The 69,246-nt window shown below is 43.0% G+C and overlaps 7 protein-coding genes and 1 non-coding gene across 10 annotated transcripts in view; 5 read left to right on the top strand and 3 right to left on the bottom strand.

The window, feature by feature from the left end:
* Positions 1–17,160: 17,160 nt before the first annotated feature.
* rpl10a (ribosomal protein L10a) lies at positions 17,161–19,714 on the top strand. The gene is made up of 6 exons (XM_062540496.1): positions 17,161–17,244; positions 17,707–17,778; positions 18,011–18,091; positions 18,530–18,678; positions 19,019–19,191; positions 19,475–19,714. Exons 1-6 carry the CDS (start codon positions 17,240–17,242, stop codon positions 19,643–19,645), a joined length of 651 nt encoding a protein of 216 aa, XP_062396480.1. The 5' UTR covers positions 17,161–17,239; the 3' UTR covers positions 19,646–19,714.
* A 1,341-nt stretch (positions 19,715–21,055) lies between these two features.
* Positions 21,056–24,631, top strand: LOC134086978 (inositol 1,4,5-triphosphate receptor associated 2-like). Its single transcript, XM_062540177.1, has 7 exons — positions 21,056–21,157; positions 21,401–21,428; positions 21,802–21,942; positions 22,377–22,508; positions 22,723–22,870; positions 24,046–24,089; positions 24,452–24,631. The coding sequence occupies exons 2-7, from the start codon at positions 21,408–21,410 to the stop codon at positions 24,629–24,631; spliced, it is 666 nt and encodes a 221-aa protein (XP_062396161.1). The 5' UTR covers positions 21,056–21,157; positions 21,401–21,407.
* A 3,052-nt stretch (positions 24,632–27,683) lies between these two features.
* inavaa (innate immunity activator a) lies at positions 27,684–39,930 on the bottom strand. Its single transcript, XM_062540497.1, has 10 exons — positions 39,816–39,930; positions 35,702–35,810; positions 34,817–34,950; positions 33,538–33,660; positions 32,932–33,160; positions 32,220–32,273; positions 31,677–31,923; positions 30,982–31,152; positions 28,822–30,442; positions 27,684–28,534 (listed from the first exon to the last, which is right to left on the bottom strand). The coding sequence occupies exons 2-10, from the start codon at positions 35,754–35,756 to the stop codon at positions 28,442–28,444; spliced, it is 2,727 nt and encodes a 908-aa protein (XP_062396481.1). The 5' UTR covers positions 35,757–35,810; positions 39,816–39,930; the 3' UTR covers positions 27,684–28,441.
* Positions 39,931–41,348: 1,418 nt separating this feature from the next.
* zgc:195245 (uncharacterized protein LOC565483 homolog) lies at positions 41,349–46,263 on the bottom strand. The gene is made up of 5 exons (XM_062542108.1): positions 46,216–46,263; positions 43,822–43,849; positions 43,548–43,689; positions 42,486–42,630; positions 41,349–41,933 (listed from the first exon to the last, which is right to left on the bottom strand). The coding sequence occupies exons 1-5, from the start codon at positions 46,261–46,263 to the stop codon at positions 41,826–41,828; spliced, it is 471 nt and encodes a 156-aa protein (XP_062398092.1). The 3' UTR covers positions 41,349–41,825.
* Positions 46,264–47,607: 1,344 nt separating this feature from the next.
* LOC134088320 (small Cajal body-specific RNA 2) lies at positions 47,608–47,987 on the top strand. Its single transcript, XR_009939957.1, has one exon. It is a non-coding gene; the product is annotated as a small Cajal body-specific RNA 2 (non-coding RNA).
* Positions 47,988–48,191: 204 nt separating this feature from the next.
* cfap276 (cilia and flagella associated protein 276) lies at positions 48,192–50,834 on the bottom strand. Its single transcript, XM_062542109.1, has 5 exons — positions 50,609–50,834; positions 50,316–50,432; positions 50,079–50,194; positions 49,634–49,752; positions 48,192–48,343 (listed from the first exon to the last, which is right to left on the bottom strand). The coding sequence occupies exons 1-5, from the start codon at positions 50,684–50,686 to the stop codon at positions 48,273–48,275; spliced, it is 501 nt and encodes a 166-aa protein (XP_062398093.1). The 5' UTR covers positions 50,687–50,834; the 3' UTR covers positions 48,192–48,272.
* Positions 50,835–51,694: 860 nt separating this feature from the next.
* elapor1 (endosome-lysosome associated apoptosis and autophagy regulator 1) lies at positions 51,695–67,001 on the top strand. 2 transcript variants are annotated; one of them, XM_062542111.1, is made up of 23 exons: positions 51,695–51,955; positions 54,803–54,923; positions 55,291–55,471; positions 55,967–56,114; positions 56,407–56,487; positions 56,696–56,801; positions 57,029–57,178; positions 57,776–57,864; positions 58,476–58,653; positions 59,386–59,514; positions 59,860–59,950; positions 60,305–60,410; positions 60,558–60,701; positions 60,936–61,202; positions 61,884–62,060; positions 62,288–62,438; positions 63,194–63,287; positions 63,440–63,541; positions 63,940–64,066; positions 64,238–64,416; positions 64,790–64,958; positions 65,057–65,137; positions 66,165–67,001. In XM_062542111.1, the coding sequence occupies exons 1-23, from the start codon at positions 51,839–51,841 to the stop codon at positions 66,231–66,233; spliced, it is 3,057 nt and encodes a 1,018-aa protein (XP_062398095.1). In that variant the 5' UTR covers positions 51,695–51,838; the 3' UTR covers positions 66,234–67,001. The 2 variants fall into 2 exon arrangements, with proteins under 2 accessions (XP_062398095.1, XP_062398096.1); XM_062542112.1 differs by lacking the exon at positions 65,057–65,137.
* A 114-nt stretch (positions 67,002–67,115) lies between these two features.
* mapk14a (mitogen-activated protein kinase 14a) overlaps positions 67,116–69,246 on the top strand; it is a 17,235-nt gene continuing 15,104 nt past the window's right edge. For both annotated transcript variants that reach the window (XM_062540498.1, XM_062540502.1), the window contains exon 1: positions 67,116–67,519. In XM_062540498.1, coding sequence (XP_062396482.1) covers positions 67,401–67,519 — 119 coding nt within the window. In that variant the 5' untranslated portion in view covers positions 67,116–67,400. The remainder of the gene's footprint in view (positions 67,520–69,246) is intronic.

Consider the following 69,246-nt stretch of genomic DNA (forward strand, 5'->3'; position numbering starts at 1 on the left):
TTGACTTTCTTATCTCATAATTATGACTTTCTATCTCATAATTTCGACTTTGTATCTCATAATTATGACTTTCTAACTCATAATTTCGACTTTTTATCTCATAATTTTGACTTTCTTATCTCATAATGACTTTCTATCTCATAATTATGACTTTCTATCTCATAATTACGACTTTGCATCTCATAATTATGACTTAGTATCTGCCAGTTTTTTTCCACCAAGTGGCGGAAACGGGCTTCCATACTCCCGTTTATCCTTCTACCGTTTATAATTATCAGTCATACAAGTCATTCATCAGACCCTTCCCCGTTTCTCCCGTAGCTGTTATATGTAGGCCTACAAATGATCAAACACCATGGCGAAGCGTAGGCTACGCTAATACACCTAACATCACAACTCCCGACAGTTTAAAACATTCACCAATTAATCACATTATGTCTGTTAAAATAATCACACAACGTCTTGACATAAATGTTCCGTTTATTTAGTTTCAAAGAATTATCAAGTCATTAGGCTATCAAGTCATTGTCCTACCCGGTGTCCATTGTTGCGTCTTCAGTCTGTTTGTAGGAGTGAATGCTGCGTCTTTTTAAAAAACATTTTGGGACTTCCTGGGTCACCTGGAAGTTCGTTATTGTAAATGAATTGTAACTCCTAGTTCCTACTAGTTCCTTGTATTTTCTAGTTCTTTGGAATGTTGTTTTGGGCTGTTCTAAGCTTATTTATATTTATTGTCTGCAACCACCCCTGCTGAGATTTCGTATAGCCTATTGCTTGGTCCAATTTGAGGGGTGCGTTCAGGAGTATTTAAACTGGTTTGTTCAGTCTGATAGGGGTGCGCTTGGTGTTGAGACGTAAGTTTTGCGATACTCCGCTATTTTATTGTCTAGTTCAATTAGTCTGTGTAGTTGATTGTTATTTTTGAGCCTTGATTGAATTCATATTGTTTTGACTGTCCAGTCAGTTAATTTGGTTTAGCAAAAGTATTTATTGTGATATTTTTACTTTTGTTACAATTTCTTTATTTTTGTCCTTTGGGCCTTAATTGGGAAAAATAAATATCCATCCTCATTCATCCTTTTTCTGAATTGCTAATTCCATCAACCTCACACCGCTCCGACCACACCTACCCTGGCCTTTACTATTTAAGTTTGTATTTACAGTTTTACATGTTATCCATGTTTTACAATAAGTTGATTTAACTGTATTGTTGTGTAATTATTGTCACTGGCACTTAAATGGGCTCAGTTTTGGAGCCATATTTTGGATTTGGAATGAATACCTCTGTTTTTTTTACAGCCACATCATTCTCGTTATGCATGATTTGTTTTGGTTGTTTAAAAACGCATTTTTTTTTATCCGATTCATCGATTAATCGATCGATAAAGTGCTAGATTAATCGATTACAAAAAGAATCGATAGCTGCAGCCCTACAAGGTTGTATGCTTTGCATAATAAATTCATAATTAATACATTTGTACAAATGTTGTCATGATGCAGTGAGGCCAGCTCTTCATGTGAACTGAAAAGAGAATCAAAACAAAAACTCCAAAATAGATAATACTAATCCTGTGTGATGTTTGTGAAAGTAGGACATATCAATGTAGGTGTGTGTGTGTGTGTGTGCAGGAGACCCTCAGATAAAAAAAGAACGGAAAAAGAAGCACCAAGACAGCCTAGTTAACGTATAAATGAAGAACTCTGCGCATCCAAAATCCAAAATCTTCTGCTATTTCAGGTGCTTCTCAGTAGGACTGACAGGTGAATCAATTAAGAAGGAGACTGGAGCACACTGAATATACTTGCAGTCTTTAATGGTGCAAACAAAAGAACTGACGTTTCGACACAGTAGTGTCTTCTTCAGCCTAGTTAACATCAGACAACTTCTCAAATCTTGACTGAGACTGAGAGTGGGTCTGGAAAGATTAAACTGACTAATCAAAGTCTTACCAAATCGTTTTGTGCAGCAATGAAATCTTTCTGGTAAATGAACATTTTAAATGCAGTTGTTTACTTAATTTAAAAGAAAATACACGCCAATATCTGCTTAACTCTGTCGCCATCGGCCAGACGGACTGGGACTTTAAAAAAAAAAGTGGACATGCGCACACACACACACACCCTTGCTGTCTCGCATATTTTACCAATCAAGGTATCACATTCAAAAATAGGTGACGGGTTTGGTTAAATTAGAGACGTACTGTAGGCTAATACAGAGTAGAATTTCAATCCTAAACCACACTTCTGTTTTGTTCCGAGTTTCGGAATGTGTTTTCTGATTTGCGTGTGTTTCTGCATATTCTAAGTGATGTTCACGTGTTGTCAAATAAAGATGAAGATGTTTTCCTAAGTTGTGTGTTTTTTTTTGTGTATTTGCACGTGTTTTGTTGATTTGCATGTGTTTTCATAAGTTGCACGTCGTGTGCACCTCTCAGCCACCGTAATAAATTAATAAGAACTACATCAATGGAGTTAACCTAGCTCCAGAGCAAGCTTTGAATAAGGTAAAGATCTAGTCAGGTCACACATATTGAACTCACCTTAACATGACATTTGGGTAAAACAAATTAAATCTTATAAACCTTATATTATAGCCTGAAACAAAGCAACACAGCCAGGCCTATGCTTTAGTCCTACCTCAAGGCAAGGCAGGGCTCACTGCAAATAAACATCCCAGGTAAAAAAAAGTAGTATACTTAAGTGTATTAGTAATAGGGGTGTGAATCTCTCCCTTTCAAGACGATTCGATTCGTATCGATTCATAAAGCTACGATACGATTCACAGACGATGCGGTTTAATACAGAACGATTCAGTGCGATTTGATACGATGCGATACGATGCAATAATAGGCCCCAAAATGCAATATAGCCTAGTTCTTAAAGGTAAACTATGCAACGTTTTTCAGTTAATCAATTCGCTTCATACTGTTATATGATTAAATGAGTGATTACCGGTCGAACAATGTTTTTTTCAGCCGCCCTAGTGGTCTGTAGCGGTAGAACCACGCTTGCAATTTTAGGAGCCCTCGGGCACGCACCCATGATCTACTCCAGGAAGTGTCATGTGAAGTCTCATGAAAAGGCACGGCACGGCAGACTGACCGATTGAGGAGTTTTGTAAATTATACACGCTAAAGCTGTAGGGGAAGCTCTGCAGAGAAATATGCAAGCTTAAAACAAGTGAAAACGAAAAGCGAAAGCGAAACCGGCGATGAAATCGCTAATCCTGCATAGTTTCCCTTTAAAGGGATATTCCGCCATTTTTGGAAATAAGTTAATTTTCCACCTCCCCTCGAGGAAAACAATTGATATTTACCTTTTTCCCATTCATCCAGCCATTCTGTGAGTCTGGCGATACAACTTTTAGCTTCAGCCTAGCATAGATCATTGAAACGGATTAGACCAGTAGCATCTCGCCTGCTAGCATCATGTTTAAAAGTGACTAAGATTTTCGGTAATTTTCCCATTTAAAACGTGTCTCTTCTCAAGTTAGAAAGTGCAATAAGACCAACTGAAAATGAAACCTGGCGTTTTTCTAGGCTGATTTGACATGGAACTACACTCTCATCTGGCATAATAATCAAGGCAATTTACAAACTTACCATGGGCGCAGTGATATCACGCAGCATCTGAAAATAGTCCCCATAGACAACAAGCGGTAGTATTATTATATATTATATTATTATAATTAGACTTAGTCTAGTAGCCAGCCCATGGAAATGTTGAGTACATAAAGGTTTTATTGCAGAAATGTAAAGTATGGAGTATACAGAAACTGCCGGATACTAATTTGCAAATGTTGATCAATTTGCATAATAAGCTAATTCGTCCAGATCAAAAATAGATTTTGAACTGTGTGACCAGTTTCCATAATATTGGAGTGGTTTTAGAGGTTTTAGACTGTGCTGAATTCAATTCTAGCACTTTCGGAATTTAAAATGGTGATTCTATAACAGATTTGGATGAATTTTTAATTTTTGGTCATTTCGGACAAAATGTTTTCATGGTAAACACAATAATCTCACATTTCAGAATCGAGAGCTCTTGCTCTTTGATGAGAATGTTGATAACCTAAATTTCTTTACATTTCTTGAGGCCCAGTCATTTATGCAAGTTTATGCAAATAAACTTTTGCAGCTAGCTTTTGTAGGCTAGTTGTATAAGTATGTGCAAGGGAGCAGTCTAGTTTTAAAGTACTTCAAACATTTAAAAATGTATGGTAAACTTAAATCATAGAGGTTTAAAGCAGAACACCAGTGTTATTGAACTCATAGCCCTATCGAACAAGCTAATCACAAACAACAGAAACGAGAACGAGAATCTTTGGTACAACATATCTTAAGTTGTGCACTTGGCAGTAGAGCTAATCTAACATTACACTAGCCAGTATTATGGATTATATATTATCATATTATATTATTTAAAATAAATTCTGCCATGTTGAGATTTAATTTGACAATTTGAGAGTCAAAGTGTTGACCTTTGACTTTCCTGTCAAAATTCACCAGGCGTCAAAATTCACCATGGTTAACCAGACTAGTAGCCTACATCCCCACTTCTGAAGTGAGAGCATTTACTATGTTTTTTTTTTTTTTTTGCTTTGTTTTGGTTTGGTTTTGGTTTGGTTTGGCTTCCTGTCTCCATTTGTACAGGACAGCGGAGAGAGACAGGAAGCAAGTGGGAGAGAGAGATGGGGTGGGATTGTCGGACTCGAACCTGGGTCCCCGTGGGCACCTCCCCCCCCAGTGTTAACTATGTTGAGTGACGTCAAATATTCTCCTGGGAGCTCTCCCAAAGTCCCCATTTCGAACTGAAAGTTCCCAGTTCGGGTGTGACACAGACCCCCTAAACTCTAGAATTCTCCCAATTCCCAGTTGCTCATGAACATACCATATTTGTTGCAATTTCTTCTATATATGTGAATTGATTCAGCCTAGAGAAAGTAAAAAGGCAGAACAGAGTGGTGAGGCCATAGACATAGAACCCTAGACTGAGCAACCGACGTTCTGCCAATAGACGCTAACGAGACGCGGGGCCGCCATCTTGGAGTGGTGATGCGTTCCACTCCGTGTAATCGTGAGCGCAGCCACCTGTAAAAATATTGATAAGAACCGATCACATGTTATATTAGTATGTAACGGATAGCGGATGACATGCTATTTGATCTAAAAATAAACACACACTCAAGGTTGTACTGGGAAGTTCATTATCTTGCTTATTCTACCATTGCTACACTATTTTATATTCATGACTGAAGCAAGATTTACAGAGCGAGGCTATTTCTTAACAGGTTGTGTAAAGTTACAAAGACACTGTTGCTAGCTCTGCATGGCTAGTTGCTATGAGTAAATCATTATTATTGTTATAGAACAATAATGCAATTTATACAATACTGTACAAAATCAAACTACTTCAGAATCGTGCAAATAACCAATAATTGCACATTCTAAAAAGGCTTCACAAATGAAAACTGAAGCGGTAGAATCATTTCCAAAAATTCAATCAGAAAACATTACACCTTCCTACCTTTGCAATGTTTGTGGATGTGGGAGGGGAAAATGTCGAGTCTCTCTGAGATATTTGTATGCTTTTGGACCATGAAGGTGGAACATACTTTTTTTCAAGGTCAAAGGTAGCAATTTGCAATGCATTTTGCCATTGGGATTTACTACTGGTGAAATGGGTAAATTTTAAACTATAGATATCAAATTGAAACTTTCACAGTTGTTTACTCACATTAAGGCAAATATTTTTTTGTATTGCAAGTTTTCTGAAATGTGATGTTTAGATATGCAAATGAGACCAGTTGTACCTAAATATGCAATAATTTGCATATATTTCTAGAAAACTAAATCTGAACAATAGGTTAGTATCTCAGTGCATGCCAACTCACTTGATATGTTGTCTAAAGGTCAATATCTTCCTTAAGTGACTTGGCATGCATTGAGATACTTCCATCATACTATATCATTGACAATCATTTGTTCTATAATGTACTTCCATTGAAACGCATTGATTTTGACTTGACTTGATTTCCTCATTTTCGAGGTGATATGAAGTAATATCTAATATTCCCTTTGCATAGGCTTTTGGTATCCAATATAGAAGCAAAATGCAGCAATTATTTTGAAGCTGACTGTACCTATTGTTCAGATTTAGTTTTCTAGAAATATATGCAAATTATTGCATATTTAGGTAAAACTGGTCTCATTTGCATATCTAAACATCACATTTCAGAAAACTTGCAATGCAAAAAATATTTGCCTTAATGTGAGTAAACAATTGTGAAAGTTTCAATTTGATATCTATAGTTTAAAATTTTACCCATTTCACTTGTAGTAAATCCCAATGGCAAAATGCATTGGAAATTGCTACCTTTGACCTTGAATAAAAGTATGTTCCACTAAATATAAATGGGTAGATTTTTAATATGTGATGCAGGAGGGTTTAAGGATCAATAACAAGTATGAACCATTACTATTGCAATTAGTTTAAGTTTTGGCCCTTTTTTGAGCTAGATTGACTGGCCTAATATTAAGCAAGGAGTTTAATAAAGAGAGTGATAGAGAGTAACAATAACATGTATATGATTTTCAAAGTGCCTCTCACTGAGCTCTTCAATAATGAGTTTTTTCCCCCTCAATTCCCCCAAAATACTCTTCAAGGTCATCTTTGCCCTCTTTTCTCTGGAGATGGCATTCTTCTTCTCTCGCTCAAGACTTTCCACTCTTGCCAAGGCTTCATTGAGTCTGGTCTTCAAAGCTGTTAGAGAAGCAGGCAATGCATAGTCATGCTCCTAGTAGAAAGAGGGATGAACATGGTTCGAGTCAATGTTTTACTTCACAAACATCACTTTGACACCACTAGTTTATGGCATCATCAGCTATCAAAGCCAGTCATTTCTGAGTGTGTTTAATGAGTGGCAGCGAAACAAATCTTTCTATCTATCTATTGATGCATCCGTCTGTCTGTGTGTCACTCTGTCCCCCAGTTTGTCTGTCCCATGCATACTGTAAGTCTCGGACTGACCGCAAATTTGGCATGCATCTCGCTACTGGTGTGCGTGAGGTGGGTTTTGGACAAAAATATAATTTTGCAACAACCGCAAAAGGCACGGGTATGCAATGCATCTCAGGCTTGTGCAAAATTCAGAATTTCAGAATTTAATTCAATTCAGTGAATGAATTTGAATTTGAATTGGCTCCACCCCACAGGATGTTGAATTGAATTTGAATTGGAATTACAGGAAGTGGAATTAAATTCATTGCAATTCAGAGAAATTCATTCTAACCAAATATACTGTAAGTGTGAATGTGATGGTTTTAACCCCTTCAGACCCGCATTTTTTCTGTTGGGCAAAAAAAATTATATTCAGCTAATTCTTACTCCTATCCAATGTAGAAATAAATGTGAAAAAAAAAATATATATATTTCTTTCTAAGATTTTTTTTATGTCCATTACAGTGGACATCTCGTCTAAACGGGTGTAAAATGACATGAGAACTTAGGGGAAAAACACTATGTTTTTAACATAGTAGTCTTGAAACAAACAATCCCACATGACTTACACATTTAGAACTGAATGTTTTCATGTGCCTTAATGTTTTTATATGTCTGAGAGCAAGTCAAAATATGCACAAAAATGTATGATTGTGTTTAAACTCTTTTTTGCCCAGCATTGCACATCATCTACTTAGGAAGGCATTGCTCCTACATACTTTGGCCTATCAAATGACCTCTTTGGAAAGCTGAGACCCTGTAGTTTCTTAGGAAACAATCAGGATAGAGAGCCGAAGTCACGCCCTTCTACTTCCGGTCTATGGGACCTATTTTACGATTTTTTATGCATGGGAGTCAATGGAGAGATAACAATTATTTTTTGGTCCCGTTCGAGTTGGACCGTGCATTTCACATATGATGTGTGGGAATTTAAAAGATAATTTTTCACATTAATAAAGTTCTGTTTTTCATTAGACTTTAAAAGTTATCTAAGTTTTGTGCGAATCCGTTCAGTGGACTACATTTCTCGTCTCAAACGATGCACGTCACCAACTGAGCCACCAACTAGCAAACGAGAGGCTGGCTAGTTAGCTAGCTATTATGCTAGTTAACGGTTACATCTTGCTGCCAGCTAAGTCACTTAACAGTAGTGTTTGTACAGTCTATGAATGAAATACAACTTATCTGATGTGTTTAATCCTCTGACTCATGATATTTTCATCGGCAAGGGGGAAGCTCAAATAAGACCTGTTGCTGGCGCCCGTGGCTGTGAATTGGTCTAACGTCACTAACGCGACTGATGTGTTTGTAGTCGTTGGAAACACGATCTTTCACAATGTTGTAATTCACTAGTTACGACATACTTTTCAAATGTCTTTACATGAAAAATTGTCATTAAAATTGACAAACATCATATGGGTAATTCAAGGCACAAGACAATCGGGACCAGAAAATAATTTATATTTCTCCATTGACTGCCATTGAAAAAAAATCCAAAGATAGGTCCCATGGAGGCAATCGGAAGGGGCGGGACTTCGGCTCTCTATAGCTGTGTGATCAAGTATGTGTGTTTATGTGTGTGTGTGCCTGTGTGTCTGTGCTTGTCTGTGTGTGTGTGTGTGTGTGTGTGCGCGTGCGTGTGCGTGCGTGTGCATGTGTGTGTGTGTGTGTGTGTGTCTACATGTGTGTGCATTTATCTTTGTATGTGTGTGTGTATGCGTGTGTGTGTGTGTAGTGTACAGTCGCTACATGGTCCCCCGTGAACCAAATTGCACCAAACTTGGCATACATTCAGAGGGAGTCATAATGATCCTACACTTTCAATTTCATGCAGTTTGGAACCTGTCCACCAAAGATACCTGCGATTACAATGCCCCATTGTTGGTGTACAGTCACTAAATGTACACATAAAATCATTTATTATATGGCCCCCCCATGAACGGAGTTCCATGAACCTTGGCATGCATTCAGATTCAACATCTCAATTTTGCTTTATCATTTTAAACTAGGTTGGTGAGAGTTGGCTCACCAAAATTAACGAGCACAGATGACTTTTACCATTTTGCATATTGCTGTTAATACAAAACTCAAAAGTAGGCTACAAACCAGCACTGGCCCTCAAATAGTTTAGCACAGAGTCTACCCCAAACAAAATGTCTGAAATGTTTGTACAACCATTTTTGAAGACTTGGATAAAGTAAAGCATTCTGGGAAATTAAGTGCTGTCCTATCATTTTTTTCACAGTGTCAAAGTTATTACAATTTTAATGATCAGTTTTATGCAGCACATACCGTATTTGTAATGCCATTGTGTGGTACAAATTACTACAAATTTGTACTATTTTCTGTACAAAAAAGTGTTGTGTACATAAAGTATGTCCATAAAATAATATCTGTATGAAATACATGTTGCGATCATATATACATTCTGTGAAGAATCATTATTATACAATTTAAGTAAGGGATAACGGCCGACGAGGTGATCGGTTCGATGGAAATAATGGCTAGGTGGAGGTCTAGTTACCTCCGCCGTGCCATTATTTCCATCGAACCGGTCGACCTCGAAGGCCGTTATCCCGCTTATCTCCCGTTTGTATTCATAACCTGTATATTTAGAACATAGTTTTATTCCACCGTTGCGTCCGTTAACATCGCTAAAACTGTCTTGACTGTGGGACTACTTTCCGCCACATATCAACTTTCTACTTGCAGGACAAAACTGCCGTTACTAGTTCTAAATGGATGGTTGCTATGGCCAAAAGCCAGTCGTTCAGCTTGGATGCAACGTGACAGTTCATTTAAACTTCGCAACGAGTTTGGCGAATTAATATTCAAGTGTGATACGGGAACTACTTCAAAGGTAGCAGGTTATACGAAGTTAATGGCCACCCCATCAGCCAATCAGAGAAGAGAATTCCATTGTTGAGGGAGATAAATGTCATGAATTTCTCTGAATTTCATGGAATTCCAATTCTACTTCCTGCAATTCGAATTTGAATTGCAATTCCACTTCTTGTTTGCAACCTCAATTCAAATTCAAACTCAAATTCAAGAATTGAATTGGAATTTTGGGGTCATTCTCAATTCAATTCAGAATTTTGTACAACCCTGCTAGGGATGTCACGAGAACCGATACTTGCGATACCTCTCGATTCTAAAATGAAAAAACAGCGATGCCTATTTTTTTGAAGCACCGTAAGCACCGACGCCAGCATAAGCATCGGTGCTGCGATTCTTCCGGAACTGATTGGGGCAATTATTGCGTTTCATTACTTTTTTATTTATTTATCTATTTTTTTAACGCTATTGAAAAACACGCAACATTCGTTAAGCTGAATTTCCTTTCCCTGCTCTCCCTCTCTGTCACTCACGCGTCTGTCTCTCATGCACACACACACACATAGCCTCTGCCCTCCGTGCACACAGCATCTGTCTCCATGAAAACCAACCGGTCATTTCTGGTCGTACTGATGCACCTGATGCTGCCCGGGTGGAAGCAAAGATCCTTAAGGCGTAGCAAGATACGTCGTCGTAGTTCATGTCTATGGGCGCAAAACGGGGATCACTTCCTCTTCATAAAGAGGCGCGTCATTGCGTGTCATCAGGTCCCTTTCCACAGGTGTACAAAATCAAGCACTCGATTATCAATGCTTGATGATGTTCCAAAATAATCTTGCTGCTCTTTCAAGCACTCTACATGTATTAGTTCTAATATGGAAGTAACACACACAAAGCATACCTTTCAAGGAATTGAATAAAAACATCAATGGAATAATGGAAATATGTCGCTGCTCTCATTAAGTTACCCCAGCGCCATCTGATCGTCGTTAGCACATATCAGGATTTGGTTCAGCAGGCTGGCTAATGTGTTGTCAAGGTAGAGCGTAAGTAGCAACCGGCCAATAAGCAGAATAAACAAGAGGGGCACACCTGATATAAAGTCGATTTTCTCCAGACGGGAATGCTCAAAAATGCTAAAAATGTACCTGAAGTGGTCAGAAGGGGTTGAGGGTCATGAAACCGTGCCCAAAATTCACATTCCTAACTCTAGAGAATGGAGATTTTAGCTTATAGTTGAAATTCTGATCTATGTCCATAGACTTCAATGGAACAGTTGCTGCCTCTGCTCTGCATAAAGGGGGATTTTGACCCCCCCTCTTGCGATTCGGGTTCCAGGAAGTGGCTTCTCATGAAGTATCTTGCTCCGCCCCTTAATGATCTTTGGTGGAAGCATATAGAGCTCCCCAGTCCCGCCCCTCCTCCGAGAGAGGTGCTTGTCCGGAAGTAAAATTCTCATTCATTTCTCCCATTGACTTCTGGAAAAATTCGGATATAAAGAGTTTTAGACCATGCCTTAGGCTAACCAGCTACGATGTGACTCATAAGCATATAACTTATAATTTCGAGTGAAAAAATGAACAGAAAATGTAAAAAAAGCGAAAGGTACAAGACTGTGTACATATCTTAAATTCCGAGATAGAGAACTCAAATCCCAGGATGCTTTGCAAACGTACACACATTTCCAACATTTGCAGCCTAAAGATAGTTTAACATGGTTCCATATTAATCTGAGAAAAGAAGATGATTACTTCCTACCGTTTCCATTGAGTAAATTCAACCTTCAAGATGAGAAAACCGTTATTTTTCGGAAGACCACACATCGGTCCTGATCAGCCCTGCAGCCATTTTAAGTTTTGAAGTTCCAGCGAGACGAAGCTGGACGATAGGCGCGGGAAAAGCTGAGTACAGTTTGTTTGGCATTGCCATGGCAACGGCGATCTCTACCAATCAAAGGCTCTGCTTTCACCAGTTTTACACGTTAGGGTGTCGGGTAGTGTAGTACTCTCTCGTTAAATCGTGAATAAAGCATTGTTTTCTCAAAACAAGGTTGATGCCCCCATTAACTTTTGACATCTATATGAGCAGGTATAATCGCTTAGTCACATCGTAGCTGGTTTTAAGTCTACCATGGACGGTTACGATGTTATGGCTTATTCTCCAATTGTCAATGGAGAAATTGTATTGGATTTTTACTTCCGGACAAGGCTGTGGGCGGGACTGGGGAGCTCTATAGTTCTTCCACAACTTTTGTAGACTATGCAGTACGAGCAACTGTACCAAACAGTAGAAGTAAACTCATTCTCCTTGGCCCGCTCTCGTGCGCGCTCAATGGACACCCGCCCACGACATGTACATAATCCAAATAAAACATTCACAATCGCACAGAAGACGACTAGCTAAATTGCTATTTAAAATCCGGTTAGCATCATTAGCAGGCTATGGTGCAGTATTTGATTAAAACTCTTGCGTTCAAGTTGACTGACCATCTCAATACCAATGTTTTTCAACTCCAAGACTTAAAAGGGCATGTCCCAAGGAGAAAAAGTAGCTTACCTTGAAAACACATGTGGGGAAACTGAACAGTCCAACCAGGGGCCTATTTCACAAAACCAGAGTAAGTAGATCCAAGATAAGTGACGACACACGCGGTTGACCAAGCCTGGTCAAAGTAAACATGCTAAATACGTTTCACTAATGCTGAGCGCAGATGAGTTGAGGGGGCTAGGTCAAGACAGGTGTAAGTTATTCGGTATGTGTGCGCGTTCTCGTTTCTCCCCCAAATAACTCACGGTGGGAATACAAAAGACGCGAAAAATAGCGTCTTGCACACAAAGTGAACAACCGCTTTTGATATAGACTAACAACGAGGTAAAGTTGTACTTTTTTGGATGGGAATCATGAGTATTTCTGTTACATAGCGGGAGTAGGTGTGGCAGATCAACTGAATGCAAATTTACGTATGCACCCACGTGTGAGAGCTTCCTTAATTGTCTCAGCACGCGACGTCATTAAGAAAGCTCTTTGCCACCGCAAAGATGCACAAAGTATGTCCTATATTATCTTAATTTGTCTTAAAAGCCGAATTAGTTGAAAACACCTTCGAAAAATGTCCCCTCCACTTCCAACCAACTACTACAGTAGGCTATTCATCAAACGTCCGTCAAAAAAGAAGCAAACAACAAGTATGTTATTAATTATAAGGCCACCATAATTTAAATGACACCCATATGGTATAGGCAGCCATTCTGCTGTGTTTTGCGAGTAAATACAAGTAGCAAATAATATATTTATAAATGGAATACAGCTCTTTGAAAAAATCGCATGGAGGTCTGATTTGACTGACAGCTAGCAGAACCAATCAGATAATAATTACCATTAGAATTAACTTAGCTTGGCTGTTAGCCTCATGGAGGTATTATAAGAACTGGAGAAAGTGAACAAGTCCCGCCCCATTCATTTCAATGGGAATGCTAGGCTAGTGAAAAGTGCCAAAATTGAATGATTTTTTCAGGCTTCAACATGGCGTTTCAAGGGACTTGTTTCCGGTGCCGTTTTACTTAGCCAATTAAGTGCCAGGTTACTGATTGACGTACGGTACAGAAGGAGAGCTCGTGCCCACACTAAGCTCGTGCATGAGCTGAGAGTGGAACAGCCACCAATCAGCATGAGGAAAACCAAAACGCAGGGAAAACGGCACCGGACGTGATGTATTTCTGGAAAATGGCGACGAGGAAGTGCTTTGCTAATCGGCGAAGCTAATCAGTCAAATCCTGACGATCCTGACCCCCTGGTTAGCCTGGTCGGGAGCAGGCTAGCTTCCAAGTATAAATTCCCATGGTAACTTATATGTGATCTCTTCTGTGAAACCAAGTCAAGGCTATGTTCATCCAGGATAACCCAGTAAGCCTGTCTAAATCCCCTATCTTGGTTTTGTGAAATAGCCTACCCCCCAGAAGAGTATGATAAGCTTAGCCTGCTACTTTGTTTACAATATTTTGAGGCTTCACCGACAGCTGAATTTAAGAGGTGGAGTTGTAATATGAATAGTAGGCTATAATCTGCATGAAGTTTGCTGTTGATCAGAAATTTCAGTATATAGAATGTATAAATAGTTACAGAATGTGTGTGTGTTTCAAATAAAGACTTTACATCTTGTAAAAAATCACATTATATGAAAGCACGCTAAAAAGGCAATGCAAGTTGTTGGTTTTTATACAATCCATTAGAAAAGTGATTTAATTAATTATCTGTAAGCCTATGTGATATGCTCGCAATTGGATACTGTATTCTGTTATGCTCTGTATGTTATTGAAATTATATTTCAGTATTCTGCAAATATTTCAATAGAGAAATTCATTAAGTACATGGGATTTTAGAAAATCCTTTTTTTTTTAACATAGTATCGAATTTGGCATCGAGAATCGTGTAATTTTACTGGTATTGGCACCGACTACTGATTTTTTGGTATCGTGACACCCCTAGTCATAAGTAGGCTATAGGGCACAGGCACACGCCTTGCATTGTAGGAATATCGCCGACATATTGGTAGCGCACCAAACGTAATATCCATTCATTCAGATGCAGAAGACAAGGAGATATAGTAGCGATTAATTATTTTCCTCTTGCGATCGTGGGTTGCACTGTTACACCCCCACTACACAGCAACATACGACCAAGAAGGCAAAAACTAAGTAACAGGAATTCACCCACTAATAGGCGGGAGTAAATCCATAGTAAACTAAGAAGCTGCCAATATGGCTGCGCCCGCAAAGTTTTCACGTCGTGATCCCGAGCCCATGTTAAATTCCCATAGAGGATTTTTTATTCTTATTTTTAAAGGCCAGTTATTTCATGGATCCAGGACAGCACCCTGATAAAGTCCCCCTTGGCCTTTGGAATTAAAATAACACCACATCAACACCATACTAAGGCATGCTTTTGTGTCAGTTATTAGCTGTTAGCTAATAGGGCTCGGGAACAAGCCTTGCATTATAGGAATAGCCGCCATATTGGTAGCGCACCGAGCGTAATATCCATTCATTCAGATGCAGAAGACAAGAAGCAGAAATGTATAGTATTAGCGATTCTTTTCCTCTTGCGATCATGGGTGGTGCTGTTACACCCCACTACACAGCAACATACGACCAAGAAGGCAAAAACTAAGTAACAGGAACACTATAGGCGGGAGTAAATCCATAGTAATCCATAGTAAACTTAGGAGTGAAGCTGCCAATATGGCTGCGCCCGCGAAGTTTTCACATCATGATCCCGAGCCCTATTAGCTGGTTTGAATTGCATTGAGCTCAATGAGAATGAAACCAACTAATAATCCTTCAAGGTTGAATATTTCCTATTTTTTCATTTAAGGCATTAAGATCAATTTCCAAATATGATTTTATATAACTGCATGTGTTCCAATACTTTTGGAGGGCACTGTACATTCTGGTTCATGATTTTTAATGTGCGTCCCCACTATTTCAACATGGTCTACTCATTGACCGCGTGTGTGTGTGTGTGTGTGTGTGTGTGTGTGTGTTGGGGGTTTACTACCATTATTCACAGAAAATTTGAAGTCTTTTTTATCTTCCATCACTTATTTCAACTTTATGTTGTTCAAACATGTCATGTTTTAATCAGTTTCATTTCAGCAATTCTAGCTACCTAGACCGATCGATGGCTGTTAACGATTTCAGTATCTTTCTCAACTCATGGTAATATGATAATAAGCTGTTTACAAAATACAAACATATAGCATAGTAATGTTAAATCTTACTTGTGAAAAGTTATTCCTTGTTTCCTCATCTCTACCGTTCGCTCGTTAGAGCAGGAGTACGCAGCACACCAGCCCGGCATCCTGTCTCTTCCATATAATTAAAGGTTGGGTACGGAATTCGCAAAACGGCCGGCAGATTTTGAATACATACAACCTCAAGTCCCGCCCTCCATGCACCAACGAAAATTATGCGCGAGAGCGAGCCAGGCTAAATGAAATGCCAGCCTGGCGTCTACAGCACTATGAGCTCTAGTCTCAATACAATCGCCCACATCAACTTCCCCAATTACATTCTTTATTCACCTCCAAAGGGTTGTAGGTAATAGTTCCACAAATCAGACAAGGTAGATGATTTTATAGCCTAGGGCCTACATTATGGTAAAAGCACCTTAGTCTACCAGCCCTTTCGTTCGGAAATTCTAAAACAACGATGCATTTTAATACACCAAAATAACATTTGATATACCTTACATCTTTCAGTAGCCATAGGTGTGTATATTTGAACAGAATCTGGTTTGGTTCTTACCAGGGCGTTTATCTTCTGAAATATCCGAGTTTAGTGCTGGCCCGCTGGTTCGCCTATTCCACTGTAGCTCCAAGCGGTTAAGTTTCGATTTCATGTTTACAACACTCTTCGAGTCACGGCAAAATGTAATTTTTGCTACAGCTTATTTATTGCGTGGGTGATTGAGTTTCCGTAGGTATCCGCTGCCTTAGTATGTATAGAAATGAAGTGACACAAACAACTTGAGGGGAACATTATGGGACGTGTAGCAGGCCTAGATAGTTTCGTTTCAGCACTGACTCGCGGTCAACAGCTTTCGTGCTATGTGCACGAACGGGTCGCGCGTGCGGAGGGGATGGGGAGGAGGAAGAGGAAGACCGTTAGATTGACAAATGAGCTGTGAAATGATGGTATGGGGTTTGGAATTCTATTGGCTGGAGTTTTTCGAGCCCTGCCCGTTCCGCAGATGATTGACATGTTTAATTTCCATTTCAGTGCTTCCAACTCAGTGGCTGTAAGTGGGTTAGGAATAGGATTTCAAGTGATTTTGCAAAAATGACCAAAAAAGCTCATTCCTTGCCCTACCTTTAATAGAGAATTTAAGTGTGTCTGGTGCAGGTCTGGTGTAGCCTGACTCTCGCCAGACCCTTGTAGTTCCGCCATGCTCCACCAGAGGCGTTTCGCTGAGCTCAAGCAGACAGCGAACTACAGGATCTGGCGAAAGTCAGGTTAGGTCTGGTGTGGTCCACTGTCTATCGGCGTTCACCACTCCAAGATGGTGGCCGTATTTCTTTTCTCACGTACCATCTATGCGTACCATAGACAGTAAGGTCTCAACAGCCAATGCGCAGTCTAGGCAAATATCCTTCATTACCATGAATTACTATTACTATTCATTACTATATTACTATTCAATCCTCGCTGGTCTATGGTTCGGTGTCTATGGATGAGACGCTCTTTGTTAATATGTTAAACATTTTCAATAAAACAATGAACTTGTGACTCTACAAAGATGGCCGACATTTTAAGACAGTACATCACTTCCATCTTCTATATTACGCGTAACTTCCGTCTCCTCTTCCTCTTTCAAGTCTGTGCGTGGCGTGAGACTACAAGCCAAAATGAGGTGAGATTGGAATTGGTGTATTTTCTCTGAAATGGGCATCATTAAACTGGAATTTTATACATTAACCATGATTGCAGTATTTCTATATGTTGTAGGTGGTTGGAGGAAAATGCTGTTAATGGTATTCACCGGTCTGACTAGTTAATGCCGGTGCACATAGGCCTACCTAATGTTAGCTGACTAGCTCATCAGCCCTTACCCAATGAACAAAAATCCACATTAATCTTGTACGTAATCATAGTTCTATGAGCATGCTGATTCGCTAGCATCGTTTGGAAAGATATTGATGTTGTGTACGTGTGATTATTTTAGCGAGATGAGCGAAATGTTTCTGCTTGTTTCTCTACCTTCTGTGACTAGTCATGGACGGTTATTCATCCTACTTTTAATCTTCTGGTGTAAATGCGGGATTCAAATAGGCAACAATTTGTCATTGAAGTGTTTTTCATTTATCCTTTTCAGCAAGGTCTCAAGAGACACGTTATATGAAGCGGTCCGTGAGGTCCAGTCGGGCTCTCAGACCAAGCCCAAAAAGTAAGTTGAGTCTGAAATGTATGCCAAAAAGTGAGCCCTGAAAGTTACTTCAAAATTGGTCAAGCTTGGCCCATTATGTGATGTATCCACTCCCATACTATGAGCTTATGTGGCAGTAATCACAACCAGTTTCTTAGATGTACATAATAATCTAGAGCTGTATGAAAAAGTTGTCCAACAGCTGTCAAGTGGCTTGCAACATGTTCACCATATAATATGCTTTTCTGTTTAGGTTTTTGGAAACTGTGGAGCTTCAGATTAGCTTGAAGAACTACGACCCTCAGAAGGACAAGCGTTTCTCTGGCACAGTCAGGTTCGGTACTTTATTGCTTCACCCAAGCTTCCCCCTGTCTAACATGCGTCCTGCCTGTCCCCTCTGGGCTAGCTAGATACGTTACATAGGTTCATGTGCAGTTGCACGATCAGGCAGGCCATGCACAGATGGGGGAGAATGGTCCTGGGTAGTCTGACTGAGCCTCCCCTTCACTGGGTTGGCGAAGCAGACGGACCCTTACCCTGGGTCTTAAAACATGAGGGAAGGTAACGGGTGACCAGGCGTCAAAACCTGTGAACCCAATGCCGACCATTTAGCCATGTAATGTAGTCTGTGCTGTCGACAGGACGACAACAGAGGTGGTATGGGTAAGGTCCTGCTTTTACTGCCTGGTGGGTTTTGGAAATGGAGTCTTACTGCAGTGGTCCTTTTATCATTGGTGGTACTCAACTCAACTTCTCTCCATCACCCTGATAGGCTGAAGACCACACCACGCCCCAAGTTCTCTGTGTGTGTCCTTGGTGACCAGCAGCATTGTGATGAGGCCAAGGCAGCAGATATGCCTCACATGGACATTGAGGCCCTGAAGAAGCTCAACAAGAATAAGAAAATGGTGAAGAAGCTTGGTGAGTCATGTCATTCCAACCCCAAATGTAATTTTATTGTGAATAACTAGAAGGGTTCTACAGCTACAGGACTTGCATGGCTTAGTACTGATTACTGTGTAAAATTGGGATCAATGACAAAGTATTGATGTGGCCATCTTTATGGCATTCTATTGCAATGACTAAGAAATTAATATGCACCACTATCCTTGTCGTAAGTCACCATCTTACAGGCTTGAGACATCCAAACAGATGATGAATGAATGAATAGATCAGCACATTATATAGGATTAAGTATGAAATAGCAGCGTTAAGGTGGTAATAGAGCCGCATCATTTATATTTCTCTCTCTGGTCTTCAGCCAAGAAGTATGATGCCTTCCTGGCCTCAGAGTCGCTGATTAAACAGATCCCACGTATCCTCGGACCCGGGCTGAACAAGGCTGGCAAGTTCCCCTCTCTGCTCACCCACAACGAGAACCTCAACACCAAGGTTGATGAGGTCAAGTCCACCATCAAGTTCCAGATGAAGAAGGTATGCGCTACCAGTACCCAAAGTGTTTGCTTAAAATATAGATGGTGATTGTTTCACCGGAGGGCATTGATATTATGTAGTAAATGGTGCTGATTGTTTGAAATTAAGTTGATCACATATCTGGAAATGGAAACATTGCCAGTGTTAATGAAATCTGTCTTATCCATATTATATTGGGGGTGGGGGGTTCTGCATCATGTCCAATGATCTAGTTTAAATGAGAAATTATTAACTGTGTACACTTATTGGTTGTTTAACTGATCTGCTTTGCTGTCCTCTGTAGGTGCTGTGTCTGGCGGTGGCTGTGGGCCATGTTAAGATGACGGAGGACGAGCTTGTCTACAACATTCACCTGGCGGTCAACTTCCTGGTGTCTCTGCTGAAGAAGAACTGGCAGAACGTTCGGGCGCTCTACATCAAGAGCACCATGGGCAAGCCCCAGCGCCTCTACTAGATAGAGCTCTGTGGCTCCTGCAGCTTTTCTACAAATGAAAAAAATAAAAAAAATGTGGGGAAATCCAAATCTTGTGCCTTGCTTCATCCATGCTTGTCTTCCCACTGAATGCATACATTCCACATACACCGGATGGTTACAGTAACTCATATCCTACTTGTTAGAAATGGCTTAGAGATGCCAGTCTTAAGAGGGTGTCCATTTCTTGTGCCATATCCTACAATAAAAAGGTGCAGCTACAAAGATGAACCAAAATACACCTTTGTGTCCGGAGTTTTCCTGTCCATGATCCTGAACTGTAATCATTAGACTTTTGAGCATACTGCCTTAACTCAACATAAAGGTAGTTTAGTATTTTGAGGTGAATGCACCGTTTGCTAGGGGTATTTATGTTTTCCTGTATACTTATGGATCCACTGGGGCGTGTCGGCTCTGAAGGTGAAAGCCTTTTGCCGTACGGGTTGGTGTCCCTAACTGAGTCTTATGTATTTAGCCTCTAATGAGATTATCTGTCACCAGAGTGACAGCTAGAGCCAGAGAAATCAAGCTACATTGTAACTCACCGGTACGATCAGATTCGCGTTTGCACTGGACATTTCCACAGTAACGATGAGATATTGAAACTTGGAACTTTTGACTGGCTGTTACCTGATGTGCTGCGTCGACTACAGGTTGGTTCTGATCTGGATGAATGAATCGCATGTAGCTTTCCTGTGCTTCGAGTTGAGTGAGGTCACCGAACCTAATGAGGCGCTAAGACGGGAAAAGCATGAACATCACATGGCGAACGAATACTGGACGGTGAAGGTGTTACATCGGATATCTAGGGAGTGCTGAATTTTCTGCTGTCGTGTTTATGTAAGTTATGTTCTGTCCAGTATGTAGGTTGTTGTGGTGTCATCCGGCCTGTGGTCTCATGATTTGCCAATTATGAAGTAGCCTACAATGAGTGTGCAGGTGAGTGACCTTGATATAAGCCTAACTTGATAAAAATGGACAGACAATTAGTGTCATAGAGGTTCAGAATCCATCCAAAACACAGAAACTTTTTAATAATAATAATTATGGTTAAAAACTCACTTTGTGGCAGGTAGGCCTATCATGATAGTTATGAATATTTAACCTACTGATGGTCCTGATAGCTGTCCCTTATGTTTTTCCAGCAGTGTGGCAGCTCCTTAAAGGCTGTGCCTTTGAATAACACTGGTAACAGCACTGAAGAGGACAGTGATGAAGGTTAACAAATCAAAGAAAACAATCATTAGAAGCAATCAAATATTGTATTGCATGAAATATTGAATGTGGAAATGGAATCGCGCCATTGTGTGTTGTCTGGTTAATGTAGTAAGATAGGCCTCGTAAGATACATTTTCTAACCACCTTCAGGCTATTTTTATGCACAATTATTTATTTTGGTCTGTTGGACTACTTTCTCCATGCAGATGCTCAACGAGAGGGCCTGGCTGCTTCCCTCAACAGGCTCTCTATCCTGGAGCGTCTTGGCCCAGCCAGGTGATCAGTGTCAGCTGCGGTGTGAAAAAAGCAATCCCTGATGCTGACAATATTATGATATAATTTGATTTATTTTGTTGTTTTATATACAGCCTACTTATTGCACCATATACTGTATCTGTCTGTCTACCACTGTATGCAGTGATGATGAGATCAGTTGATCAGTTGTGGGGATGGTCATAATTTATGCTTTTGAGGATTTTTATGTTTTCTTGAACTTTTATTTTTCTGCCTCCACAAAAGTGATGAGATGACTGAAGGGGAAGTGGAGGTAAGGCCTTAAGGAGACTCACTCTCAACATTTTCTCTTAGTGTGTCTGTGTGTGTGTGTGTGTGTGTGTGTGTGTGTGTGTGTGTGTGTGTGTGTGTGTACTTTTGTAATACCATTTTACACCTAGATATGTCTATACCTCCTGAAATTTGCCAGTTTACGTGTTTTTAATGTGGAATGAATGTAAGAATATGACATGTAATGTAATGAGTGTAGCCTATGTAATTAAGTTGTCTTATTTTATATATCACTGGAACTGGGGCTGGCTAGCACTTAGTAGAAATCTGCCTTTCTGTTTAGGTCTCCTTTATTTATTCATTCATTCATTCATTTGTTCATTCATTTTCTCTGTCTGTCTGTTCTTTGCACGCAGAGTGCATTCTCCCAGCTGACTCTAGCCTTCCGCTGTGACCAGTACACACTGAGCCAGCGTCTGCAGGCAGAGGAGCATGCTCGCAACAAGGCAGAGGAGAACCTGCAGCTGGAGCTGCAGAGGGGCAAAGAGGCGGTGGAGGTAACTGACCAGAGCCAAAGAGAGAGCAGGGGCAACTAGCCCCGGAGCTAAACAGCAGCAGGGGTGACTGGCCAGGGGCAGAGAGACAGCGGGGGAAATTAACTAGACACACAAGAGGCAGTTGAGGTAACTAACCAGGGGTAAAGAGACAGCAGGGTATTTAACTAAGGGCAAAAAGGCATTGAAGGCAAGTAACCAGGGACAAAGACATCAAAGCTAACTAGCTAGGCCCAGGGCGGTCAATGTGCTTCTGATCATTTGTAAAATCATCTGATTTAACTGTCCTCAAACCTTCCGGCAGTTTCTGTGATCAACAAATGATTGTGTTAATGCATTCTAAATGCATTGCATAAACATGCTGGTGTAGGTATCTGTCTAGGTATCTGTGTAGTTGTAAATCGGTAAGCTTTTGTTTGTGTCACTGTGTTCCACAGGTGCTGAAGGAGATGTGTTTGGACAGCAAGCGCTATACAATCCTCCAGAAGCTGGAGTTTACGCTGGATATCCTGGGAGGAACTGTCGATCAGGTGGCCAGAACGGCTGAGGTGCTGGGAGCTGCTCACCAGGTATATAGTGTGCATTACCTCTCTCTACCATCACTATGTGATTTATTTATGTAGGTTGTCTTTGGACTTTCCCCCTTTTAGTTTTTTTTTTGATGATATACAGGTAGAATGTCTTGTGAATCTTAACAATGCTGTGTGTTCATACAGATTGTGTGTACGTATTAGAGTGTGGGCACTGGTGCTGAGGTGTGTGCTGTGTTTCTGTGTGAGCCAGGAGGCCAAAGTGAGCCGTGCGGTGGAGCTGATGGTGGCCCACGTCGACAACCTGCGCCAGCGGCACGACCGGCACTGCGCCGAGCTGGAGGAGACCAAGAAGCTGATCACCAGTGTGCCCACTGACCAGCCGCTGCCTGAGCTCAGAGGTGAGTCTCAACAGGACGACAGCAGGACTCACCAGAGGACTCTTAGCAGCGCTCGCTGCAGCACATACGACATGGGTATACCCTGCTCTACCTCTCACCAGGGGACACTTACGACATGGCTATACCCTGCTCTACCTCTCACCAGAGGACACTTACGACATGGGTATACCCTGCTCTATCTCCTACCACAGCACTTACAACATGGGTATACCCTGCTCTATCTCTTGGGGTGGGACACCCATCTCTGTCTCCTGGAGTAGATCAGTGATAAACTGAGCAGACTGCAGATGAGCTATTGTTGGCTATACACTCAGATATTTCACACAAAAACATGTTCCTATTTCGTCCCCTTAGAATAATTTAAGCAATATAGCACGAGTCAGAGTGGGATTGATCATGGATATTCCCACGGGTGTTGTTCGCCCGTAGCCACGAGGCCGGAGGCATCATAGAGTTGTATTGATAAGTGGAACGATACAATGTCCAACAATGCATGCAACTTCAATAAACACCTCACCTTATAACTTGTCTGAGAATAAGAATATGTCAATAACTCAATTTTGACAAAAATGTCAGATAGATATCATTCTAAGGGGACGATGTGTCTAAAATTAAATTTTAGTCTAGGGCCGTGTCCAAAAGTCAAGGGTGCACGCTGGATAGTACCGTTCTTTCCAGTAGTGTCTCAGTTAGCTTGCTCCTCAGTATGCATCCCTACATTTGGACAGCACAAACCAGTTGGCTTCACATGACTCGGGGAGGGGTGTGTGTTGCTTGACTATTTGCATGACGTGTGGAGCTTGACCTGCGCTGTGCAATGGATTATGGGATATCTGAGGCCAAAAAAGATGCATCGATGCACGCTTGGAAATCATGCCAAACGAAGTACCCATCTAGTGAGAGCACTTGACTTTCGGACAGTCTATTCTGACGTAACTTCCGGAAAATGCTACGCTGCCCAGCATGTGTACTTATGATTCAGACACAGCCTAAGTTCAACCTATATTAGGTAATATTATATTAGCCTAATATTTTGGTCTCAAGGAGACCAAAGAGGTCTCTGAAGTTAGTAACTCTGTTTGGCATTAGCAGTCAGCATCTTTTGACTTTCATACAAAAAAAAAAAGAAATTCTCTCATCTGTCTCTCTGTCTCTCTGTCTCTCTCTCTTTGCAGAGGAAATTGAAATGCGTCTAAGGACCAACAAAGACATGGGAAAGGTAACGCTCTATACTCTATACTGTGGCGGTTTTTGGTTTCTCAGTCCCATTTTTGTTGTGGAATTTCCCCTGACACTATATAAGTTATGAATTACATATGTTTACTTACGGGTTTTTTGTGTGTTTTTGTTTGATTTAGTATAATCTGCGGCGCAGAATCAGCTCTTCTGTTCTTATAAGGCAGAGTTCAATCCAGGTATGATTTTAGATAACACTTAAACATTAAGATTACTTTATTTGACCCATAATTAAAAACAAAGCTCAACTTTTTTTTTACCCTCCTGCATGTGTTTTCATTTGGCGCTGTAACTTTTGAATCAATCTGGTTTTATTTGTTGTTGTTTTTTCCATGGTGCAAAAAGGAGACCAAGAAACTGAAAGACAAAGAGAGCCTGAATGAAGTGCTGTCCGAAGAGAGGCTCACTAAACCACCAGTGACCCAGCCCCAGTGCTCTGAACCCAAGGCAGCCAGTAAACCCAACATGGAGGAAGAGGAGTTTGTATCAGTGGCAGAGAGGTACTGGAATGGAGGCCTTCGGTGACAACACCCTTTATACCCCTTGTACTTGCTCACGGCTGCCTGTAACTTTATGTCCATTGAAACTGGGCTCTGTGTCACCAATTTTCAACGGGTCATCTATCCGTTGTGGTGTGTCCACCTCACTTGGACATAGCTCTGAAGTGGTTATAAAATGTAACACAAGAACCGTCTGGATATTTTTTGTAGAATTTGTATTCATTGAATTGAAATCACACATTGATTGCACAATGCACATGCTGACATTTTGACAGTTTACTAGCTTGTCAATTATGACAACAACTAATTTAATGTCTCTGTATTGACCTCCATTTTCTTGTAGTTGTACGGAGCATGTTTCTCCAGTAGAGGGCAGCATGGAGGCTGATATCACACAGACTTTGTCAAACGTCCCTCTCAGTGCGTGTCCAGGGCCCTCCACTGTCTCCAATCATGACGAGGTAAACCCACCGATCCCCAACAGGTAGGCACTAACAGGCGCCACCCTCATGAGAACAGGCCAACAGTAAATCTGATTTCAGTGTTGATCTATGTTTCTTTTCTGTTGCAGTATTTTCCTAGTTATTAAATTGCATGGATATGAATGATGCAGCGTTACGTGATGTAGTTGTTTTTCCGTAGTTTAAGAAAAGAAAACGTGTTGTTTTATAAAGAAATGACAATAGTTTGATTATTTGTTTAATAGTTCTGTTCATTCTTCTGTGCTGCACTGTCTCTCTCATTTCTCATTTAGTGTTTTATAATGAGTGAAACAGCGCCCTCCTTTAAGTTATGGCGTGAATGCATGGTGAAACACAGTATCACATTTCTGTCATCTCCAGAGAAGCCATCCTGAGTTGGCAGCCCTATCATTAAATGAGAAATCTGTTGATTTTTCATATAGATCACTGTTTCTCAAGGTCACCAGCTAAACAGCTAAAGTAGCCAGGCAGGTGTAGGGCTACACTCTGGGGGTGAAGATAGGGGCTCATGAACATGCCCCCAGATTGTAGAGCTGTAGCTGTCTGGCTGAAGCAACTAGAGCTAGGTACTCTGTGACCTCGAGAAATAGAGATCTATTTTGAAAACTTGGCGGATTTCTCGTTTAAAGGAACACTCCACCGTTTTATGAAATTGGGTAATTCACCGTCTCCCCAAGAGTTTAAAAAGTGAGCAAAAACATTTATGTCTCCATGCATGCATTGCCTTAGTCGATTTTCAAAGCAGGTATTGAAAATGGGGCTATATTGGCCCGAAGCCCTGCTACTTGGGCACAGCGATTGTTTGTGTTGAGGTGGTGAGTGAGACAATGTAGTCATGTGTTGTGTGATATCTCTGCACTCAGGTAGCAGTCCTCCGTCTGTGCTTCGGCCCAATATAGTCCCAAGTCAATACCTAGGAAATCGCGTTGTCTGAATCTGCATTGCCATTTGTACTCGTTGTGAATATGGAGGCCACAAGAAGTACTTAGGGATCTTTATGTTGTTGACTCAGTTTTACTCTGCTATCCGGCAACCAGAGATTGCATTCTATGCCCAAAAGTGCCCAAATGCATTGCAATACGCCTACCGAGTGGAGGGACATGCCTGAAAGGACTCGGACTTCTCTAACTCTAGGGGAGACTGTGAAAAGCCCAATTTCTTAAAACGGTGGCGTGTTCCTGTAAGCTGTGTGAGAGGATAAAAGAATGATCAACCAATCAGATGCTACTGTATGCAAAATTAGCCAGCAATGTACAAAGGGCAGCCAACTTACATTACAACCCTGTTATTTGTATATTCTTTAAAAAAAATTAACACACCACGCCACTGATAGTATGTAAATTACAGGGAAATGTGCTTATTGCCTCGACACTGCCCAACTAGCCTGGACATTTGAGTGTGTGATATTGCTGTTTGTAATGCCACTAATGAAACTGAACACACTTGTGCTGTTGGCCTTCTTGGTTTGTCTCTCGTGTGTCTAGACCCCCCCAGAGGGCCCTAAGAAGGAGGCAAAGGAGCAAAGCCGAGCTGGATGGGTTCTCGTCCAAAGGAAAAAGAGAAAGGCACGACCGCAGTGACTGTGACACCAGTGACCCCAGCCTGTACGTTTTGGCCAGCCAAATTGCATGAAAGCTGTCCTTTACGAGTGATGGAATAGAGAGATTTGGTCAGCCTAGAGACAGTTCTATGAATACCTTGGATAGTTAACTACCTGTATCCAAGTCCTTTTAGGCAAGTCCCCCCCACTTGGCAGCCATTTTGCAGTACTTACTTTCTGCAGTAATCAGGCAGCTATTTTCTAGCGAATGAGGAAGCATACAGGAATGATAGATAGATACTTAATTGATCCCCAAGGGGAAATTCAAGATTTGGGGATGGACTATGAATAGAGATACTGCCTTATTAGTGCTACAAACTAACCTCATGCATATGGAGGATTCTTTGAGTGCTGTGTCTTTTCATTAGAAAGTTTCTGCCTGTATCAAATGGGTAATGATTTCTCTCATCTGGTTACCCCAACAGTTTCCCTCGCATCTTTGTCAGACAGCGCCTCTTAGTGCACTGGGTGCGTCACTGCCGCTGGATACTCACCTGTGTCTACCTCACCATTCTGGTATCCATTATACTCCTAGCCATTTTCTTCTGGTTCGTGCGAACGCCTGTTCTTTGGATGTGAAAACACTTTTCACAGTTTACAAAATAGTTCAGGACAGAACTGTGCTGGATAGCAATGACATTTTTATTTGTATTGTTCATTTGAACACATTAACACTTGATTTCCTCAGATAAGCAAGAAAAAAAAAAATCTTTATATTATTTTTGTTAACTTTGCTGTCAAATTTGGTGGTACGGACAGAAAAGAGTTGTCAAGTGTAAATAAACTCAGGCTTTGGATAAACACGCTGTCTAGTATGTCTGTGTCGTGCCAGATTGTTTTATCTTTTCCTTTGTGTTATGGTTCCATTGTGTTGGTGACATAGCAGTGGATTAATAGGTACTAGATACTGATGAGTCTCAGTATGTAATTGTGGGTCAAACACAAATATTTGAGCATGTTGAGCATTCTTTTTTAGGAAGGACACAAAACCTCAATAATGACCATATAATTTTATTATAAACATACAAACAGTAATTTCATACTACGTGGTTAGTAAAATACAGTAATACGTTATGAAGGGGGGTAGATGACAGTGTGCTTTGAAATAAGTACATCTATTGTGCTTTCCAATCGGATATCCACGCAGTACTTCCAAAACCTTATGCTTACTGTATGATGCACAGAAATGCAATCAATAGCAGCGTCTAACAAACACAAAAGCATTAAATAATTGGTATTAAATAAATTGTACTAAATATCTGCAGCAATTAAATACTTGATTAAATAATTAAGAGGCAGCCAAAGGATAGGAAATATCTAAGAACTAAAGATAATGCCAGGCTTTCTACAGAAAAGTGTTCCAGACACATGGGGATTTTAGAATTAGTATTCTTAAACTCTGTAAAATCTTAATAGAATGGTAGCAGAAAAAGCCTGGTCAACAAATCTTTTGTAGAAGGGTATAAATATATCCAAAAAATAAATAAATCGGCAGCAAGCCTTACAATGAAGTCTCAGACTTTAAGAATTTAAAGATATGTCAATTCATAAATATTGGTTGTTTGTGCAGAAATGCCATTTAAATCAATGACTCAACACCAGTCAGTGTAATCACACTTCATACACCAGAGGGCCTATTTGAGTCCACCTGACTCATTCAAACCAAACGTTAAATAAATAACAGTCTCTGGTTGTGTGTTTGTACGAGGGTAGCGGGTCGTGGGCACCATGCGCCAGTTTGGACCCACTGGGCTTAAACCTGACTCACAATCTCAGCATCCTCCTCCTCGAACCACTGCAGGGGAGTGCCGTCTGGCGCCCTCTGCAGGATGAGTATCTGTGGCGCCTGAGGGACACCAAAAGAGCAAAACCAAATTACAATCTGTCTTGTTGTGACCATGACAGTGCTGTAAATAAAAGACTAAGTGTGAACAAGTGAAAGAGGTATCTAACCATAATTAACAACTAATCTAATAACAAACCTATAACAAGTCATCTCCTTAAATGTTTGAAAAAATTGAAACACAACATTTTCTGTCTGAAAATGACTGTTTACTAGATGACCGTGTTAAGATACTAGACTGTAAGATACATCTAAGTGGTATGAATGCACTCTGGACTCGGGGTTTTTACCTGTTTCTGTGTGTAGGCCTGCTGATAAGCTGGCGGCTCCCGATTGGGGGATGGCTTCACGCGAAGTGAGCCCTGTCTCTGAAGCGGACGCGGCTGTGGCCCTCTGAGGCTGTTGTTGCGCTGATGCCACGTCTTGAGCTCTTCACACACAATCTCCCGTGGCAACAGTCGCCGGGTGAGATGGGTGGGGTACTCCTTCAACGAAGGGGTGCGCACCAGTCGGGCATACGGGGGCGGGGGTGGCTTGACCACCCTTTTGGGTGAGGGGATGTCCTTGGGGGAACTGTTGTTTTGGGAGACAGGTCTGGCAGGTGAAGAGGGATCCACATGTAGTTTGTCCATCTCCGCTTCGAGAGCTGACCCTTCTTTCGGCACAGCCCTGAGGATGCTGGGAGTTGTATGCTGCTGGCTGTTGTTTTTCTTATACACATGGGCATCCCTGTTTGAAGTCAGATGTTGCTGGTTGATCTTTTTGATTTGAAGTTGAACTTCGTTGTTAGTCCCTGGGTGGTGTTGGTTGTTCCTGTTAATGTTGTTGGTCTCACTGTTAGCTGCTAGGTGGTGCTCATCGTTAGCTGCCAGGTGATGCCCGTTGTTAGTCGCTGGGTGCTGGCTAGTTTTAGTTACTGGGAGATGGCCATTTCTAGTCGCGGGGAGCTGGCCATTGTTAATCGCTGGGTGCTGGCTGTTGTTAGTTGCCAGATGCTGGCCGTTGTTAGCTGCTGGATGCTGACCGTTATTAGCTGCTGGGTGCTGACCGTTATTAGCTGCTGGGTGCTGATCGTTATTAGCTGCTGGGTGCTGATCGTTATTGGCTGCTGGGTGCTGACCGTTATTAGCTGCCAGGTGCTGACCGTTGTTAGTTACCGGGTGCTGGCTGTTGTGAGCCGCTGGGTGCTGGCCGTTGTTAGTTACCGGGTGCTGGCCGTTGTTAGCCGCTGGGTGCTGGCCATTGTTAGCTACCGGTTGCTGGCCGTTGTTAGCCGCTGGGTGCTGGCCATTGTTAGCTGCTGGATGCTGGCCGTTGTTAGCTGCTGGGTGCTGGCCGTTGTTAATTGCCAGGCGCTGACCGTTGTAAGTTACCGGGTGGTGGCCGTTGTTAGCCACTGGGTGCTGGCCGTTGTTGGTCGCTGGGAGATGGCCGTTGTTGGTCGCTGGGAGATGGCAATTGTTGGTTGCTGGGAGATGGTAATTGTTAGTCACTAGGTGCTGGCCATTTTTAGTCGCTGGGAGCTGGCAGTTATTAGGCACTGGGTGCTGGCCGTTGTTAGTTGCCGGGTACTGGCCATTGTTAATTGCTGGATGATGCCCGTTGCTCTGGTAGCTGTGCGCCTCGGCAGGGTTGGCATTGCCCTTGTGCTGTGAGCTCAGGTGGTACCCATACGGCGGCGGGATGGCTTTCCCGGGCTTCGCCGAGTTGTCACGGCAGGGTGAGCCAGCGTATGATGGCACGGAGTGCTCGGAGCTGCTGTCCTCGGAGCTGGACTGGCACACAAGGCGGCGAGGCGAGTATTCCGGCGAGGTCACGGCCAGCTCACCCACACGTCGCCGTGGTACCCTCACTCGCCCGCGGCCCTGGTCTGAGCTGAACTTTCCTAAGTCAGGCTTGCTCTTGGGAAGCCTGTTGGTGGTGAGAGGAGTGGAACAAAAAATAAATCTAGCTGCCTCAGCTTTTTAAAAAGCTTTTAAAGCTAAGTTAAGCTATACATACAACACATGTGGCATGCCGATACAGCTGGAGGACTTTTTAATCTTTACTGGAGCATTTATGTTTATTTTCTTAAGGTCTGTAGAGTGAAACATTAATTCTGTACGATCTGAAACATTTTCCAAGTGTATTTTTTTTAAAGGCAGTATAAATATTTAAACCCGTAATAACCTAATATGATCACTACATGGCCTCACTATACTACAGTTCCCTCAGACATAAGATGTAAACTTCTAAAAACTTCTAGTGCAAGTTACAGCACCACCTAATAACTCATAGATGTGGACATGACCGTAATAGTGCTTTTACAGTAAATCTATTGGCTGTTGTCATGGATATTGTACAGTAATAGCAGTAACAGTAATTTGAGTTCAACAATGGCCAGTTGAGTTGTCATGGATTCTGCCATAACAATACCGTAATACTGTCATTTTGCCGTAACTGCAGTTTACCTGAAGGACTGCGAGAGCTGGCGGCGTACGGGCAGCTCTGGGGTGGATGGGGCGCTGCTGGACAGGGTGGGCAGCAGCGCCAGGCTCCTCATGGACGCCAGCTGCATGGGTGGTGGCAGCTCGGCCAGACGCAGGTCCACGCCAGCCTGGACAAGGGTACCAGTTGGACTGCTGCTGGCGCAGAGGAGAGAGAGAGATGACGCACACTCACATGACACACACCTGCATGACAGACCTCTTTAAGCCCTTTTGTGAATAGTTATCAAACTAGACATATAGGGCTGTATCAGAAGAAAGGTTGAATGAGGAGATATCTCTTAAACCAAGAATAAACAAGGTAATTGGTTCATTAAATGGTGGTTATTTGATTCTGGATGTTTTACTTAATTTTCTTAAGTGCACTTAGAGCGTGTTCATTCTCATCTGATGATCTGTTTATCATGTGGTATAGGTATAGTAACCCATGTGAGCACCAGTTTGCATTCCAAAGGCGTCTGCTAAATAACCATAACCATAACCATAACCATAACACTCAGGGCCAACACGTCCTAATCACATGTGTCTTCTACTCTACACACTCTTCCTACTTTTCTTCAGTAACCAAAGTGGGCATTATTAAATCCATAGAACCACTGAAAAGAAAGCTAACGTCACATCCGATCTCTGAGTGTGGGACCGTGCGAGCGACCGCGTACCTGGAGCGGCTGCTGCAGGCCGAGGGGCTCATCTTGTTCTTCTGGTAGGGCTGGTCCAGGCTGGACTCCCTCCAGGGCGAGTTCTGGATGGGGCAGCGCTGGTAGTCCAGGCTGGTGGTGGAGCTGCTCACGCTGACCGAGGCGCTCTGGGAGCCGACCGAGGGGTACGGCGAGGGCGACGGGCTCAGGGAGGGCGGCGGCGGCGACTCGGTGGAGCTCGGGGCCAGCGACGGGCTGAAGTCGCTCTCTGAGGGTTCCGCAATACAGACAGGACATGGTCAGAGCACTAGGCATAAACAAGGCTAATGTGACAGCCCAGGAGGGTGTCTATATCTGTTATTCACTTTATTTATTTATACATTTTCTACATTAGCCAAGACCATACTTTGAATTCTTTCGATGTATCTTTGAAATGTTATTGTTGTTTTTCCACCTTCAACGAATGTTCAGTGACTTGTGTCTCATGGCTGCTTTTGTAGTTTGTGATATGACTAATCTCATTACAAATACATGTGTGTTGCTCTTCTTAGCTACTTCTCTTACCATCATCCATGGCAGCAGCATCAGAGAGTGAACTGTCATCGGAAATGCTCAAGTCTGGAAACAAACACACAAAACAAACACAAGGCATTTAGCATCGGGTTCAGAAATAGCCCATTCACACACACACACACACACACACACACACACACACACACACACACACACACACACACACGAACGATTGGGTTTCATGAGTGTGCTGCCCATCTCCCTGATTTGCTCTCAGGTCTGTGAGCATTTACATATAGGTGAAGAGCACTCTTATTCAAAGCAGCTCAGATGACACAGATGGCAGATGGGCACGCAGGGCATGGTCGGTGGCACGGGTGGCGTGAGTGCCCTGGAGCCTGCTCCTGTGTGGGCGCCATTTGTCAGCTGAGCCACGTGACACTGCAATATGACCTCAATTGATGCGACTCCAATAGTTTAATGCTTTCCTGAGCTATGTTTGCGCACCTGTCTTATATGACAGCGTATGTGTGAGTGTGTGTGTTTTGTGTGTCTCACCTCTGCTAGGAGTGGCATAACGTTTGTGTGTGTGTGTGTGTGGGGGGGGGGGGGGGGGGGGGGGGGGGGTGGTGGAGGTCTGTGTGTGTGTGTGTGTGTGTGTGTTTCAGACTTATCTCTGTTTGGAGAGGCACACCTGGGGTAATTTGCAACCATGGCATCTGTGGTGTGTGTGTGTGTGTGTGTGTGTGTGTCTCTCTCTCACCTCTCTGTTTGGCGTGGCACATCTGTGGCGATGCGCAGCCGTGGCGTATGCGGTGCTGGAAGACGGTCTCCTGCAGCGCCCTCATCTTCCTCTCCTCGCGCTTGCACTGCTGCTGGCGGCTCTTCCTCACCGGCTTGCTCAGGTGCTCCTCCAGCGAGAGACGGCGCGCCGCCTCACAGATCTGTCTCTGCAGGGACAGCTCCGCCTCCAGAGAGCTCAGCACCGACTCCTACGCCACACCAAACATCACATGTCATTCGACGTACTTTCCTTGACATTACATGGCAAAGGGATATTGTTGTGCTCAGATGACCAGTCCAGGTCCAGCTCCAGCCCAGGTGCGTTAGAACCAAAAATCTGTGAGACCAGACTAGTCACCTTTTTCAGTGTGCAAACCACCTGTAGCCTCTTTCTCACTGGTTTTTATTACAGTACATTATTTTATTTTTTATTTTCCGTTCAGTAATCTTTTTATTTTTATTTTCTTGGTTGACAGATTTCCAACTTGTTTTGCGTGCAACTTCACATGAAGCAATGCTACTATTAACCCCATCTACGGTGGCCTGTCTGTGTCAAAACAGGTAAAGGTAACTGCGCTCTTCTCACCTCTCCATCCTGTTGAATGAGCCCCTCGTCCAGTTTGAACGCAGCTCCGATCCGCCGGCGGATGTGTGGGGGCTTCTCGTCGGGGGTCAGAGGGTAGTCAGGAGACATCTTGCCCGTCAGCTCCTAAATAAACACAAAGCCACATGGAACATGATGAGACCTCTCCTCAAAACTACGGTACAACATTTATCCAGCCCTGTTAGTCCAATTCTGCAGAGCATGCCAGCTTTCTTTGTTCTGACTGATGAAAATACACCTGATATTAGATGTTAGATCAAAAGAAGATATACTTCAATAATTCTGCATCGTGTCTGTTTAATTATGATCATTACAACAACAAACAAAAAAAAATACTTTTAACGCATGTACTTTTAAAAAAAAACATTTATGATTTTGCTGAACACTCACACAACTATGTTACGCACGGTGCATCAGTAAAACACAAACAAACAGTATCTGGGAGAGTCCTATTTGTAAGAGATGTCCTGATATTAAATGCCAAAATGACCAATTCAAGGCCTAAAGTTAACAGCCATTGACTTGTGAGAGTGCTGCTCATAGCTCTGTGCAACGTAAATAAGGCCATTCGTGACATGCCCCCACGGCCTAGCTGTTTTGTCTCAGCCTAATTTATGGTCTCCCCTTCACTCTGCGTTAGCGCTGGGGAGTCTGAATAAAACATCTAAAGAAACATCTGTTCCCCCGGGCCCCGCTCGGCTGCGGCCATGCTGCCCAACGCGCTGGCCCTGTGTGGTAAACAAAAGCCTTTCATTAAGGCAGCCATTTACTGTCCTGAGTACAGAGCTGGAGCTGAGGAGGGCACCACACAGCTCAACCAGCTACAGCAGACAAGCATGGGGCAATCATCCAATTAGATGATGTACTTTCGCAAAACCGTTTGTTTATTTTTACATAAACGTTCACGTCATGCCTTTTAAAGAAAGGCGGCATTGGATGAACTAGAGAAGGTAGGAAGAGGAGGATACCACTTTGACTAATGACATCTTCATAATGTCGCTGATGACTATCTCAACATCTTATTTGTACAAACACAAACGATAGAAAAGCTGCCAGGTTTTGTTCCTATGTGTATGAGGGCTGTTTCGGGAATTTCTAAGTGTGTATGTGTGTGTGCGTGTATGAATGTGTGTGTGTGTGTGTGTGTGTGTGTGTGTGTGTGTGTGTGTGTGTGTGTGTGTGTGTGTGTGTGTGTGTGTGTGTGTGTGTGTGTGTGTGTGTGTGTGTGTGTGTGTGTGTGTGTGTGTGTGTGTGTACTCACCGCCTCCCGTATGCACAGCTTCCTAAGCTCGAGCAGACACAGCTCCAGCCGCTCCTCCAGGGCCTGGTGCTTGAGGCGCATGGCCCGCGTGTGTGTGGTCAGGTCCTTTATGGGCGACGTGGGGCTGTCTGAGCCTGGGACACAAACCAGAAGCATCTCACTCGTTTGTGCATAGACCTTTCCAATAAACTAGGCAACAGTTCCTGTAAAACTCTGACCGTCACCATTCCAGTAAAACTGAATGTTGAAATGATCTGTAGAGCACTGTTGTTTGGTACACTGTGACAACAATGGAACAGACCATTGTACTATAACCTTCTCTACTTCTGGGGAATTATTTCACAACACCCTTCTGAGTTCCAGTTACGAGTCAATTCTGAGCAATGCTGGCCATAATGGAGCAAGCAACCACAAAACAATATACAGTATATTGTAATACTATAATATACCAGTGTTTCCCACAGAATTTAATTCTATTTGTGGTGATATTGGTGGGAGTGTTCGCAGTTTTCAACAAAACGTGGTTGTGATGCTAGCCGTATTTAATCACGATTTAGCCAGTGGTGTTCTCTGCCAACAACAAGCAGGATTTTTCATGTTTTCTTCAAACGTACATGCAGGTTTGTTGAGGGACAGAGACACTAAGAGAGGCTGCACAAAGGTCGCAGTTTAAGTAGTACAACATAGAAAATCACTGTGTGGTGCTCAGTGTTGATATTGTGGTGGGCCGCCACAAATAAGTCAATGTATGGGAAACACTGTATACACACCTCTTTTGATCAAAATCTTATCAAATACAGTACTTCTGATAACCGCAAGCTAGTTTCTAGGACATCTTCTAGCCCTTAGGCTGTGATGCTGGTTGTATAAAAATGCAGTGCTTACCAGAGTGTAGCATGATGCCACTGTCGGAGTCACTGATGTCCTCTTTGCAGTCCATGTCTTTGAGACAAAGCCCTTTGTCTTGACTTCAGAAGAAAGCTTTAAATGGTACCTGTTGAAAATAAAAACATCCAACTAAGATGACAGAACTTTTCCTTTGAAAAAAAAAAAAACCCTTGCAAATGAAAACGGTGAGGAACCGTGATAAACAGAGGAGTCTCTAAAGCAATGCTACAGTGTCCATCCTGCTGGAGGACTTTCTGCCTGTTGTCCAGAGCTTTGCAGAAGTGATTTGTTTGGCCCTTCCTCCACACTCCTCTGTTTTGAATATGCCTTCCCCTCTAACAGACACACACACACACACACACACTCACCCCCCCACACCTGCTGGCACACTTTGCTCACACACAAAAGCAGTGGCTGACCTCACGGTTGACTGTGCACATGTGCAGGGGGAGGCTGAAGTGTGTGTGTGTGTGTGTGTGTGTGTGCGTATATGTGTGTGAAAGGAGGGGTTAGCCTATTCAAACCCCAACACCATGGATACGGTGAAACCCCCGCCACTCGCCCCTTGTGCAGTGTGTCGCAATGGCTTGTGCATGTGACGGACTTTCTTTCTTTGAGAAACTGCCCCAATACCCTAGCCCACCCCCCTCCAAAAAGAAACCAGATGGCCACGCGTATTACCCCTCTCTTATAGGCTGCACCTGCTGCTTCAATACATGACCCCCCCCATACACAGACACGCACGCTCACAGGCACGCACATCCAGACATGCATACACACACACACACACACACACACACACACACACACACACACACACACACACACACACACACACACACACGTCCATCGCTTCCAGGCAGGCACTCTTAAAGGCATGCACACTCTCACACACACACACCACACTTTCAGCAAAACATCCACCCGAGCTTTGAAGAGCATCTTATTTCTGACCACCTCAGGCTCTCTCAGTCGTAACTCACACCAGAGGCACTCATCTCTAATTACACAAACGATGTGAATGTCACTATCCATACAGTTATGTGTGTGTGTGTGTGTGTGTAGGGCTGAATTTAATTAAGACTTTCCCGTCAGGATGTCCTGTTTGCATATCAGAGGGAAGTATCAGCAGCACGAGCTGAGGGCACTGGACTGGGGAGGAAGTGGATGGATAAACTTGATTCACATGAGCGATAGGCACACTACACTACACTGCACTACAGAGTGAGTGAGAGAGAGAGGGCAAGAGAGCGCATGATAGAGAGATTCTATTTATGTAGTTCAGGGGTCGAGTTTGTTTTCACTGACTCTCACATGTCTTGTCATCTATCATGATTGTCCCGAAACGTTCGGCTCTGTTACAAAGACCCTTTTTAAAGCCGGTAATAAGATTTGGGGATGATATTAGTTTCCCCTCACAGCAAGTCAACCCAGGTCATCTGCTGCGCAGGCAGTAGTGTACCAAGGCCCTGGCAGAAGACACAGACACGGCTGTTGTTTCGCTTGAGCTCTGCTCTTGTGTTGCAGCCCCAAATGGTGTCACCATTCTGTGACACCCACTGCAGTAGACGTGTGCACTGTGCAGATCTGGGATGTGAGGGGATGCAAAACAGTTGAGCAGCCCAGAGGAAGCTGTTAAGGCTTGTAATCAGTGCTCTGTTGCTCCAGATCACTATCATCATCAGTGCGGCGAGGAGGATCCCTCTCACATGGGATGGTGTAGGATGGGAGCGTCTGACTGGCAGGATGTTATTCTGGTGTTCCTAATGACAGCTCGCATTCAACAGAGTCAACTTATGAGCACAGTCGCAGCGCTGAAGCCTGAGTGTGCATGAGTGTGTCTGTGTGTGTGTGTGTGTGTGTGTGTGTGTGGGAGGGAGGTGGGTGGTGTGATGTGGGGAGGGGGTTTGAGGGGACAAAAGAGCCCAGCGTGGACTCACTGCTGCTTATCAAAACGACCCTGACAAAAGGGCCGTAGCGCCACGCTAATGCGGCTAATCCACACGAAATGCCGCTGCATCCGCTCATCTATCCCACCCAGGACCTGCGCACACAATACTCATGGCCTTTCATTCCCATATGAGGAGAGAAAATCCTTCTCCTCTGACAACCATATCGTTATTATGTGGTGGCATCCTCTTCCTCCTCCCTCCTCTGGTTAATCTAATGGCCCTATCTTTCAAAAGCATGTAGATGTAGTGAATGTTTTTTTATATATAAAAGTAAACAGTTTACAAAAGTAGCCCAAACAATCACATTAGATGATTGCCCTCGCTTAACTGTTCCTTGTAGATGCTCGTTGTACTTTGTGGTGGTGCCCCTATAAAAAGACCTCAGCTCTGAATTCATGGCTGTAAATCTGATGGGCCCATGATGAAAGTCTACTTATCCCCAACCCATTCCCCTATGAGGACAGAAAGTCCTTCTCATCTGAGAAAGACCTGCCTGGCAACTCATCTCTCAGCCACTTCCTCCTCGCCCATTACGGCTCATCACAGAGTGTTTTAATAGTGTCAGCGGTCAGCAGCCAAGTTAATTATGAGGCGACTGGCTGCACGGTCAGAGCGGCAGCAGGAAGTCAGATCAGAGACGGACGGCACGAGGAGCAGCACAGTGGCTGTGCTATCCTCTCCATCTCGTCTGTAGCCAGGACGACCGGATGGATGGACGGCTACACCCGTCCTCGCCACGCACTGGAGCGTGGAGACGTCACATCAGCGGAAATGGCTGTTTACAGGCAGTGATTATGATGTGGAGTCACTGCTGTTCTATGTCTGCTGCTCTTGACTCCAACCCCTCCACCACCCTTTCCCAGGAGAGAGAGAGACAAAGAGAGAGGGAGAGGAGAGAGAGAGAGTGGAAGAGAGTGAAAGAGAGAGAGAGAGAGAGAAAGAGATGGAGGGAGAAAGAGAGAGAGAAAGGGAGAGACGTGATCTTCTGGAATGCCTCCACAGCCGCAGAGGCTGCCTCTGTGGTCGCAGCCCTGGAACTGCCGACGTGGGCCCGCCAAGGAAACTCTGAGGGATATTTGAAACCATCCCAAGGCATATGCGAAGCCTATAATTAAGTGAATGCTGAATCAAGTAGATGTTGCTGTTACGGGACAGACAGAACGACTTTACAGTATGGCTTCAGTGTGGGCTCACAGTCTCAAACAGCAGCGGCCAAAAGCCATTCAGCAAAAAAGAGGTCATCATCATCATCATCCATGCACTGAGAACACCTCTTTAAAAGAACCACTTTCTGGGATTAATACCCCTAACAGAGAAGAGGCCGTTTGTGGATAAGCAAAGGAAACACTGCTTTTCAATTAGAGCCACAAACTTGTATGGTAACAAAGTTACACATAGGACCCTTTGTATAGTCTACTAGAGCAGGCTGGAGCATTTATTCATTTAGCAGACACAATTAGCTTAATGGCCTACAGTGTACTTGGTACAAAGAAGGGTTATCACTCCTTGTGTTGGCTAAAATGGATTGGGTCAAAGTGCCATAGACCCTACCACACAGCAAGCATAGCCTAATACACTTAAATATAATTGGACTAACAAAGACCTAAAGTTACCAAGAATTAAGTTACAATTCTGAACAGTGAACTAGCCCGTGAAAATCAAGTGCCTTGTTATAAGGTTAGTGTATCTGTAGTAGTAGCCTATACTGGTCTAGTATGTTACAGAATAGACCTATCTATAATATAGCCTAAATAAACACTAGAAAAGGTTTATGGATTTGCATTCAGAACATGCTTAGAGAGGCAGCAGCCTATTATGCTTATTTCAGACGTGTGCAGAACATCAGCCTTTATCACAAAAATATGTCCTTCATTGTTCAACGTTCCCAACGTATTGATGTCATGTTGGTTGCTTTATTTTATTTTTTACTAGCCGACTAGACCACCACACTAATGTGCTTAGGCTATATTCGTTATCCGAGCAGTGCGAATGACTGAACTGTCATATAGCCCATAACTTCGACAAACACAACAGTAACCAGACATCGGCATCGCGGTTCACACATCACATTGAAGTTAGGGCTAAAACGAGATAAACATTGTTTGACTTTAATACTTTACCATGCTTGACAAACAAGGTTCACAATTATGTTTAAATACCTTTAAGTTGTTGTGGTAGATCCGTGACCCATACAATTACGAGAATGCTAATCCATAGTATCAGTCGCTCCAACTTTTCCTGAGAACACAGATGAGAAGTCTCGCTGAACATCAGATGTTGCACGGACACGGGGCGACGGTGCATCCGAGGGGCGTACTCGTGCGGGACATCTGTCCTATGGGCTGTACCACTCTCTTCTGGGGGAGTGACTGTTTTCTTTCTCTACGTTGAAGAATGTGTAGTGTTATAGATATGTAATGAGTGAATATTTGTCAGATTAAGGCAACATTGGGAGTCTACCTCACGGCTTGCTCAGACTTGAAAAGACCTTTACTGAAGAACCTTAAATGTTTTGAGTAGGGAGGTTCCCCCTAAAACAGCCATCCTTCCTACGAAGTATTTGTAACAGACGCTACAAGACCTCTTTCACGGCAGCACACGACACTAGGGGGGAGCGTGTGGGCATTGAGAGGGGGCCAAGGAACAATAGAGTAGTGAAAAAAGTTAAACAAGAGGCGAGTGCCCGAGACAGCTGGTGAATAGTCCCTTCGGCCTGATGAATAGTGTCCACACAGGCTCCTTCACCAGTATTGTGTTGCTCATTTGCTTCAGGCCCAAAGTATTAATTTCAGTTTTGCCTCCGCAGAGCTCCCTTATGAGTAGGTCTCTGTCTGTGACTTGGATGGAATATGAATGTTTATCATAATGAGGATGTAAGACGGGGGGCAGTATGTCTCTAACACAGGGCTATGCTTAATGCCCTCCTACTCAAATATGCCCCAAAACACACACACACAAGTATGCAAACACACACACACACACACACACACACACACACACACACACACACACACACACACACACACACACACACACAGAGAGAGAGCAGCCACACCCCTGTTTGTCTGCTCAAGTCGGGGTTACTCACTTTTCAAAGAAGATGGGAGGCAGCTAGCGGGGGCTGTCAGAGCAGATGGTGAGCTTTCTTTCCACGGCGCGCTTCGGAATGAAAAGACTCAGCTAATTAAAGGCCTTCATTTCCATGAGAATGGGGAGAAGAGAGCTTTGGGGGTGTGTGGGGGGGTCCTTTGGTCCCTGGGGTTTAGGAGGGAGCCACCTGTGAATCTATCGGATGTTTCCAGATCCTCTGCGTCCACAGCCATCCGACACACACATGGAGATGGACATGTCATAAACTAACTCCTCCTAGTCAGTGTCCACAATACACATTGGCCTATCACATATGACTAGGTGACAACAGACATTCAGCGGGATGAATAAATGATTATCCTGTTTTTGTTCTGTCAGTTTATAAGGAATCGTTAAATGAAAAGTCATCCAGGCACAATGGCTGAATTTTTCATGATACTTCTCACTAAAAATGTTGAATATATTTGCTTGATAAAAAAAATACATCATTATGCAATGTCGAAGATCCCAACCTGTTGAATTTTCCGAAAGAAAGTGAGGTAAAAACGAAGGTTGGAAACATGATCAAAGGAGTTTATTTGTTAGTATGTCATTTTCCCCCTTTATAAGCATCAGTCTGACCATAGCAAGGGTCATCTGTGTGCTTGTGTGTAACTGTTCTGCCTCCTACAGCATTACATGGGTTTCTTACAAACCATAAAATAATTATAGTATCAATTATGAATACAAATGGTGTTTGAATTAGAACTGGTCAAACTTAAGACAATGACACAGGGATGGCCTGTTTTCAATTTTTTTTCTCTTGTAAGTAAAAAAAAAAAGATGAGATAGAAAATAATGCATTCACAGAATAATCACTCCAAACCACCCGGTTCAATATTCACTTCAGTTAGAGGTTTTTGCCTCTATGTATGAAGAAAATCAGCTTGGGTATTCAGCTCTATAATGTCAGTCCACTCATCATCAATGTGTTTTCAAACATTGTTGACACCACACTAACAACTTTTTTTCACTGGTCACAAAGGAAAGGACATTCCGGTCCGGACTCGCGTCCAGACTCCAGGCTGTGGAATGGTGTCTCAGGCACTTTCGTCGGACAGGCTAATGTGTCGTAGCTTCTCCTTCACGCGCACAAACTCGGGGATGTTCACCTGGCCTTCTCGCCTCCTCAGCTCCTCCTGTTCATACTGCAGCACGTGTACAACACAACACACACACATGGACACATTACTTTTACTGCAAGGAAATTTTGTTTCAGGATGGCTCAACCCCCCCCCCCTCCCACCACACACACACACACGCGCACATGCACGCACACGCACGCACGCACACGCACGCACACACGCGCGCACACACACACACACACACACACACACACACACATACACATACACCCACACACACTTTTTATGGGCACAGGTGTTGCCACACCCTTAGCTGTCTGGAATACTAAACTAACAGAGAAAGCTATAGCTTAGCAGAGACAAACTAATCAGAGCTATTTAGCTTCTGAGGGAAACAGTGGTTTAGTTGAGCCCAATCAACTGGGAAGCCATTTGAAAGAATTGTTTATTATAGCCTAAATGCTTTGGCTTCAAAAAATCACCTACTTCACCTCATTATGTTCGTAGCACATGTTTTACAATCATTGTGTGGAAAGGAGTAGAATTACCGATAAAGCAGAGAGAATATGTATGTGTAGTTTTTTTTTTCAGGGGGGGGGGGTACTCTTGCCTCACCTCCTGGAGCCTCAGCTGGCGTTTGCGGAGCTCCTGCTCCAGGTCAGAAGGCGGGCGGAGGGCCAACTCCTGCTCCCGGTCTTGGTCCAGCCGTCGCTGCTCCAGAACGCGCTTCAGCTCTGGCTTCTCCTCCAGGTGCAGGCCTCTAATTGGACACAAACAGGTCACATGACTACAATTTGACCAACTAATTTATATTGATATCTTCATCCCACCATATAGCATCTGAGTTATCTTGACGCCATTATACCTGTGATGGCATGCTTTTGGTGCAGTGACTCACTAGCACCCCCTGAGGTAAAAAGTATTATTGGAGGATGGGCCAGGGCCTTGGACATCTGGGTAGGACAGGGTATAGACATTATGACCGTAAATAAGCTAAACATGTGGTTGCTATTTCTTATAGATACATATACATATTACATATAGCACATTTTTAATGACACCGCAAGCTGCCATGGTGCATTCAGACTGTCTGTGCCAAAGGTAGATGTCAGACAGACAGACAGAGAGTCTACTTTCCCAAAATGGTACCAGGCCACATCCTGCAATGTTATAGTGCTCATTACCACCAATTGGGTGAACTACTCAATCATTATCCTTTCTATGAAGGTAAACATTTTCTCCAAACTACACAGAAGAGCAAGACCATCTTGACAAAGGACACTGTGAGAGACCTTCCATGAAATACTGTATGCTATGCTATATGTTCAACAAAATATTGTACATTAGACAAGAGCAATATTATCCTTATCCATTTGTGTAATCAGGTCAGGGAATTACTTTGCCTTTGTTATTTCACTGTGTATCTTCAAAATAGACTGTCTGCACACTTCAGTCCTTTATGCAAGTTTTAATTGACAGCCTAGCTTTTGGTCAAAACGATGATCCTCAGGGCATAGCTATGAGTGTTTGTCTGGCACCTTCTAATATGTGAGTGCTCCAAAATTATTTCAATATGTAAAATCAATGCTGATTTACATTTTGTATGAATTCTGGCTAGTCTATGTGACTCAACCATTCACCCATCCATCTGCTCCAGTTAGCCCCCTTCCCCCTCACCTCTTGTGGCTGAGGAGAAGCTCCCGGTGCAGGCCCTGGTGACTAGGCGTCTCTGGAGAAGTGGCGTTCAGCTTCCGGAATGTGGTGACCTCCTCACCATTCTCTGTCGCCGGGCGCAACACTGATTGACACACAAAGTTCTCTGTAAAGGTGCAAGAATGCAAGACAATGTCCCAAGTATCAGCAACACATGAAAATGCAATATGGTGTGATTTTTACTGATCAGTCAATCCCTGAAAAGGGCATTAGTAAGAAAAAAGTTTGTTTTATATACCTTTTTTGTGGTGACGAAAGCCAGGTCGCTGAAGATAGGAGGTTCAGTTATGGGACAAACAAAACAAAACATTTCCATCATTTTAAAGTCATAGTATTGTTTGTATTGTAAAGTCATGTCTTCTTTTGCATTTCACACTGCACTGCTATGTATACATGTTCACCTTGTGTTTGTCCTGCATGAACCAATCAACATTTTAAAATACCATCAGTACCAGTGTGGCACTTGTCCTTAATAGTACCAGTGCCACCAATCTAAGAGACGCCACTGGAGTCTTCCATGACCTCAGATGGATTTAGATTGCAGTTACCTAAGCGCTAAAAGAGGACGTGCCCGCTGGGCTCACAGGTAGGTGAAATTTATTCACCTGAGACTGGTGCATGGGACTGGTGCAGCGTTTAGGTTTGATCCACTCAGAATTTTGCTCAAAGTCTAAGCTTATACTCATCCCCCTTGGCTTAATTTCATCTCATCTTTAAATATCATCTTGAAAGATTATGGAGTGACTTCCATATGCAATATAACATCAAATAACATCAAATTAGGCCAAAGTGAATGTCACAAATGACTAAAGGTCAGTTTGAGGGCCATTAAAAGTGATCATACTCAAACTAACGAACATCTTTAACCATGGAAATATATGTATATAATCATGGTATATATTCTGATTTGGCTGACCCATTTGTTCAATTGGGTCAGCTGATTAACCAACTATTAGGCTATACAATGATTTGGCAACATTTCTTTAGGCATGAGGTTAATACAGGTGGCTATAAATCCCAATGCATTTCGTTTTTTCATTCTTCCTCATGATTAAAGTATGATCTGATTGGGCACTGCGGTTCATACGCAGGTGCGATTTTTTTCAAAATTACATAAAACATTGCCTTGAAGTTTGTACACAACGTGGCTAATACACAGGAAGTCACTGTTATAACAAAGTCAAACCAACCACAATCAAAAGCACGGCATAAACTAATGTCAACTCTAAACATTACAGTTGACACATAGAGTTCTGTTTTTCCGTATTTATTGCTGTGTGCTGCAATAAGGTGTTAGTGCTGACTCTCAACGATTAAAGATTAAAGTGTGGCTTGAGAGATAGCATGCATGACAACCTAACTTGACTCGTACATGGTGTGAAGTGGCATGATAGCTAATTAGTCGGCCATTGCTCAGGATCTCACCAGTGACCTCAGTTTACATCTGCAACAGTCATGCCACGCTGCCATGTCCGCCATGTCTGGCATGCCTGATCTGACGTGCCCATCTGAATGTAGGGATGGGCTGCTATCTATGGCACTTGGATCTCTCTGCTATCTCGGGCACTGGTAAGCCTCCAGAGGCTACCCTGCTTCTCTCTGTGCCCGTCCGCCTGACCGCCCGTCCGCCCAGCGGGGTGCTTATCTGGGAAATGAGGGATAAATAGTGGCTGATCCTCAGAGTGCCACACTTACAGTGGGAGCCAAGGGCCTGTTTGTGTGTGTGTGTGTGTGTGTGTGTGTGTGTGTGTGTGTGTGTGTGTGTGTGTGTGTGTGTGTGTGTGTGTGTGTGTGTGTGTGTCTGCGTGCGTGTGTGTGAGTGTGTGTGTGTGTGTGTGTGTGTGTGTTTGTGTGTGAGTGTGCGTGTGTGAGTGTGTGTGTGTTTGTTTGTTTTCCTACCAGATCTGCCACAGCATAATTGTCATCTATCTTATTTCATTTCTTGGATGAAACGTGTGCAAAGCATTATACAGTCTACGTACGGCCACATTTGGAATATCACTTTTGCTTTTGGAAGGGATACGATTGCTATCACCTGAGGCTCAGAGACTTTAGAAAGTGTGTGATGATAATACTATGAAGCACATACACAGATGGTTTGTGATGATCTATTTGACCTCCAGTCAGACAGAGTCAACATAACAAGGCATTAAGTGATTAGTCTGATGTTTGCCATCTTACTGGACTCTATAGGTGTTTCTGTACTTAACAGAAAACATACACTGATAAAACATATTTTTGTTCAAGTTTAAAGTCTTCTAGAATTTCATTAATTCAAAAAGGAGCAATAATATCCCTTTGCTGTAAAAAAAAAAAAAAAAAATGTTGCTGTACAACAAATAGGACCATTACGGGATATGAGCAAATATAGCATGGGTAATATTCACTATTACATCATTATCATCACCACCCTATAGATTACCGTGACTTTTCATCAGGTTTACAACCGCGGCACAGATTATGTTGTAGTCTGCCCATGTTTTCAGTGCTGTGGTCTTTAGCCGCTTCCAGTCACTGGAGGTCATACTATCACAATCCTCACTTTCTCGTGTTCTCTCGACAGTTTGCCGCTCATCTCATACTGACTTCACTGAGTTTTTGTGCTGATGTAAAGTATAAAAATGAGACTCACCTCAACCGTGATAGCTGCCTGTCTCTTTGCTGCGCCCAGGTCCAGCATCGTGCACTTGACGGTGAGCGTCCAGACGTCAGTGTGGCTAGTATTCGGCACTATCAACACTGGTAGTAGACAGCCTCCGCTCAATCTCATTACACTATTCAAGATTAACCAGTAGCACAGTCCTGAGTCCACTGAACACAAGATTAGCTAATTGCCGTCGACACCCGTGCTCCTTTTAACCAAAGATAACTCGGGGGGCCTCCCACCCTTCTCCCTGCCAGATTTTCTGTCTCACCCATTTGAGCTGCTAATGCTTCACAGTTCACACACAAGGACACAAATCTCATGACATGAAATTGAACAGAAAACATAGTCCACTGTCGTCAGCCCAGGCTATTTATCACTTTGAGGGCCTGAGGAAGCTTTAGTGAAGTGAGTGAACCTGAATTCGCAGTTATTCAGCACTCTACTATTGTGACTTAATTTTAATCTGTGTCAAATGAAGTGGGATTAAAAATGACTAATGTTTTACTTTTATGGGATAATACCCCCCCCCCCCCCACACACACACACACACACACACACTGGTACACAGTGAAAAGTGAGGTAGCTCACCTCTCTTTTACATCCCTCAGAAAAGAGTGGGACAAAACCATGTGGCTATATTGCCATTTTGTAGTTTGATGTCCAAAATACTGAATGATATTTGTAATGTTTTTCCATGCTGATTGCTGAGGTGCAAGACAAAATTCTGTGTAAACAGGCTTTAAAATGTATCTTATCTTCTTATCGAATTATATCTTATCTTATTTCTGCAGTAAGTGCAGTAGGCCTAGTTGAATGCATTTTTTCCCTGTACATATGAACTGCTAAGGACTTCTTCAAACTACTTTGACACAAATCTGCTGTGATTTTTGCTAGGGTTGCCATGGATGAAGCTTTTGGAACCTTCTTCTTTCACCCTTTATCTTTTATGCTTTCACCCTACAGCTGTGTGTGTGTGTGTGTGTGTGTGTGTGTGTGTGTGTGTGTGTGTGTGTGTGTGTGTGTGTGTGTGTGTGTGTGTGTGTGTGTGTGTGTGTGTGTGTGTGTGTGTGTGTGTGTGTGTGAGCATGTGCGGGTGTAGAGGACAGTATAATAAAGTATAGGCTACCTCTGTCTTCAGTAATCTAGCCTGCCCAAATTCACAGTATGCTACTAGGAACACTATCCCACATGGCATGGCTACGGTAATTGTTGGGGGAGACATCTTTCTCGAATACTTGAATGTTTTTCCTCATAAACATCTGAGTACAATGGCACCGGCCCTTGGCACATCCCCGTAGTGTCCTCCCCACCAATAGGGGCGCGCTCACATTTCAATGGATCTCTCAGCAATCTGACGTCACCAAATCATATAAATACCCCGCAACCCGGCAGTGCTTCTTTGAATGAACGTTTGTGTGGAGTGTTTGGTGCGTGTTGTGTGAGTGAATGTGTTTGAATGTATGTGGAGAGATGTGTGTTTGATTGTCTGTGTTGTTCGTATAATTCTTAAAAATCTACACCGTGATCTTATTTGATCCAATCGGAATTCTGCCCTGGTCCGATTTGGAAATGATAAAATCCGATATGCGAGCCAGCTTGGCGGTGTGCATGAGGCATCTCACAAACTTTGGGGCATACACAATTGAGATTGTGGTTTGAAGTGATGAATTGATCAGATATACTAGTTCGGAAGAGGCTTTGGGTTCCAACCCCCTGTTTTCTCCCGGACAATGAGTATAGAGGCGATTCTGATCCTACCACAACATGCTGCCACTGAGAGAAACCTCGGAGATTTTCCGGCTCTTGCTTCGCTTAGCTATCTATGCTAACGTTACCTTGAATTAACTAGGCTACGTCATTGTAACTGGGAAGAGTTTCTTGGTTGTTTCTACTATATAGTTATTATATTATGCAGGACTGTTGGTACGCGCGGCTAAAGTAGGACTTGATTTAACGGTGCGTTTTATATATTTGCATGATTTATTTATTTTCCATGGGCATTGTAACAGTTAGTCGCGTATCATTAGCCATGCTTGGAGCCATTAAGTTGAGTAGAATCCTCCGTCGTGTTTCCTCGAGTAGCCACGATTGGTAGAGGCGTTGTGATGGGATTCTGTAGGGGCAAACAATGGTCGCATGAAATCACCCCTCCCTCTCAGTAGTTAGTATTCAAGACTCTCAACCTATTTGATACAGTCTATCCTCTCAACTAGCCCCAAATTCTGCTACGTCCTAGCCTATTTACCACTCATGTACGTTCCAAATGTGCTGAAGTGAGAACTTCAGAGGTTACAGACCCTGTTAAACTCCTTTACCCTTTTATTTTTACATTTCATTGATCAACTCTTTTAGTGTTCCATCTACCAGGATGGGTGGAAATTAGCATTTTTGTCACAGCCTGCACAATACATATGTTTGTGGGTGTGTGTGTGGGTGTGTGTGTGTGTGTGTGCGTGTGCACTGTCCTGATTCAAATAATTACAATTACACATTGCAATTCAGGTTAACTGATTAGGCAGGCATGCATCGTGTAAAGAATGTTAGGCTACCGATGATAAGCCTTTGACAATGTAGGCTTTCTAAATTGTGTACTTTGAGTTAGAAAAAAGGCACATTTGCCCACAGCCTTAAACACATGTCACACAATTCAGTAAGTATAATGACAAACCTGCTTAAGTGTTAAACTTCTTAATGGCAGCGCCCTATACAGTGGTGGACTCTACTTGAGTAAATGTAGGCTAATCAAGTTCTGTACTTAAGTCGCTTTTTCATGTATCTGTGCTTTACTTGAGTATTTCAATTTTGTTAAACTTTTTACTTTTACTACAAAGCGTAATGCTAATCGGTGAAGTGTCCCTTTAAGTACATTTGAAGGCAAGTACTTTTGTACTTCCACTTAAGTGGAAATGTAAAAGGAGGACTTCTACTTTTACTGGAGTAACATTTATCTGTGTGTATCTCTACTTTCACTCAAGTACAGGATTTGAGTACTTCGTCCACCACTGGCCCTACATGGCTTAATTCAGCTAGAAAAACAAAGGCAAAAGGCCTTTCTTTCAGGAGGTTTAACAAGAGACACTGAGTAGGCACAACACTCAAAGAATCCTCCATAGAAATGCGTGGGACTAGTTGGTAACATCAATATGGAAGTTGTCTATTACATATATCCTGCCCCTTTCCGCAATATAAATAATGCTTACATATGCCTCCCCCTTCACCTGAATAGGAAAATAGTTGTCTGCTAACTGCCCAAAGTGCGGTACCTGACAGCCGCGTCGGGGATCTTGCCTATAGGCACTTTGGTATAACGCTTACTATGAGTTATCTTACCCAAGCGGGTCACTAATCCATGTACTTGAAACCCCTTCATGGTAGCCTACTTCAGGAGACAACCATAACCCACCTATGGTTCCCTGGATGCTGTAGATAGAAGCTTTCTGTGGGTTGACCCAGAGCCGAATCTCCCTCTTCTCAAGCCCACACTGGGGTGCCTCAGCTTTCTGCCTGTTTTTCAGTATCCTCCTTAAATGGTGACAAGCTTACATCATTATGTGGTTTTGAGTGTAGTTTGGTAGTGTTTAATATTCTTAGATACTTTGTTATTTAGAAAAATGGCAAAGGAGAGATTTGTTAGAATATGGAGAGAATTTGAGGAAATCTTGTAATGACATATCTGTTCCTCTCTCCTTTGCTTCAGTGCAAAAGATTGTGTTAATAAGAATCATGACTTGAGGTGAAAAGAAGAGGCAATTTGAAAAAAAAATGAGCATGCATTTGTGAGTGGGCCTGCATAGGGTTAATCTGGTAAATGGATGTTCCAAGCACAGACAAAGTCTACATACACTCACCCATGATCATCAGAAGAGGTTTCTCGCTGAAAAAGAGTTTCATTCTTGTTGCATAGGAATTCTTGATGGTGGTCATAAGTGGACTTGAGATGAAAGTCGAGACTGTCTCTTGGAGCCTTTTATGGGAAGTTTGACTGGGATTATTAATGTATTTTTGCTTCAGTAGCCTATGTTCCGTAACCCAATAAACTCAGTCACGGATTATTATTATGTTACTCAAAGGTTAATATGCCTCACCTCTTGATCATAGTAACACACGTTTCGCCTTACACTGGCCAGAGTGGCTGTGTCATTGAGACGACTCCAGGGGCTCTCATTCTGCGCGATGTGGATCGGCGTTTCAAATGGGTGTTTCTAAGATACAGTTAGAAAAATAATATTACTGTGGCTATAGGCTACGATAGACGTTCTGGGGTAGCGTGGTTAATCAACGGTGAACTGATATGCTACAATCTTGGACTCCCAAATTGCTCAATGACGCTTTCGGGAAGAGCAGTCCCTCAGCTAAGAGCTATTGCGAAACGGCCTACCTGGCATTCCTTAGTCCCGGTGAAAGTATGATCATTTTCATGTCTAGGGAAAGGGTATGGGTTACATTTCCGTGCCATTTTCGGCGTACCAAATTATGTAGGCTCAACAAATGAGCCAGTAGGCTAAGTGAAGAAATGGTTTCTAAAATCGATAGTCCGACGATTAGAATTTGGTGGTCACCATGTTTTCGTGTCAACTCCGTTGCTTGGAGACGTTGTGTGACTGCACAAACCAAGTTTAGGGTCACAATATGTTGCGCACTTCCGACCAATTTGTTGCGTTCTTGTTTTAGCTAGGCTACCTGTAGATTTGGCTGGCCAAGTTGAAAGACTGACTCGAAGTTGTAAAAACAAATAAATACATAAATAAAACATGCAGCTGGTTAATGCATGTATTTAAAACAAATACACGTTTGCATCAGCAGAACCTTGTCCATTTAAGCTTGGGTCTTTCAAGAGGGGTAAAGGCATATCTGTTCAACACGCACTTCGTTTATTTAGCGCTCTTATGAGTTATTATGATGTAGCCTAGGCCTATCATAGTATTGTTTATTTTCATTAGGCCTTTGTTTGAATTGTCCTTGTTGTTTATCATTGCTATTCTCCTTAAAGTAGCCTTACCATGCCATGACTGTTCACTGACGTGAATTATTGTTTAGTCTCTTTTATTTTAAAAAATGTATTGAACTGTCATTGTTGTTTATTATTGCTTTTCTTAATGTAGTCTGACCAACCTTTTACATTTAATTAGGCCTATTGTATTTTTTATATTAGCCTATTATTTTTATGCTTCGAACAAAAGCGCGTCTGCCAAATCCCAAAACAACCATAACTAGACCTGTTTAATATTTTAATTATTTTGAGTCTTTTGTCGCAGTTTGGTAGACATTTATTTCAACGCAATACAAAATATGAGCCATTTTGTGTCTGTAGGCAAGGCTATTAGTTTGCGCCTGCTCGTGATGCGCTATTTGTTTACCGTCTAAAGTCATTTCTAAGAACATTACGCACATCCAATGAGAGAGCTTCAGCCAGTTACGCGCTCAACGCAAACCGGCGAGGCAACAGATAGTCTACACAAGACCGTATCAGCCTGATTTTCCAGTCAGTGAGACAGGTTCACAACTACATACTGGTTGCTATTGAAGGAAACATATGGACCATATCTAGCGTGTTGTTTATAGCCTATGTTTAATGAAATACTGTGAACTATAGATTTTATAGTAAGCAATGTACCTGCTGCGACCTCTCCTTGGGTTGACACATACCAGATGTGTTGTGTATCCACTTCTGGCAATGCTTTTGGCATTTCAGATCGAGTCGAAAGATTTACCCATTTGTAAAGAGGTAAGTTCTGAAGTTTTTTCTGTTTTGTCGCAACTGCAGCCGATATTAATGAACGATGCTGTAACCTATGTTAGTGACGTAGCCTACCCTTTGTCGCCAAAACATTCAGACGAGGTACCCATTTAGCCAGCAACATAGTTCCATAATGCATTAAGTAGTAGCCTATATCGATCAGCAGATTGTTGCTGAGGCATAACATTATTCACATTGACAGAAATACAGTCCTGTATGGCAGTGTGGGTCACTTTCCATTTAACTTTTGTATGATTGATTTTCATAACGCAGAAGAAACATGTCTGGTCTGCTCGACATTTCATCACTCATACATTTACAGTTAAAATTCACAATGAAGTGTAGGAGTGCTGCAGGCCTTCATGTCCTACTCTATTGAAATATGGTCTATAACACCTGCAGTCTGCCTATTATTAAATGTAGTAGTCTCTCATGTCATTGGCTATAAGCAGAAACAATAAATACAATGCACAGTGGCTCATTTATTTATAAAACACATCAGTCGTCTTCCCACACTGGAAGGTGAATGCGTGTGAACAGTCCATATGTTTCATCATTAGCCTTCCCTGGTTCGTGTTCAGGTGATGTGGCAGATGGTACAACTGGCTAGCATACATTTATTCATCAACAACTCTTGTGTACAACCTTGCTTGAGATTAAAGCAGTTTACATGCTGGGAGGTTTGAGTCAAGTGTTTGGCTTGTATCACAGTGGAAAGCAACTAATCCCAAAACTATTGTTTTGAGAATTCTGTATTTATACAAGTAATGATTAAGATGTTAACTTGAATGTACCCATGGAGGGATCAAAAAAGTCCAGAAACGATAATACATAAACAATGTTTAGTAAGCATTCACACCACTGACAAATTATACTGTAGAACAACATACCACAACTGTAAACTTACTACAACTGTAAACAATGTTATTTCAGTAATTTATTGCACCTTACAACTGTTTCACGAGAGCCAACTACCCGTTTAGGAAGTCCATTGCAATATGAGCAGGAGGCAGTGGAAACAGTGCCAGTTTCTGGGCTATCTCACTATATGGCCTACTTTAAATGTTTTGGTATTTACATAACTGCCATGGGGTAGATCCTTCAGGACTGTTGTACTATTATCAAGATTTCATTTGTACTTTACAACAGGTAGTGACCTGTAACTGGGCATTGCCATCTCAGAATATATATGAACACATTTTTTTTTTAAATCAGCCTTTATTAATCCTCTATGTAAATTTCAACAGAAGAGGCCATTGCTCGAGAATAAATTAATATCCAGAAAAAAATGGAATATGCTGTGACATAGGCCTATGTAAGTCTCTGGCATTATGTGTACTAGGCCCAGCTTTAGTTCAAGGTCGGAGTTCTTTCAGGTAAGTGAAGTGAAGAGAGGGGAGGGGGCAGTCTGTGTGTCCGAGGGTGTGCAAATGCAGGCCATCGAGGCCAGAGGAAAGATAGTGTGTCATCATGTTCTGTTGCCATGGTGATGATCATGTTAATATGGAGATGTGGATTATATGCAAGGTACTGTTGTGGAGCATATGGCAGTTGTTGCTCGCTCGCGGACACACACACACTCACACACACGCACACACAGCTAATGTAGCAGCACTAACAAATACCAGTCTCTGTGTGTTGTTCTTCTTGTTAACTATTAATCCTCTTGTTCTAACTGTGTGGGGGTCAAATTGACTCTACTAAGTGCTTGTGCTTACACCACAGGTGGCATTCAGACCCACTTTGGGTCAAAAATAAAGTCAGTAAGCATACAATGTTTTTACATTTCCATTCAATGTTTGCTGGCAAAGTGATGATGTGTGGATTTGTCAGTAGGTGTTTATTAAGCTTTTTAGATTGTCAGGAGAACCCCCCCGCCCCCCCCCCCCCCCCCCCAAAAAAAAGTATCAAACAGATTGTTTATTGCATGGTTTTTAGCTGTAACGCTTTGCTGTTTATTTAGACCCTAGCACATGTTTACTTGCACCACACTCACCTGCTATGTAAATAACCTTGGGAAAACGAATCCTCTGTTGGGACGGGAGTCACCAGACATCCTTGATGGAGGTGATTAAGATAAAGGCGGGGCGGTCTCCGCGCAAATATTTATCTACCCCACCATTGGAACAGAAGGACCGTTTCACTTCAAGGGGAATTTGATGTCATGCATTACATTTTCCTGATAGCTTTGCCAGATTATCAGTGGTAGCAAACTCCAGTTCTTTACAAAGTGAATAAAAATGGTCTTTGATTTCGTAATATCGCTGATGTAAGAGCGCGCTAAGACTGTGGGCTTTGCAAAGTTCACTGAGACCGTCTTTGTTGTTGATGGAGCCATACAGTGGGCAGCCGTGGGGCAGCCGTGGTGTACTGGTTAGCGCATCGGGCTTGTAACCGGAGGGTTGCCGGTTCGATCCCCGACCAGTCCACCACGGCTGTAGTGCCCTTGAGCAAGGCACCTAACCCCTCACTGCTCCCCGAGCGCCGCTGGTTGGGCAGGCAGCTCACTGCTCTGGGTTGTGTGATTCACCTCACTGTGTGTTCACTATGTGCTGTGTGTTCACTAATTCGGTTAAATTGGGTTAAATGCAGAGAACTGAATTTCCCTCACGGGATCAAAAAAGTATATATTCTATTCTATTCTATTCTATTCAGTGTACTGTAAATAAAATAGATTACATTTAAGTTGAAACTGTGGTTGCATCCTGGCTGTGGTTGCACATCAAGGCCAAACAGGACCTCACTGAGGGTAAACTTGAAGAAACCTGAAGCTGTTTACTTTTGTAAACATCTCCTCACCTGAGGGTTATATTTCTGTTGTTTTCTTTCCCTCAGTCGGATTACCATTATGAATACACTGAGTGTGATGTGCTGGGGTCCCGCTGGAGGGTGGGAGTGCCCAACAAACCTAACACCTGCACTGGCCTCCCAGAGCCTGTCAAAGGCACAGAGTGCAGTGAGTATCTACCAAACCAGTGACCTCGTCTCACAGCATCTAGTACTCCTGACAAGACATTATCGATGCCCATACAGTAAAAGTTCTGGTATATCTACTGTTGGTGTTATAAGTACTTTGAATGCCAAACTACTTCATATACAGGATTACCATTAGTGCACACTTTTGCTGAGCTTAACACTAGATGAACATTTACATTTATTCATTTAGCAGATGCTTTTATCATGTTATATACTGTATGTTACATACTGTTATATGTTGCTATATATTATATTACAGGTGTATATATATATATATATATACTGTATATATATATACGTTGATACATACTACTGCTATGCTGACTTTCCTTTCCCTGTTTCCCCAGCTTTCTCCTGCAGCACGGGGGAGTTTCTGGACATGAAGACGCAGGAGTGCCAGAAGTGTGCAGCAGGGACGTACTCTCTGGGGACTGGCGTGGCCTTTGACGAGTGGGACAGCATGCCCTCTGGGTTCGTCACCCACGGCATCAACATGGATGCTGGGGACGCCTACATGAACTGCTCTAAGTGAGTGTCTTTGTAACCTGTGTTGTGTCTGACTGCACAGTTCACCTCCCCCCAAACTTGCAGCACCTTGGACAGGGAGGGAGGTGTGCCAGCAAGAGGTCTGAACGCCGTGGTTGCTAGTGTCTGTTGCTGTATGTCTCCGAGGGTGTCAAGAGAGAGGTTCACTCACTGCCTAGCTACTGTACCTGCTGGCTACTGTTAAGTATGGCCATCTCAGATTTGGAACTCTAGGCCTACCTTTGAATAAATGCTTTGCTATGTGGAATCAACATGTGCAGTTGAAGAGCATCAACACATTGCAGTGTGTTCAGAGCACTTCATCAAGTTATAATACTGTGCAGATTGCTTGTAACTGAGCATCAAATTCAATCTCATTATTGTTTTGTTAGTGTGATTTTTTTTTACCTATCTCTATCTGACTGCCTCTGTCTATTTTATGTTATATTATGAAATAGCCTAAATGAACGCCTATGTGTTTGACATTTACTTGTGAAGTTCGACCTGGACACCAAAGGGAGACTTCATTGCCTCCAACACAGACGAGTGCACATCCACTCTGTCCTACGCCGTCAGTCTGAAGAAGCCTGGATCTGTGACCTTCCAGTACCTCTACCCAGACAACAGCATCTTCTTTGAGTTTTATGTATGTTTCACACCAGCACCATTCAGAGATACACTGTAGTGCTTTTACATTTGTTTCCGGAGGCACAGATAATAGATGCAGCACATTTCTCGCTCAGCTTGGTCCAGAGGGCTGATGGAGGTAATCATTAACTTGTGGAGCAAGTTGCAGCAGGGAGTCTAACGTTTTAAGATGGCATTGTATTGCTGTATGTTAAGGTGTCTTGTGATGCAGTGTTATGACATTTAAAACATGCCTGATTATATGTGGGATTAAATGGCTCATGCAGTGTGTGTGTGTGATTACTATATAGGTTCAGAATGACCAGTGTCAGTCCTCTGAGGAACAAAGCCGCTGGATGAAGACCACAGAGATTGACTGGGACTCCCACTATGTGAGGACAGCACTCTGAAATTGTGTGTGTGTGTGTGTGTGTGTGTGTGTGTGTGTGTGTGTGTGTGTGTGTGTGAGTGAGAGAGAGAAAGAGTCTGTGTGTGTGTGTGTGTGTGTGTGTGTGTGTGTGTGTGTGTGTGTGTGTGAATGACACCTTTTTGTGGCCTGCCTACACACTGATATCCTCTGTTTGGCTTCTGTGCCCTCAGGTACAGCTGAGTCGGGGAAATAATGTGCTGTACTGGAGAACCACTGGCTTCTCCCTCAACGCCAACTCTGTCAAACCCATCCTGTTGCGCAACATCGCAATCTCAGGTCGCCGCCGCCACCTGTTTCACAAAAACTATCACTATTCAGTGACCGCTAGACAAATGTTTTATTCTCAGTGTAAAATACAGCACATAAATCTAGCATAATCCAAGCACCACAGTCTGCGAGTTCACAGACGCAGACAAATTAAGTCATTTACTGAAAATGCATCCTGAACATTATTTTTTTCTGTTGGTTATGATCTCAATCAGTGAGTTTGCCCCCCTTTACAGGTGTGGCCTACACGTCCGAGTGCTTTCCCTGTAAGGCGGGCACCTACAGCACTGAGGCAGGCGGCTCCCGATGTGCCCCCTGCCCGGCCAACTCCTACTCGCACAAAGGGGCCACTGCGTGCCAGGAGTGTGAGAAGGAGAAATATGCTGGTATGTCATGTAATATGCTGGTACTAACACTCTCAGTGTTGCCTGAGAAAACGGCCAATTTTCAACCTCTTAAATAAGTACCATTTTTAAATTAAAAATGTTTAGCTTTGATGGAAAGACTTCCGTCTAACATAACTATTCAGTTTACTGAATCCCAGCTGACAGTTAAAATTCTGCTATGGTTAAAGGAGAGTTAAAGGAGAATTACAGCCATTTTTCACATAATCATAAATTATAATCATGCCCCCAGAGTGTAGCTAGCACTGTAGCTGTCTGGCTAGTCTAGCTGTTGGCTGCAGCAACTTGAGCTGGCACGTTTTTTTTTTTATTGCTCAGTGATCTTGAGAAACTCACACACACTTGAAAAATGGCCGCAATTCTCCCTTGATGAATTTTCGTTGCCACTGAAGAGTTAAAAATAAGAGTAAGATAAATGTAGACCTTGACATTATTCCATTTCACCTGAGCATCGCATCCATTATGTAGCTTCCTTAATGTGGGCTGGTACGGATGCAGTTTGCTATCAGTAGATCTTAATGTCTTTGAGATTTTCCTAAATCCCTCAGGGCTTTTCCCCTCGCACTGTGTGTCCCTCAGGTATAGGCTCTGGAGAATGCCTCACCCGACCACCATGTAAAGAGAGTGACTACTTCTACACACACACACCCTGTGACTACAACAGGACGGTACTATAACAAGTCTTGTTTTGCATTTTATGTTCTGTTCACTGCTGCTGAAACTGTGAGATACTGTATATGGCGCATTACTCCTTCATTCACTCTTCATGTTAAGCTGTTTAATCTTTAACTTTTCGATGACCCCGTTTGTTTTTAAAATGTGACTTGAGGTGGTCTGATCACAAGTGATCAGTTCTAAATACAAGTGTAAATAATCACCAAGATGAATTGTGATCTGATCACTCAAACTGCTTTCTGAAGTGGTCTGAGACACATTTGACACAACGCTAATGTGTTCTGATGTATCCGGTGATGTTGGCAACAATGTCTCTGTTTGTACACCTTGGATACATGAATAAACCTCAATGTCTCTCAGCTGACCGCTTGTGATTGGATCACCTTAGAGGCATTCTAAAAACAGTCGAAAGCAGGCCCCATGGTACATTACTGCGTTTCTTTTATGTTCTTTATTAATTTGTGAAGAAAATCATTAATTCACTTCTCGTTTTTATGCCTGCTAGGGAACTACATTGTTGTGTACACGTATTTGCATTTAATCCTTTAAAACCTCCAAACCCTTTTGTATCGTAGTAGTAGACCATGTCCTGCTGTGGTTTCAGACCCAGCTGATGTACAAGTGGATCGAGCCCAAGATCTGCAGCGAGACAGCCGAAGGCGCCGTTCAGCTTCCTGCCTCGGGGCAGATGACGACCTGCCCGCCCTGCAACCCGGGCTTCTTCATGAGCAACGCCTCCACCTGCCAGCCCTGCCCACACGGCTTCTACTCCAACGGCTCAGGTACAGACACGACTACAGAGAGAAGAGATCGTGTTCACGCTCAGCTGCCAGGAAGCTTCCTCATCCTCAGTGACTTCACTGTGTTCTATTATTGCATTCTTGAGTAAATGAATGACAGGGACGGACAAGGAGTTTTGTACACACTACTTCATTGTTTGTTTCCTTGTTTTACATTCCTGCCAGTTTTCAGTAATCCTCTCCTGGTCATTCCCAGATAGCAGGTTCCTCAATAAGGATAATGTTCTAATTTTTTGAGAGGGGAACAGCTGTTTTTTGTCTAGGATTTCAGCTGTGGGTTACCTGAATATAGCAAAAGGTGATAGTGAAAGGTAGAGATACAACAGTGACACAGCTGTCTGGTGGGATGTTAGGTGATGGAGCACAAAAAACCCACCGAACAGTGACCGATGAGGCTGAAAATGCAAAACAATGGAATAGAAGTAGTAGGCCTAAATGCAGGTGATTTCCCTCTGCACAGTCAGTGCATAGATATCTTCTTATTATCCACATGAGTGGTTTCTCTCTTGACACTCTCTCTCTCTCTCTCTCTCTGTATTTGTGTACTTGTGTGTATGTAAATGGCTGTGTGTGTGTGTGTGTGTGTGTGTGTGTGTGTGTGTGTGTGTGTGTGTGTGCGTGTGCGTGTGCGTGTGCGTGTGCGTGTGCGTGTGCGTGTGCGTGTGCGTGTGCGTGTGCGTGTGCGTGCGCGTGTGTGCATGTGCGTGTGTGTAGTTTGCTCAGAGTGTTCTGCAGGGACAGAGCCGGTGGTGGGGTTTGAGTATAAGTGGTGGAACCGGATGCCCAGTAACATGAAGAGCTCCGTCTACAGCAACGAATACAGTGACTCAGAGAGAACCACAGGTAACAAGGCCAACCAGTCTGAGCAACACATGCCTTCAGTTGACTCATTGCATATTTTGAATGTGTATCTTTTCCTAGAAATCACATTTTTAATGTTATTTGTGCACGCTGAATATGCCCTATTGTGAAAGAAACGTTTATACATTACCATGCCCTATCTGTTAATTGTATTCTATTGTATTCTATTCAATGTGAAGCGTATGACACATAAGAAGGCAACTTTCTGAGCAATGGACTGGGCAATGATCCTGGAATATTATTGCTCTTACACGTTCTCATTGATATTGGGCAACAGCCATTTGCATGATATGGAGGGTTTGTAAAAGTGACTGTGTGTTTTGACAGCATGGGAAGTGGCGGGGGAGTATGTATACACCACACCAGGAGACATGGACACAGGCTATATGTTGCTCACCCTCACTGTTCCGGGGTACAGGTGAGCTGTTAATTTTGATTAGAAAGACAACTTCAATAAGAAGCAAAGTATGCCATAGCCCCCCTCATTATATGGCGCCTTACTTACTGTCTGATATTATATTGTTGACCAATTCAAAATAGACTTTTCATACCTTTTAAAAAATGTTCCGTGTAGTACTTTGTTTGAATGGATACGCTGTGTGAAGTGAAGAAGATAGACAGTTATAGCCCTTTTCAAGATATGATACAGTATATGATATAGCCTAATGCTACACTAGAACTTAATGTCTGATTTTGACTTTACTATCTCTTGAAGTAATCACTATTATAGTTGTATCTATATGGTTATGGAATATTTGGTGATTTTTGCCAGGTTGCCTCATACCATCACCACAGATGGGACGAACACAGAGCTGTCCAAGATCACCTTTGTGTTTGAGACCAAGTGTACGGATAACTGCGTTCTCTACTTCATGGCGGTGGGTAGTGAATCTTGGTTGTTTTTTTTTTCAGAAACATGAAATGATTTTTCTCTTGTTATGTGTTATTAGCCATTTATTATTGTCATAGTCATTATGCTTTATGGTGTTTTATTTCTCATGTTGGCATGTTGTGTCCTCTCGCAGGGTCTCAGTGAAAGGAACAACTTTGTGGCAGAGAGCTGGAGGGGAACCAATGGGAAGCAGTCGTACTCTTACATCATCAAGAGCAACAGCACTGTCAGCTTCTCCTGGGGGTTCCAGCGGCAGCGCACCGCAGGGCCGACCACAGTAAGATCCCACCCACACCTCACAGCGCTGGCTAAACTCAGCAGAAATGCAACAGCAGCACAATGGATAACTTCAGCATATCGATATCAGAAAGAATTACTCAACTAAGCTTTCCGAACACAGTTACATTAGAGTTCTGTTTCTAGCTGTTTGTAAATGATTAGCAGCAGCAAGGTTTTTTAGGCAGTGTGGGCAGATATTTTTTTGCACACATCTTTCTTTTCCTTGTTGCAGGAGAAGCTGTACAGTGCCGACTTTGCCAAGATCTACATCGTCCGCATCACCAACGTCATCGGTGGCGTAGCGTCCGAGTGTCGCCACTGTGCCCTGGGGATGCTGCAGGGTGCGGACTCCACCTGCGTGCCCTGCCCAGCCAGCCACTACATGGTGGAGGGCAGCGGAGTGTGTAAGGCCTGTCCCGCCAACAGCATCGTCCGCGCAGAGCACCAGGTCGGGCCAGACGCCTGTGTCCGCTGTGGACCCAACACACGCAGCAACAAGGTGAGAGAGAATGCAAAACTACACACACACACACACACACACACACACACACACACACACACACACACACACACACACACACACACACACACACACACACACACACACACTTTGGGACGATGTTACAGGGAAGAATCTTGTGCTGGTAGGGTTTCCTTCCTACGACAAGGTCAGATAGACACACCCAAGGTGAACTCACACATGTACTCACACAGAGCACGGTAATGGAGAAAACATTGCATAAACATTAAACACAGCTTAAAAAAATGGATTATGTTGACAAATGACAGTCGCGTCGTATCTTTATAGCAACACAAAAGTAGTTCTGTACATGTCACCATAATGACAGAGATCTGTCCTCCACTATTTCTTTTTTTTTTTTTTTTTTTTGCCTTTATTAGTATAGGACAGTGAAGAGGTAGACAGGAAACAAGTGGGAGAGAGAGATGGGGTGGGATTGGGATATGACCGCAGGCCGGATTCGAACCTGGGTCCCCATGGGCACTCGGACCCGTAAATGGTACGGGCGCTGTAGCCTGCTGCGCCACAGCGCCCCCCTCCTCCACTATTTCTTATACCGTAATCTGCGTCATCTAAGATACTGTATGATATACATATGTGTACACATTCACACACACACATCTGGGAGTGTAACTGTGGAAGGTCTTCCTCCGTGTCTAGGCCCACACTGCCTGTCTGAGTGACTGTAAGCTGGCTGTGAAGCAGGGGGACGGGGAGACCCACCACTATGACTTCTCTCCCCTGTCCAACGCTACCGCTGCCCAGAGCAGCCCACGCTTCACCACCAAGGGCCTCAAGTTCTTCCAGCAGTTCAGCATTGGGCTGTGCGGAGGAGAGGTACTCAGTCATTTTCTCTCTCTCTCTTTCTCTCTCTCTCTCTGTCTGTCTATCTATCTGTCTGTCTGTCTGTCCATCTGTATACCTTCATCCGATCATCAGTTCCATAAGGTCTAATGATGTCTCTCTATGTGTGAGGTATTTGGTATTAGATGCTTGCTAGCTGATTAGTATAGTATGGATTGCAATGCAGTGGTCTCTCTCTTCATTCTCTTCTGGTCCTTTAGGGCAGAGCGATGGCCACATGTGTGGACAACATCACAGAGAGCAGGAAGGAATTGAGTGGCTACGTGTGTCAGTCCACCATCGTCCCCACGGATGTGAGGGGGCAGACTGTGGTGTCATCCCAGCCCTTCAGCATAGGAGACACCCTCGTAGGTGAGATCAGTGCAGGTTCATTTATTGTCCAGGTGGGCGACAAAAATGTTTTGTTGTCAACAGATGTTTAAGCACCGTAGGCTTTCGCAGTCCTGTGAATGTTGTTGAATAGAATGTCATCCAGTTTCTATAATTTGTACATTTTCTAATATTACATCTCACCGCAAAATGAAAGTAAACAGCAACAGACAACAGACACAGAGGGTGCCTCTCATTATGCCTCCTCGATCCTCGATGCTCGATCCTCGAGGGGCGTTCCCACTGATCTATAACTAACACTGGATAGACTATCCCATTGTTTCCCCCCCATCATTCTTTATGTAGATCAGTGAGGATCGAGGCATCGAGGAGCGAGGGAGGACGTATAAACGCTACATGAAACGCACCCATTCACAGATGTGACCTCTAGAATATGTCTCTGCTATTTAATTTGAATAGGCTATTTATAAACCTGACAACCTCAGCAACACCCTAGCAGACACAAATTGTACCTCTTTTGCATCATATTTTGTCAAGTGCCACATGCCGTCTCTGGACTACCATTTCCTCTCCAATTGACCTCTTCATGACCTTTGGCACAGGAGACACCCACGTAGATGAGATCCGTAGCCATCCTCTTCCTGAGTGCCTGCACTTGTGTTCAGCGGTTACAGTCCCAGACTATAGGAAAACTTCAATGGAAATTTAGTATATAGGAAACTAGTTGATCCGTGTTCTAGATGTGATTACGGAGACATTGTTGTTTTTGATTTCAGGGGTCACCACCAAATCAACTCTTGATCAAATAACCTCCTCTGAGAGTAACTTTCAGACAGATTCCCCTTTACCTGATGTCATATTTTACTACAGGTACTGTATGTCTCATTGTAGTGCCACTGCTATGTCAATATCATAACTTTATGACATTATCAGGCATTAATACTGTTTGCTAAAGAAGAAAGGACCATCCCAAATGATAAACAATGATGAAAATACACGTCATGTTTCTTTAATGTTCTTAGGGGAAGTGAAACAACGCAAGCTTGTAAAAAAGGAAGGTCAACAACCATCAGACTGCGATGCGATCCCTCTGTGACAGGAAATGACCTAATTACTCTTCCGAGGTAACACATAGGCTGGTATTACATTTATAGACTGTATCAAAAGCCATTGCATTTAATTGTATGATCACTGCATAATGTACTGTAGTTGTTGTTGCTGTTGGTCATCCATCCATCTTCTATCATCATCTTCCATCTTCTATTTTCATATGTGTTTAAAACTGGAACTGAAACATTGGTAACATGTGGAAGAATGTATGCCATTTGGACCATATAGCAATGAAGTTTTGTCATTGTTTCACTTTTGTGTGTGTGTGTGTGTGTGTGTGTGTGTGTGTGTGTGTGTGTGTGTGTGTGTGTGTGTGTGTGTGTGTGTGTGTGTGTGTGTGTGTGTGTGTGTGTGTGTGTGTGTGTGTGTGTGTGTGTGTGTGTGTGTGTGTGGTCTATGTGTGTGTGTGCAGTAAATGTCCTGAGGGCACCTGTGATGGCTGCTCCTTCCATCTGCTGTGGCTTTCCAGGCACGCCTGTCCTCTTTGCTCAGAGAGACACTACAAAAAGATCGAGAGTGCCTGTATCCAGGGCATCATGGTGGGTAACAAAGTCACAAGTGTGTGTGTGCGCGCATATGTGCTTGTGCCTGGATTCCTGTGTTTCGGTTGGTGTGTGCACACACACACATACATATGTGTGTGTCTGTGTGAGTACCTGCTCTCACCCAGGTGTGTCTGACTGTTTCTCTGTGTATTGGTGTGTGTCCAGAGGACTACATATGTGTGGCAGCAGCCTCTGCACTGCTTTGGCGGGGTGACACTGCCCCCCCAGACGGTGAGTGCATGTGTAACGCTGGACTTCTGGCTGAAGTTTGGGGTGTCCATCGGCAGTGTCGCCGCCCTTCTGCTCATCACCCTCAGCTGCTACTTCTGGAAGAAGACACGCAAGTGAGTGACCTTCTTTGACCTCTAACTGACATCACTGCTCGGGGGAGTATGCAAATGACTAGTAGATTTCTTGTTTTATAACTTGTCTGGCAAATGTGTGGCTATGCATACTCACATGCTGTATATTGAAGTGTTAACTGTTAACTGGCATTAATTGTGATAAGGTAGATGTTAAGGTAGATGTTTATTGGTCTCTCTATGTCGCTGTGTTTACTTTTTTCTCTCTATTTCTTTCTTCCTTTCTTTTGTCTCTCTTCTTGTCCCCTCTATCCCCTATCCTCTGCCTCCCTCTTTCTCTCTCTCCCTCTCTCTCTCCCTCTCTCTCTGCCCTCTCTGTCTCCTACACTGTCCTCTCTTCTGTGTGCTCTGGCAGACTGGAGTATAAGTACTCTAAGCTGATGATGACGGCGGGAGAGAAGGAGTGTGAGCTCCCGGCGGCCGATAGCTGTGCCATCATGGAGGGTGAGGACGCAGAAGAAGATGACCTCATCTACCTCACCAAGAAGTCCTTCTTTGGCAAGATCAAGTCATTCTCCAGAGAGGTAGGTTACAGTAATGCTCTTTCACCTCTGACCTCTGTCTCAGAGCCACAACCTGCACCAGTTGTATTTACCCATTCTAGCATGACTATTTGTGTAAGGTTCAGAATGACCAGTGTCAGTCCTCTGAGGAGCAAAGCCGCTGGATGAAGACCACAGAGAATGACTGGGACTCCCACTATGTGAGGACAGCACTCTGAAGTGTGTGTGTGTGTGTGTTAGAGTGTGGATCGGGCCGATTTTTTTTGTCCGCGACCGACCCGAGCCCGACAGCGCAGTGATCGAATCCGACCCGAACCCGACAAGCATTAAGATATTTGTGTCCGAGTCCGACCGGGCCCGACACAGTTCAATTCACACTATTTTCACAGTCATAGCCTACTATGACACACGTGGATATTGCTTGTGTGGAAAGTCTGATTCATTGTATCAATCAATTGAAAGACATTCGGAAACGTCGGCACATATAAGGGGAGCCATGAGCATGAAGTGCACACGTTTAACAAGAGGCCGGGCACAGTCCATCCAGTCTTCCATCTTAGCACGGCTCACAACTGCACTTACTGTAGCCTACGTGTTTCGTTGTCGCATGCAATAGAAAAATCTTGCGCACAGGAGGAAATATGTTATGCTGTTAGGATCAGGAATCAGGATAATCAGGATAATCTATTACAAACCTATCACAAAAACGAACATCAAGTGAAATAAGTTGTTTCTCATTTTACATTTCAAATGTCTTATCGCGCTGATGTGTCCGGGTCCGACCCGAGCCCGAACATAAATTCTAAATATTTGTCCGACTCTGACCGAACCCGTCGGGTTCCGACGGCTCCCGTCGGGCTTCGGTCGGGTTTCCATGCTCTAGTGTGTGTGTGTGTGTGTGTGAATGCAGTGTATGGGGGTGTGTACGTGTGTATCCCATGGGTATAATTCCCAGGTAGCAGCACACACTCTGACAAAAAAAGTCTCCCTTAACCTAACGGCCTTTGCTTTGACTAAAAGTCTTTACCTCATTAATAATTGTTGATGTGTATGAAAATATGAACTGACCTTGCAACACTTTAGACACCAGATGACTTTTTAATAGATCAGGCTAAGATGCAGTGGACAATACTGATATATTTGGTGTGTGTGTGTGTGTGTGTCTGTGTTTGTGTGTCTGTGTGTCTGTGTGTGTGTGTGTGCGCGTGTGTGCTCCCCCACCCGTAGAGGACATCGGATGGATTTGACTCGGTGCCGCTCAAGTCATCAGCAGGTATGGAGATGGAGATGAGCTGAAGCTGAAGCTGAATACTTCTCCAGGACAAGGGCCATCTTATGCATGCAGCCACATGCATTTCGGAAATCAACTGTGCCTCAATGGTGGCAGACAGATGCATAGTGCGCCATCTAGTGGCCACACATTTTTATGACCCATTTCCTTTCTCAACAGACTGTTTGATAACAACATTTATTTTTATATGATCGGGTTTACTGAATGTATCCTGGATGGACATAGTTCAAACACAGAATGCCGGCATTTGTCATTGTCTGCATATCATAAGAAATACAGGCCTTCCCTAAGTTGGCTATGGATCATATCAGGTGCAGCCTGTGCCTAGTAGGCTACTGTACTGTAAGTGCTGCATTTGACCATTGATCATTATTTCTGTTTAATATATGAAAGTTAGAGTTATTTCAGTGCTTGGTAGTTCCAAAGGGTTAATGGATATGCCTGTCATTTAAAGCTGTATCAACCAGGTGTTTTTTTTACGACACATTGTGCAAATAAGCACAAAGCCTTTTGGGTTTATTTTACATCTAAATTGTTGAACAGTTTAAGTTGTTAAAAAGTAGATCTTAATAAGGGCTTATTTTAGACAGTTTGTAATTGTTTTTTTTTTTTTTTTCAGTGTGTATTTTTCACTTAAGAACAGCAGTCTATAGGCTATTGCAGATTTGCGAAAGCAAATGTATGTCCAAATTTGTATTTATAATTAACTTGTACTGTCTGTGTACTGTACTGTGTTGTGTTTGCTTTACAATCATGTCAACGCATTTAATAAATTAATAAAGTTGAGTCTGTTTTAATTTGCTGGCCAAATGACCTCGCGAGAGTTTGTGGATTCGGGGGGCGCCTTCGGGAAGTGACAAAACCAAAAGATTTGCTTGTGTAGCAAAGTTGCGCAGGGGAAGGCAGAGACGAACGGGACGGTGTTTGAATCGTGAATCATGTTCATTGGCCTTGTCTTATATCGTACGGGTTGACTATAATCGACTTTTACAGGCATGCATTTGTAATAAACTATTTAAGATTGAGCATTAATTCGTTACATTGAGGATACATTCGACGCATTTTCTTTGCCTCGGTTGCAAGAAGTTACCATCGAAGTTAGCTGGTTAGCCTGCACACCCGATCCAGGAAAAGGAGAAGTTACCTACTCGCCAGTGGTTTTCTCTGCAGGAATGTCGCAGCCAGAAAGTCCCCCGTTCTATCGACAAGAACTTAACAAGACTGTCTGGGAGGTTCCATGCCGATACCAGAAATTGACCCCAGTTGGTTCTGGTGCATATGGATCAGTATGGTAAATACTACTGTTTGTCTTTGTTTGCGCTATGCGAGATTGCCTCATTCATTCAGACCTCGCCACACGTTAGCATCTGTGCTAATGTGATAGGACTGAGTAATCATGGCTTCACTTGCCAGTTAGCATGGCCTTTGTGACTTTATTAGACAGAAATGGTCGGACATCATGATGCTACAGCAGTTACATTCTGACGCGTTCGTTAATTTACCGAAAGTGAACGTAGTTTGGAAAAGCAGTAATTTAATACTTCTTTGGTTAACATGGCATGTTGGCCAGCTACTACCCACAAGTTTTCAACAACGGCTAGTCAGCTAACGTTGTGTCTGGAGGTGGAGTTTGTGCAATTTTTGGATTGTCTTGTGAATATGATAGATAAACGAAATAACATGCAAAGCACCTATTGTGTTCAGCCAACCAAGCCAAACATATAATGTCCATTTCCTGTTTAAGATAGGATACTCGAATAATGGAGCAATGTTACTGTGTCACACTTGACGTGGACGCCCATGAAATGCACGGGTGCATGATTGTCCAATCAACTTTCAAAGAGATAGTTTACTAAACAGTACAGATATCATTAGTGACTTTATTGAACATGTGAAAGCCTCAAGGACATAGCTGTGACGCAACATTGTGCGTATTTCTAAGGAACATTTGGACTTGGTCTGGATGTGAGTGGGACATCTGTTCCTGTACGTCCAGTGATGTCATTCCGCTCCTTGTCTGGAGTGACTCATATCGCTACTAGGTCATGATTCACTGTTGTGGTTCCCCTCGAAACCACTTGTAAGCGTCGTAGTCCTCTTAACCTATTTACAAGATTCACTTGTTTATTCCTGGCTCAGTGTATGTTTGAGACTCAGCGATGTTATGCAGAGCTTTAGTCACAACATCTTCTCACAATTTCACAGTCTTGTTTGTGGCTCTTCAGGAAATGCCTGCACTGGACAGATACGTGCGTGCAGTGTCATTTCTGGAAAAGAAACAACTGGAAGTTGTCAAAAACGTTGCAGATTATTAGGCCTATTACGACGTCGGCGACACTGATCAATTTATTTTTTCATTATTATTATTATTTTTAATGCACCCCTTACACAGTGGGAGGACACCGTGCCATATTTGCAGATCAGACTTGCAGGTCTGAATTTAATCTACTTAATTAGAGGAATAGGGCTGTTTGAACATCAGGGTCTTTCAGGGAGCTCCTCCATATGCCACTAGTCTATTTTGTGTGCTTGTGCAGAGTTGAATCAACAGAGTGCTAGGCAACCAGGTAACCAAGATCATATAACGGGCTGTGCTCCTGCCTACAATATCACCTGTCTCATTTTACGGTTGGATCTTAGACCAGATTTGTCTAATGATGCCTCACTTCTCTCTTTTAGTCATGTGCTGTCACGCTGTTACTTTGTCATTCTATGTTGTAAGTTAGTTCTGGATAAAAGCCTCCACTGAAAGGTTCCTGGTAATATGTTAAGGTCATTGTGTGTTTGTCCACACGTCATACCAGTCGTATCTGAGTGGTGCCCAGATTTTCGACCCGAATCATAGATGTGTTTTAGTTTCACAAAGTCGACATCAGATGTAGGCTCTAATTTTTAGACAGGGCTTCCATCACTACTAGTTGAATGTGTTCCTTCATGACTTAAATTGACTTAAATTGTATATTGCATCCTGCGTCTTGCCTGTGCCTGTTGGGGTGTCCACGACCATGACAACCTTGA

The sequence above is a fragment of the Sardina pilchardus genome, chromosome 7, assembly GCF_963854185.1.
Source record: "Sardina pilchardus chromosome 7, fSarPil1.1, whole genome shotgun sequence".
Lineage (NCBI taxonomy): Eukaryota > Metazoa > Chordata > Actinopteri > Clupeiformes > Clupeidae > Sardina > Sardina pilchardus.

What these genes read in the sequence shown, in the direction of transcription:
- rpl10a (XM_062540496.1), top strand. An exon ending in GAAAATGGTGAAGAAGCTTG is followed by an intron (nt 18,679 to 19,018) that starts GTGAGTCATGTC and finishes TCTGGTCTTCAG; the next exon opens with CCAAGAAGTATGATGCCTTC. An exon ending in TCAAGTTCCAGATGAAGAAG is followed by an intron (nt 19,192 to 19,474) that starts GTATGCGCTACC and finishes TGTCCTCTGTAG; the next exon opens with GTGCTGTGTCTGGCGGTGGC.
- LOC134086978 (XM_062540177.1), top strand. Translation starts at nt 21,408, where the DNA reads ATGACTGAAGGGGAAGTGGAG. An exon ending in GCCGCTGCCTGAGCTCAGAG is followed by an intron (nt 22,871 to 24,045) that starts GTGAGTCTCAAC and finishes CTCTCTTTGCAG; the next exon opens with AGGAAATTGAAATGCGTCTA. An exon ending in CCAACAAAGACATGGGAAAG is followed by an intron (nt 24,090 to 24,451) that starts GTAACGCTCTAT and finishes TGGTGCAAAAAG; the next exon opens with GAGACCAAGAAACTGAAAGA.
- inavaa (XM_062540497.1), bottom strand. Translation starts at nt 35,756, where the DNA reads ATGGACTGCAAAGAGGACATCAGTGACTCCGACAGTGGCATCATGCTA. An exon ending in TGGCATCATGCTACACTCTG is followed by an intron (nt 34,951 to 35,701) that starts GTAAGCACTGCA and finishes TTTGTGTCCCAG; the next exon opens with GCTCAGACAGCCCCACGTCG. An exon ending in AGGCCTACACACAGAAACAG is followed by an intron (nt 28,535 to 28,821) that starts GTAAAAACCCCG and finishes GGTGTCCCTCAG; the next exon opens with GCGCCACAGATACTCATCCT.
- zgc:195245 (XM_062542108.1), bottom strand. Translation starts at nt 46,263, where the DNA reads ATGCTGGACCTGGGCGCAGCAAAGAGACAGGCAGCTATCACGGTTGAG. An exon ending in CTTTCGTCACCACAAAAAAG is followed by an intron (nt 43,690 to 43,821) that starts GTATATAAAACA and finishes GCACCTTTACAG; the next exon opens with AGAACTTTGTGTGTCAATCA. An exon ending in CTTCTCCTCAGCCACAAGAG is followed by an intron (nt 42,631 to 43,547) that starts GTGAGGGGGAAG and finishes GTGTCCAATTAG; the next exon opens with AGGCCTGCACCTGGAGGAGA.
- cfap276 (XM_062542109.1), bottom strand. Translation starts at nt 50,686, where the DNA reads ATGGCACGGAAATGTAACCCATACCCTTTCCCTAGACATGAAAATGAT. An exon ending in TGTGTTACTATGATCAAGAG is followed by an intron (nt 50,195 to 50,315) that starts GTGAGGCATATT and finishes TTCCCATAAAAG; the next exon opens with GCTCCAAGAGACAGTCTCGA. An exon ending in CAGCATCCAGGGAACCATAG is followed by an intron (nt 48,344 to 49,633) that starts GTGGGTTATGGT and finishes TTGCCCCTACAG; the next exon opens with AATCCCATCACAACGCCTCT.
- elapor1 (XM_062542111.1), top strand. Translation starts at nt 51,839, where the DNA reads ATGTACCTGCTGCGACCTCTCCTTGGGTTGACACATACCAGATGTGTT. An exon ending in TGTCAAAGGCACAGAGTGCA is followed by an intron (nt 54,924 to 55,290) that starts GTGAGTATCTAC and finishes CTGTTTCCCCAG; the next exon opens with CTTTCTCCTGCAGCACGGGG. An exon ending in CTTCTACTCCAACGGCTCAG is followed by an intron (nt 58,654 to 59,385) that starts GTACAGACACGA and finishes GCGTGTGTGTAG; the next exon opens with TTTGCTCAGAGTGTTCTGCA.